General features: G+C 36.2%; 2 protein-coding genes, 1 long non-coding RNA gene and 1 pseudogene across 3 annotated transcripts; 2 read left to right on the top strand and 2 right to left on the bottom strand.

Moving 5' to 3' along the window:
* Positions 1-26460: 26460 nt before the first annotated feature.
* Positions 26461-26889, top strand: LOC113696552 (MADS-box protein AGL24-like). Its single transcript, XM_027215955.1, has one exon. It carries the CDS (start codon positions 26461-26463, stop codon positions 26887-26889), a length of 429 nt encoding a protein of 142 aa, XP_027071756.1.
* An 8132-nt stretch (positions 26890-35021) lies between these two features.
* LOC113696551 (transcription factor bHLH18-like) lies at positions 35022-36547 on the bottom strand (annotated as a pseudogene).
* A 9310-nt stretch (positions 36548-45857) lies between these two features.
* Positions 45858-46428, top strand: LOC113695696 (large ribosomal subunit protein P2-like). Its single transcript, XM_027214833.2, has one exon. The coding sequence runs from the start codon at positions 45939-45941 to the stop codon at positions 46281-46283; it is 345 nt and encodes a 114-aa protein (XP_027070634.1). The 5' UTR covers positions 45858-45938; the 3' UTR covers positions 46284-46428.
* Positions 46429-47521: 1093 nt separating this feature from the next.
* Positions 47522-58476, bottom strand: LOC113697446 (uncharacterized). Its single transcript, XR_003449874.2, has 3 exons — positions 58128-58476; positions 48459-48693; positions 47522-47796 (listed from the first exon to the last, which is right to left on the bottom strand). It is a non-coding gene; the product is annotated as an uncharacterized lncRNA (long non-coding RNA).
* Positions 58477-72089: the final 13613 nt, after the last annotated feature.

Here is a 72089-nt window from a genome sequence, read left to right as displayed (position 1 = left end):
TGCAAGCCTCTTATGATGACCTAGTTCTGTACCCGCGTGCCTTAAGGTTTTTTCCTTGTTGCATAAAATGGTCAATGCCATATTTGCTGAAACCATTTCTTGTCCAAATCACGTTCGGTCCGCAGTTCGTGGAGTCTGCAGTCCTTAAACTTGTCACACGGCAGCTCAAAAGTCTCATTCTTTCATTGTTGCGTTGAAAGATATCATTTTGGGTTATGATTGTTTCATCATGTTGGTCTCCCGTCCTCCCAAGTATATGAAGAAAATTGCTGTCCGTCTTCTCATTTGTCGCCCACTTGCTGATTCATTTCAGTAGTGTTGTTTCATCCCTTAATTTCCTCTTGACGCGAGCATGTTCACCACAAGTCTCTTCATGTTTGCATAATATTGTCTTGGAGCTCCCCGTGTAGAGGTCTAGAATTTTACTTGCTCCGTGGTCCGAGAGTTAAAATGTTTTCTCACATGTTTTAGTTGACATCTCAAGTGAATGTTGGTGTTTTTCTTTGCTGCATTTTAGCCAAATTAGGTGGTTCTTTTCGAATACACTTATGATCGCACCCCACATTGGGGAATTTTGAAAAAAGGGGAAAGGGAACCGTAAATTGGGAAAATTTGATTCTACCTGAGTTTCAATTTTGAAAAGAAAAGAAAAGAGAAAAGGATGAGTTTTGTCCGGCGGATCACTTAGGGATGAACAAGTGTCTTCCTCAGTCAATTAATTCAGATACATGCAAGAAATTTCGCATTAATGAAAGTTTCCTTTCAGGGTCAATGTGAGGAACGGAATAAAAGTCAGACCCTCTTCTTTACCAGTCAAACATTTTATCCCTAGTTATCCCTTTTGAACCTTCAGAATAAAATACTTCATTTGGCAACCCCTGAGAATCGCAAACCCCACACTGGGGCAAGTTTGAAGAAGTGAAAAAGTGATAATGCAACAAAATCAAAAGAAGAAAAGAGAACCTCAGTTCAAAAATAAACTGGGGCAAATTTTGTGAAAATTCAAAAGAATGGCAAAAGGCCGAAAAATCAAAAGAAGAAAGAAAATGAAAGAGAAAAAGCCTCAATTGAGCATAAACTGGGGCAAATTCTGATTTAGCCCTAAAATAGGGTTGGCGCAACAATGCGATCTCGGATTTTTCAAACCGTTTTTTGAAATCCGCTTTCAAGGCTTAACTTTTCTAAGCACCCCACCTGACCCCATTACAAAAGCCGAAAGTCCTGACTTATGTTCTTTGCAATATCTCCGTCAAGGAATTTTCTAATTGGCAAGTGATGTTCGTATACTGATGCCAAGAAATTTTTTTGAATGTATTTCTGAATTAATTAGGTGTGAGGTTGACACTGCTCTTCATGTAAAACCCCGCGAGGGCACTTATGAAAAAAAGGAAAAGAAAAAAAAAACGAGCGAAATGAATGCAAAAGAAAATGCAAAAAGATTTGATGCTGAAAGACCCTGTTGAGTGATGATAAAAAGTCAAACAAAGTCCAAGATCTTGGAGTCCTAAATGAGGGCAATTTTGAGAAAAATGCGATCTTCGGTGCAATGTCCTTGAAAATTATTTCTTTAACTATCGTCTTCAAGCCACATTACAAGCCCATAAAAGTCCATCGTTGACTTATTCCTTCATGACAACTCAAAACAAAGGTCATGCTTCGAAGGAGTCCATCAATCATTTGTGATCAGAAGCGTATAACCAGTTTTCACATGTTTAGCTATCGTTTCTATCCATATTGTTGCAAGCCTATAAAGCTTATATGTTGACTACGTTTTCTTAAGAAATAAGGGTGATAAACTCTTTGCTTTCACTAAGATGTGGTATTGAAGGGATTACATACAATTTGGGCACAAGAACAAGACAAATCTTGACCTCCCATTTCCTTAGCCACCTCAGAATCAGAAATAAAGTCACTTGATTGGTCCTGAAAGATGAACCAACTGGAAATGGTGACCCATTACCCAAAGCATCGGTGCTAAAGTGAGGAAGAAATCTTTTGTAATTTGGCGTTATTTTGAGAAATTCATCATGAAATTTTCTGTATGAGTTTAAGCAAGATGTTCAAATTTCTTCCCATTATATAGGAAGCACAATTTCTTACTTTGTTCAAATAAATGGAGAGGCATCCAAACCAATTTTCCCAATCAAATGGGCTCACACTGGGGCAAAATTTTTATTTGTAAGATTTCGTAAAATAAGCCCACACTGGGGCAAATTTCTTAGTCTATTTGAGGATTTCATCAAAGAGTCAAGCAAGACTTTCAAATCAATCACACTGCTCTTTCCATGAGTAATAGTTGCAATATCTTAAAGTGCATGTTGTACTTTGGCAAGCCCCCTGTGCAGGTATCCGTGGCTGAAATCGATGAAGAAGCGAAAGTCAGAATCTTACGAATCAAGGAGGAGCAACCATGCCACAATGCAAATCAATTGATCGGTTGCGCAATAATTGGTGAAAACTGGGGGCAAATTATTTTTGAAAAGATTCTGAAAAATCAAATTTGAATTTAATTTCTTGTTCCTTGACAAATTTCAATTTCTTGTTGATGAAATTTCAGCGCCCGCCGCGCACCCTTCCATTTTCCATTCTTGATAACCACATTTAATTCACCGATTTCGCCACCGCTAGCATCGAGTCTATCTCACTAACGTGTGCGTTTCTATTCCGCCACCGTTAGCATTGAGTTTATCTCACTAACGTGTGTATTTTGATTCTCAAGGCAGGCTCGGGTTTAATCCCCCTGACAGATTCTCAAGACAGACTCGGGTCTAGTCCCACTGACCGATTCTCAATGCAGGCTTGGGTTTAATCCCACTGACCAATTTGTCAAAGGCAGGCTCGGGTGTAATCCCACTGACCAATTCTCAAGACAGGCTTGGGTTTAATCCCACTAACCAATTCATCACTGGGGCAAATTTTTGGATGATTCTTCAAGTAAATCTTATATAGTTTCTTCATACATACCAGCATTTCATTTTGCATCGCCACTGAGCATTTTATTTTGCATTGCCACTAGCCGTTGGGTCAGTCCCGCTAGTGAGCCTTTCATTTCATTGCCACTAGCCGTGGGTCAGTCCCACTAGTGAGCATTTCATTTTCATTGCCACTGAACATGGGTTAGTCCCACCAGTGAGCATTTTATTTTCATTACCGCTAAACATGGGTCAGACCCACTAGCGTGCATTTCATTTACACCGCCACTGAACATGGGTTAGTCCCACCAGTGTGCATTTCATTTTCATTGCCGCTAAACATGGGTCAGTCCCACTAGCGTGCATTTCATTTACACCGCCACTAGCTGTTGGGTCAGTCCCACTAGTGAGCATTTCTTTTGCACGGCCACTAAACATGGGTCAGTCCCACTAGTGAGCACATTTAAATTTTGTTCGGGCCAGTCCCATGATTTTAAACTTTGTTCGGGTCAGTCCCATGATTTTAAATTTTGTTCGGTCCAGTCCCATGATTTAAGCTTTGTTCGGGTCAGTCCCACGATTTAATTTTGTTCGGGCCAGTCCCATGATTTTAAATTTTGTTCGGGCCAGTCCCATGATTTAAATTTTGTTCGGGCCAGTCCCATGATTTAAGCTTTGTTCGGGTCAGTCCCATGATTTTAAATTTTGTTCGAGTCAGTTCCATTATTTTAATTTCATGTTGGGGTCAGTCCCCTCGGGTCAGTCCCGATTTTAAGTTTCTTGTTCAGGTCAGTCCCGTTTTAAGTTCTTCGTCTGGGTCAGTCCCATTTTACAATTTTGGTTAAAAGAGGTCAGTCCTCATTTTCAGATACGGCAGTCGTTCAAATAGTTTGCAGCCTAATAACACAGGTGAGTATTTGGTGTCTACTTCTTTGTCTCAAGTTTTTTCAAAACTCAGACAAAGAGGGGCAAACTGTAGACACCAAATTTTCAGGGTATTTTTTTTTACTCTAATTTTTATTTTTTATTAGTTTTATTTACTTTTAGTCTTTTACTTTTATTTTTAAGTCATTTTATCATAGAATTTATTAAAGAAGAAAAATCATTTACAAAAAATATGCTTTATTTTCTTTTAGTTTACTGATATTTACTCAAAAGAAAAAAAGAAAAAAAAAAGAGAAAGGAAAAGAAGAAGAACGCGAAAATAGCAGCATGCAAGAAACAAAAATGCAGTTTTGTCCAGTGGGTTTTCCGGTCATTTTTGCCCGATATTTTGCTCCATTAGATTGGCATAGTACAAGGCCATCCGATCCTTCATCCGACAACTAAAAAATTTTAGGAAGCAAAAGCCATCCAAGGGCTCCCGGATGATCACAGAAAAATGCAGAAAAGAGGGGACCGTAGATGCTAGGTTTGAGGGGTGGCTGATGTCTATATAAAGCCATGAAGCTGGAGGGGAGAACAGAGATGGTGGGGGGGTTGGTGACGGCTGATAAAAAAGAGAATGTGCCGAAAAAAGAGAGCTGGAGAGAGACCAGAGAAGGGAGAGCGACGGCGGAGGAGAAACTGGGAGAGAGAGAGAGCTGAGGAACGACTGAGTGAGAAAGGAAAAACGGAGATGATAAGGCCACAAAAAGGTTGACGGTTGAGGGAGATAACTGCGAGGGTAGCTGAGAAAAATCAGAAGGGAGGAAGACTTTGAGAGAGTGAACGAAAGAGGCGGCGAAGGAAGGAAAAGCTGCAGTAGCCATTGAAGTCGAGGTTCCGTCATCATCATTTCAGCCCTCCATCGCCTTCTGCAGATCTGCACCAAGGTACTTCAGTCACGAACTCACGCCAAGATTGGATTTTTTCTGTCGATTATGTTTGATTTACGGTTGATGAACGCATGGACAATAGTTTGGGAGTCCTCGGTGGTGTTTTTTATGATGAATTTGAGATGCTTTTGGTTCGGGATCTATGGCTGATGTTTGTGATAAATAAGCCCAGCAAATCGTAGATTTTCTCTCTGTTGTCAGATTTGCATGACCCTTCAATCTGCTTTGATTTTTTTTCTCTGCTTGGTTTCTATAAGCAATAAAGGGTTAAAGAATGTGTGGGTTTTTGGCTAAAAATGATGGCTTTGGTTCTGGACATATGAACTTGAATGCATGGGATAAGCTGTGAAGATTCATAGTGGTTTTCTGTTGCATTTTTAGCCGCGGGTTCGGCTTCATGAGTTTTATCGTGTTTGCTATCTTTTTGATGTTTCCATGGCTGCTGTTTTGCTTATGTTTTCGCAAGGTTGGTGGTGGATTCAAGTGAAGGGTATAAGTTGCACATCTTTTGCTAGTTTAGAAACTGATTTGCATGACCTACTTGCCTGGTAATGAAACCCAGAAAATGCAGAAAAATCTTGCCGAAGTTGGCATGCTTGTGATGATCGAATTTTCTGTGATTTTCCTTGCTTGCAAGCCTCTTATGATGACCTAGTTCTGCACCCGCGTGCCTTAAGGTTTTTTCCTTGTTGCATAAAATGGTCAATGCCATATTTGCTGAAACCATTTCTTGTCCAAATCACGTTCGGTCCGCAGTTCGTGGAGTCTGCAGTCCTTAAACTTGTCACACGGCAGCTCATAAGTCTCATTCTTTCATTGTTGCATTGAAAGATATCATTTTAGGTTATGATTGTTTCATCATGTTGGTCTCCCGTCCTCCCAAGTATATGAAGAAAATTGCTGTCCGTCTTCTCATTTGTCGCCCACTTGCTGTTTCATTTCAGTAGTGTTGTTTCATCCCTTAATTTCCTCTTGACGCGAGCATGTTCACCACAAGTCTCTTCATGTTTGCATAATATTGTCTTGGAGCTCCCCGTGTAGAGGTCTAGAATTTTACTTGCTCCGTGGTCCGAGAGTTAAAATGTTTTCTCAGATGTTTTAGTTGACATCTCAAGTGAATATTGGTGTTTTTCTTTGCTGCATTTTTTCTTGTTTTCCTTGTTGTCAAAACTGATGTTTGGAGACGTGTGGGTTAAGTCAATAAAACAATGAGCTTTGTACAATGTTTGGCACTTTATTGGCGTGAGTTGAAGCTGCAAAGCTTGCAACAAGCAATTGCAGAAGAAAGCTCCCTTAGCTGCCGAATCCTGTTTAGCAGAAAGCTTGGTTTGAATTCTTGTTTGCATGAAAATTTTCCTCATTCTGGTTCTGCCATTTCCTTGCATGCATGATAAGCTAGATAAGAACTTGAGGTTGGGTTTGTGGTTTGAGATGGTTGTGTAAATTTGCCGGGCAAAAGTTGCTGAAGTTTAGGAGCATAAGTTGCAGAAGCATTCTCTTCGTTGTTTTGCATGAACTTGCATGAAAAACTTTCGAAAAATTACACTTTGGCCACCCAGGTCTCCCCTAATTTCACTATGACCCAACCAATTGAATAATTTCCTCGATTTGGTCCTAGGCAGCTCTAATTTTACAACTTTTCATTGCTTGTTTGCTTCAATTAACTACCATGCTTTGTTTAAATTGCATTTAATTCATGATTTTAAGAGCTTTATGATCAAGTGTGCATATTTTCTTTAATTGTCGCAAATTAAATTGGTGCCTTGACCTTTTTATTATTTTGGAGGGTAAATAAGTAACTCGTTCCATTAGAACCCAACTCAAGGGAGGTACACTCTATCCCTTATTTTTACCTTATTTGACCCTATGTGTTTATGTGATTTATGTGCTCAATTGCATGCCTTTTTTGAATGTTTTCATCTTATTTATTTATTTAGTTATTTATCTACTTTACTCGTTTTAGTTATTTTCAATTTCGATCATTTGGGAGGCACTCGAATGCCAAAGTTGTAATAGTTAGGAATTTAATTGTTTTATTCCTTCTTATTTCCCCTTTTAGATTGTAGTAGGCTTCCCCCCTAAAAATGTAATAGTTAGGGCCTTAATTGCCTTATGTGTTTTGCATGCTTAGGTGCTATGTGTTTAATCGCTTTCTTAGGTTTTGGCATCTAGATATGCATGCTTATGTGTTAAGTGAATTACGTGCTCACATGTCTACTTGCTTTAATTATGTACATTACTTATATATGTGTATGATGGATGCAAATGCACGTAACCGTGGCTAGTCCAATGCTAGTCATGGTTGTCCCCTCGAGCTCTTACAAGTCCAATGCTTGTGAGAGAGCGTAGATGTGGGCTAGTCCAACGCTAGACCCAATAGGGCCCCTTCTCGCTAGTACATACTCGTACGCCTTCACTACATCTTCATTCATTCTTTCCTTTTAGTTTTACATTTTTGCATGGCCCTTCACTCCCTTTCCCTTACACATTTAGGATTACATTTTCATTTAGATTAGCTCATTTGCGTGTATAGGTTAGGGAGTCACCCTTCTGGTAAGGGAAACGAGCGAGTATGGCTACACATAGCCTTAGCACGCTAGTTTTCCCTTCTAACCAAAAGGAAAAGCAAAAGTCACGATTTAGGGTCTCCCCCGTACCCGTCTTGCTTGCATTCCTCTAGGGTTCATGCATTTCATTTATCCACTATCACATGCACTTTTACTTCATATTCTATCCCTTTTTCCACATTTTCACTTCACACAACTTTTATTTTGCACGTTTTCACTCTGCCACTTATACTTTATATACTATCACGTGCACACACGCACTTCATACTATCACTTTACTCACCTTATTTTGCACATTCATTTGCACACTTCCACTTACACACTATTATTTTTAATTCACGTAAACTCATATTTTCACATTGCATACATTCATTCCACTCATTTTTCGTCATTAGCATTATTCGTGACCTCTCCAAAGAGTCATTATTGGGCATCACTATTAATGTGATTGGCACCATTCAAACTTTGAAGAGAAATTTTACCCCTCGATGCCCCCTAGGTCTAGGTTTTGCATTCATATAGTACGTCCAAATGTGATATATTTTTAGGTTAAATTAAGAAAATCTTTGACTAAATCGCGCAACTAGCCTTGGCTAGGTTGAGAGGGTGCTTTGGACCTCGTCCTTGCCTTCCCTCTCATCAAATGTGACTCCCGAACACTTTCTCTGATTTTTGTAGACTTAGGAGTCGTTTGAAAGGGTTTTTTTCTATAATTTTACTCAAAAAATTTATTTTTTAGGTGACTTGGTACACCTTAACTCAATACCAAGTGGCGACTCCAATTTTTATTCAAAACCCTTTTAAACTATTATTTTGGGTCGAATCGTCGCATTTTCAAGTCCCATTTAGACCCCTGTTTTTCTTCATTTCCTTTGTAAATTAAAATTCATTTTTCAAATCAAAAATTCACTTTTTAAACCATTTATTTTTCTTGTAAAAATGGGGCGCGACAGCTGGAGACTCCACTGGGGACTTAGAGAGTCCGAGCATTTGATTCAGTCGATCTTTTTCTTCTTTTAACCTTTTCATATTTCGCATTTGGATGTTTAGGGTTGCATTTTTCCTTTTCTAGGATTTTTGCATTTCGTGCTTATCAACTCACTCCCTCACACATTTGCATACGATTGATTTGATGGATTAATGGTTTATGTGATCCCGCGATTTGCATTGCATTTGGGTGGGGGACATTACCCTAGAGCCTCGCGTTGGTTCTCGATCCCTCCCCTCCAAACGAGCACTAGCATACGTGCATACGCTTTAATTTTTCACCTCTCATTTATTTTTCTTTTAGTGGCTTGTCACGTCACTCCACCCTATTAGGATTAGGCGACCCACTTGGACGTGTGATCGCGACACGACGTGTGCGTAGCATGATCCGAGGGGGCACTCAATCTTCCTCTTTAAGCTTTGGGTCAATAGCCTTTAGCTTTTAGTCGAAGGTTGGGGATTTTTGATAGATTCACTCAGGCATGTAGCCGTGACACGACGTGTGCGTAGCAATGTCTGGGGAATCGCTCAAGCCACCGACAAGGAACCTTGGGATTGATGACCCTTGGTTTCCAAGTCTGAAGGCTCGGGGACCTAAAGCCTATCGAGTCTTGATGCATTAGTGAGCCAATACCTCATGCATCCATGATAGTTTACCTAGTGTAGAGTCTGCCTCACCTTATTAGAGACACTATCCACGAGGGGAGGGATCCAACCCCTCTTTTCCTTTTATTGTTTTATCTCTTTGCTACAATGTGTTATGTGTTATACCTGATTAAACTAACTCTCTTTGGTTTTGTCTCCACTTGCATTCATAAACCCTAGGAAATAAGAGTCCTGGCATGGTACTCTCTAGGAGTCTACCCCATTTGATGTGACACGTTTAAATTCAATGCTTCGCATGCGTAACATGAATACATTTCATTTTAGGCTCACCTCGGCATACAAAAGGGGGTTCCTTTAGGTCATGTTTCATTTGTGTAATGCATATGTACGCGCTTTGATAAAATGGCATCATGCATAAATCATAGAAAGGAAATGCCATTTAGGGGATCTCGTGTTAGGAATAAACCGCCCTGTGTCTCGGATATTTAATCCAACGAGACTTGCACGTTTATATTTCCTGTACCATCCAAAGGGGTAGTGCACGAGATAAGATAGGATCCGATCTTTTCAAAGATGGCGAAGCGATTTTTGCACATTAGAATATGGGCGTCTAACAATCATCTTTTGGCCATTTTAAGCAAAATTGATAAAAATTTCCCTTGCATAAAGGACATTAATTTGAAGAAATTCACAAATGATTCCTCATTGTTGAGACGATAAATATAGAGGCCAGTTCTTGATTTTAGAATGCTCATAGGCTAATGCATCGCAATGCATTTTTTAAAGCTACCAAAGGGGAGATAATTCCATCGATTTTTGAATAAACCATCAATTCCATTCAGTTCATTTGGTCAAATTATTTATCAATTTCATTTTGTCAATTCATTCAATTTAGGACAATTTAATCAATAAATGATCAATTCCATTCAATCCACTGGACCATTTTATTCATCAATTTCATCCAGTCCATTTTTTCAATTTGTTCATTTTTAGGGCAACCTAGTCGATTTTGAATTCATTTGACTAGTTTACCCATTTTAGGGCAATCTAGTCGATTTTGAATAGATCACCAATTTCATTCGATTCATTTAATTAGTTTACCCATTCTTAGGGCAATCTTATCGATTTTGAATAAATCATCATTTCACTCGATCTGTTTGATCAATTGATTTTATTCAATTCATTTAATTTTAGGGTTATCCATTCAATTTTGAATAAATAATCAAATTTCATTCAATGCATTTGACCATTTTACCCCTTTTGGCACAACATGCGTCGATCAAAGCAAGCAATCCATTCGGACTTTGTCCCCATTTTAGGACAAATGTCTCTTCTCATTCCAATTGGCCAAATTTTTTCAAATCATTTTTCACTCAATCAATTGATCGGATTCATCAGGTATTGTATGATGCCTACCCTAGAGGATTGCATTTTCATGCTAGGCCTACCCTTGGCACAAAAAGGGCTCCCCCATAGGACATGCATACCGATTTTACAATTTTGCTTACTAACTCTGGGTTTTTTTCTTTTATTTTTCTCCCTCTCCCCTGCATTTATAAAAAATGTTTCAATAAGGCGAAAATATTTTTTCTATATCTGATAACAATTTTGATCCGATAAAGTTTGAAAGGTAATACTTGATTTTTGGGCAGACCCCGCAATGAAAACATGAAGGATCTATTTGGAAGCGCTAGGTTAAAGCCTCTAAGAGACTTCATCATTATTTTTCAAAGAAAAGAAAATTCTGTTCCGAAAAGGAGACAAACAAGTGTGTATATGTGGAGCTCTTCAGAAGTCTTTCTCTTCTCATTTGTAGAAATTTTGTTTCAAACTTTTTCAGCAATAAAGTTTTTTATTTATACGATTGTTGTTTTGTATGTAAGCATGTATATTTTCTTTTTTGGCTATTTGAGGGATTTCATGATGAATTTTAAGAAATAAGACTAAATTGAGATTTTTCAACCTCTAGCCTGAAAATTCACAAGTGTATGCTTTCTAAAATCCTTACAATAAGAGTGCTCAAAATTAAAAGAGGTCACTCAAAAGGCCCCATCAGATACCTTTTCTCCTTCACTTAACCCCAAAATAAAATCAGTCACATTGACTGATAAATTGTAAATTGGGGCGATCTTTGCTTGAGAAACGTCCACTGTGTCTAATTATATTCAATTCACATCTAAGTGAAAGCAAAAGGGTGCGTTATTTGTATTTGTTTTGGAAGTTTGGAATGATACTTCAAGTTTCTCTATCTATACAGACTTTATCATTTGCTCTCCCATTTGAGCCTTTGAAAGAATAATTTCGTTTCGAATAATAGCCTTAATGATCACTATCCTACATTGAAAAATTTTCGAATATCAAAAGGGAGTGGATTCTCAATGAGCATTTCTTTATTTTGGTTGTCATGAGATATAAGAATGATACTTTGGCCATCGTTTTTACAACCTAAACACTGATTACCCCTTGCATCCTTATTTGAGCCAAAATAGGTGGTTCTTTTCGAATACACTTATGATCGCACCCCACATTGGAGAATTTTGAAAAAAGGGGAAAGGGAACCGTAAATTGGGAAATTTTGATTCTACCTGAGTTTCAATTTTGAAAAGAAAAGAAAAGAGAAAAGGACGAGTTTTGTCCGGCGGATCACTTAGGGATGAACAAGTGTCTTCCTCAGTCAATTAATTCAGATACATGCAAGAAATTTCGCATTAATGAAAGTTTCCTTTCAGGGTCAATGTGTGGAACGGAATAAAAGTCAGACCCTCTTCTTTTCCAGTCAAACATTTTATCCCTAGTTATCCCTTTTGAACCTTCAGAATAAAATACTTCATTTGGCAACCCCTGAGAATCGCAAACCCCACACTGGGGCAAGTTTGAAGAAGTGAAAAAGTGATAATGCAACAAAATCAAAAGAAGAAAAGAGAACCTCAGTTCAAAAATAAATTGGGGCAAATTTTGTGAAATTTAAAAAGAATGGCAAAAGGCCGAAAAATCAAAAGAAGAAAGAAAATGAAAGAGAAAAAGCCTCAATTGAGCATAAATTGGGGCAAATTCTGATTTAGCCCTAAAATAGGGTTGGCGCAACAATGCGATCTCGGATTTTTCAAACCGTTTTTTGAAATCCGCTTTCAAACCTTAACTTTTCTAAGCACCCCACCTGACCCCATTACAAAAGCCGAAAGTCCTGACTTCTGTTCTTTGCAATATCTCCGTCAAGGAATTTTCTAATTGGCAAGTGATGTTCATATACTGATGCCAAGAAATTGTTTTGAATGTATTTCTGAATTGATTAGGTGTGAGGTTGACACTGCTCTTCATGTAAAACACCGCGAGGGCACTTTTGAAAAAAAGGAAAAGAAAAAAATAACGAGCGAAATGAATGCAAAAAGATTTGATGCTGAAAGACCCTGTTGAGTGATGATAAAAAGTCAAACAAAGTCCAAGATCTTGGAGTCCAAAATGAGGGCAATTTTGAGAAAAATGCGATCTTCGGTGCAATGTCCTTGAAAATTATTTCTTTAACTATCGTTTTCAAGCCACATTACAAGCCCATAAAAGTCCATCGTTGACTTATTCCTTCATGACAACTCAAAACAAAGGTCATGCTTCGAAGGAGTCCATCAATCATTTGTGATCAGAAGCGTATAACCAGTTTTCACATGTTTAGCTATCGTTTCTATCCATATTGTTGCAAGCTTATAAAGCTTATATGTTGACTACGTTTTCTTAAGAAATAAGGGTGATAAACTCTTTGCTTTCACTAAGATGTGGTATTGAAGGGATTACATACAATTTGGGCACAAGAACAAGACAAATCTTGACCTCCCATTTCCTTAGCCACCTCAGAATCAGAAATAAAGTCACTTGATTGGTCCTGAAAGATGAGCCAACTGGAAATGGTGACCCATTACCCAAAGCATCGGTGCTAAAGTGAGGAATAAATCTTTTGTAATTTGGCGTTATTTTGAGAAATTCATCATGAAATTTTCTGTATGAGTTTAAGCAAGATGTTCAAATTTCTTCCCATTATATAGGAAACACAGTTTCTTACTTTGTTCAAATAAATGGAGAGGCATCCAAACCAATTTTTGCAATCAAATGGGCTCACACTGGGGCAAAATTTTTATTTGTAAGATTTCGCAAAATAAGCCCACACTGGGGCAAATTTTTTAGTCCATTTGAGGATTTCGTCAAAGAGTCAAGCAAGACTTTCAAATCAATCACACTGCTCTTTCCATGAGTAATAGTTGCAATATTTTAAAGTGCATGTTGTACTTTGGCAAGCCCCCTGTGCAGGTATCCGTGGCTGAAATCGATGAAGAAGCGTAAGTCAGAATCTTACGAATCAAGGAGGAGCAACCATGCCACAATGCAAATCAATTGATCGGTTGCGTAATAATTGGTGGAAATTGGGGGTAAATTATTTTTGAAAAGATTCTCAAAAATCAAATTTGAATTTAATTTCTTGTTCCTTGACAAATTTCAATTTCTTGTTGATGAAATTTCAGTGCCCACCGCGCACCCTTCCATTTTCCATTCTTGATAACCACATTTAATTCACCGATTTCGCCACCGTTAGCATCGAGTCTATCTCACTAACGTGTGCGTTTCTATTCCGCCACCGTTAGCATTGAGTTTATCTCACTAACGTGTGTATTTTGATTCTCAAGGCAGGCTCGGGTTTAATCCCACTGACCGATTCTCAAGACAGACTCGGGTCTAATCCCACTGACCGATTCTCAAGGCAGGCTTGGGTTTAATCCCACTGACCAATTTGTCAAAGGCAGACTCGGGTGTAATTCCACTAACCAATTCTCAAGACAGGCTTGGGTTTAATCCCACTAAACAATTCATCACTGGGGCAAATTTTTGGATGATTTTTCAAGTAAATGTTATATAGTTTCTTCATACATACCAGCATTTCATTTTGCATCGCCACTGAGCATTTTATTTTGCATTGCCACTAGTCGTTGGGTCAGTCCCACTAGTGAGCCTTTCATTTCATTGCCACTAGCCGTGGGTCAGTCCCATTAGTGAGCATTTCATTTTCATTGCCACTGAACATGGGTTAGTCCCACCAGTGAGCATTTTATTTTCATTGCCGCTAAACATGGGTCAGTCCCACTAGCGTGCATTTCATTTTCATTGCCGCTAAACCTGGGTCAGTCCCACTAGCGTGCATTTCATTTACACCGCCACTAGCCGTTGGATCAGTCCCACTAGTGAGCATTTCTTTTGCACGGCCACTAAACATGGGTCAGTCCCACTAGTGAGCACATTTAAATTTTGTTCGGGCCAGTCCCATGATTTTAAATTTGGTTCGGGTCAGTCCCATGATTTTAAGCTTTGTTCGGGCCAGTCCCATGATTTTAAATTTTGTTCGGGCCAGTCCCATGATTTAAATTTTGTTCGGACCAGTCCCATGATTTAAGCTTTGTTCGGGTCAGTCCCATGATTTTAAATTCTGTTCGGGTCAGTCCCACGATTTAAATTTTCTTCGGATCAGTTTTACGATTTTAAATTTTGTTCGGGTCAGTCCCACGATTTAAATTTTGTTCGGGTCAGTTCCATGATTTTAATTTCATGTTGGGGTCAGTCCCCTCGGGTCAGTCCCGATTTTAAGTTTCTTGTTCAGGTCAGTCCCGTTTTAAGTTCTTCGTCTGGGTCAGTCCCATTTTACAATTTTGGTTAAAAGAGGTCAGTCCTCATTTTCAGAGACGGCAGTCGTTCAAATAGTTTGCAGCCTAATAACACAGGTGAGTATTTGGTGTCTATTTCTTTGTCTCAAATTTTTTCAAAACTCAGACAAAGAGGGGCATACTGTAGACACCAAATTTTCAGGGTATTTTTGTTTACTATTATTTTTATTTTTTATTAGTTTTATTTACTTTTAGTCTTTTACTTTTATTTTTAAGTCATTTTATCATAGAATTTATTAAAGAAGAAAAATCATTTACAAAAAATATGCTTTATTTTCTTTTAGTTTACTGATATTTACTCAAAAGAAAAAAAGAAAAAAAAGAGAAAGGAAAAGAAGAAGAACGCGAAAATAGCAGCATGCAAGAAACAAAAATGCAGTTTTGTCCAGTGGGTTTTCCGGTCATTTTTGCCCGATATTTTGCTCCATTAGATTGGCATAGTACAAGGCCATCCGATCCTTCATCCGGCAACTAAAAAATTTTAGGAAGCAAAAGCCATCCAAGGGCTCCCGGATGATCACAGAAAAATGCAGAAAAGAGGGGACCGTAGATGCTAGGTTTGAGGGGTGGCTGATGTCTATATAAAGCCATGAAGCTGGAGGGGAGAACAGAGATGGTGGGGGGGTTGGTGACGGCTGATAAAAAAGAGAATGTGCCGAAAAAAGAGAGCTGGAGAGAGACCAGAGAAGGGAGAGCGACGGCAGAGGAGAAACTGGGAGAGAGAGAGAGCTGAGGAACGACTGAGTGAGAAAGGAAAAACGGAGATGATAAGGCCACAAAAAGGTTGACGGTTGAGGGAGATAACTGCGAGGGTAGCTGAGAAAAATCAGAAGGGAGGAAGACTTTGAGAGAGTGAACGAAAGAGGCGGCGAAGGAAGGAAAAGCTGCAGTAGCCATTGAAGTCGAGGTTCCGTCATCATCATTTCAGCCCTCCATCGCCTTCTGCAGATCTGCACCAAGGTACTTCAGTCACGAACTCACGCCAAGATTGGATTTTTTCTGTCGATTATGTTTGATTTACGGTTGATGAACGCATGGACAATAGTTTGGGAGTCCTCGGTGGTGTTTTTTATGATGAATTTGAGATGCTTTTGGTTCGGGATCTATGGCTGATGTTTGTGATAAATAAGCCCAGCAAATCGTAGATTTTCTCTCTGTTGTCAGATTTGCATGACCCTTCAATCTGCTTTGATTTTTTTTCTCTGCTTGGTTTCTATAAGCAATAAAGGGTTAAAGAATGTGTGGGTTTTTGGCTAAAAATGATGGCTTTGGTTTTGGACATATGAACTTGAATGCATGGGATAAGCTGTGAAGATTCATAGTGGTTTTCTGTTGCATTTTTAGCCGCGGGTTCGGCTTCATGAGTTTTATCGTGTTTGCTATCTTTTTGATGTTTCCATGGCTGCTGTTTTGCTTATGTTTTCGCAAGGTTGGTGGTGGATTCAAGTGAAGGGTATAAGTTGCACATCTTTTGCTAGTTTAGAAACTGATTTGCATGACCTACTTGCCTGGTAATGAAACCCAGAAAATGCAGAAAAATCTTGCCGAAGTTGGCATGCTTGTGATGATCGAATTTTCTGTGATTTTCCTTGCTTGCAAGCCTCTTATGATGACCTAGTTCTGCACCCGCGTGCCTTAAGGTTTTTTCCTTGTTGCATAAAATGGTCAATGCCATATTTGCTGAAACCATTTCTTGTCCAAATCACGTTCGGTCCGCAGTTCGTGGAGTCTGCAGTCCTTAAACTTGTCACACGGCAGCTCATAAGTCTCATTCTTTCATTGTTGCATTGAAAGATATCATTTTAGGTTATGATTGTTTCATCATGTTGGTCTCCCGTCCTCCCAAGTATATGAAGAAAATTGCTGTCCGTCTTCTCATTTGTCGCCCACTTGCTGTTTCATTTCAGTAGTGTTGTTTCATCCCTTAATTTCCTCTTGACGCGAGCATGTTCACCACAAGTCTCTTCATGTTTGCATAATATTGTCTTGGAGCTCCCCGTGTAGAGGTCTAGAATTTTACTTGCTCCGTGGTCCGAGAGTTAAAATGTTTTCTCAGATGTTTTAGTTGACATCTCAAGTGAATATTGGTGTTTTTCTTTGCTGCATTTTTTCTTGTTTTCCTTGTTGTCAAAACTGATGTTTGGAGACGTGTGGGTTAAGTCAATAAAACAATGAGCTTTGTACAATGTTTGGCACTTTATTGGCGTGAGTTGAAGCTGCAAAGCTTGCAACAAGCAATTGCAGAAGAAAGCTCCCTTAGCTGCCGAATCCTGTTTAGCAGAAAGCTTGGTTTGAATTCTTGTTTGCATGAAAATTTTCCTCATTCTGGTTCTGCCATTTCCTTGCATGCATGATAAGCTAGATAAGAACTTGAGGTTGGGTTTGTGGTTTGAGATGGTTGTGTAAATTTGCCGGGCAAAAGTTGCTGAAGTTTAGGAGCATAAGTTGCAGAAGCATTCTCTTCGTTGTTTTGCATGAACTTGCATGAAAAACTTTCGAAAAATTACACTTTGGCCACCCAGGTCTCCCCTAATTTCACTATGACCCAACCAATTGAATAATTTCCTCGATTTGGTCCTAGGCAGCTCTAATTTTACAACTTTTCATTGCTTGTTTGCTTCAATTAACTACCATGCTTTGTTTAAATTGCATTTAATTCATGATTTTAAGAGCTTTATGATCAAGTGTGCATATTTTCTTTAATTGTCGCAAATTAAATTGGTGCCTTGACCTTTTTATTATTTTGGAGGGTAAATAAGTAACTCGTTCCATTAGAACCCAACTCAAGGGAGGTACACTCTATCCCTTATTTTTACCTTATTTGACCCTATGTGTTTATGTGATTTATGTGCTCAATTGCATGCCTTTTTTGAATGTTTTCATCTTATTTATTTATTTAGTTATTTATCTACTTTACTCGTTTTAGTTATTTTCAATTTCGATCATTTGGGAAGCACTCGAATGCCAAAGTTGTAATAGTTAGGAATTTAATTGTTTTATTCCTTCTTATTTCCCCTTTTAGATTGTAGTAGGCTTCCCCCCCTAAAAATGTAATAGTTAGGGCCTTAATTGCCTTATGTGTTTTGCATGCTTAGGTGCTATGTGTTTAGTTGCTTTCTTAGGTTTTGGCATCTAGATATGCATGCTTATGTGTTAAATGAATTTCGTGCTCACATGTCTACTTGCTTTAATTATGTACATTACTTATATATGTGTATGATGGATGCAAATGCACGTAACCGTGGCTAGTCCAATGCTAGTCATGGTTGTCCCCTCGAGTTCTTACAAGTCCAATGCTTGTGAGAGAGCGTAGATGTGGGCTAGTCCAACGCTAGACCCAATAGGGCCCCTTCTCGCTAGTACATACTCGCATGCCTTCACTACATCTTCATTCATTCTTTCCTTTTAGTTTTACATTTTTGCATGGCCCTTCACTCCCTTTCCCTTACATATTTAGGATTACATTTTCATTTAGATTAGCTCATTTGCGTGTATAGGTTAGGGAGTCACCCTTCTGGTAAGGGAAACGAGCGAGTATGGCTACACATAGCCTTAGCACGCTAGTTTTCCCTTCTAACCAAAAGGAAAAGCAAAAGTCACGATTTAGGGTCTCCCCCGTACCCGTCTTGCTTGCATTCCTCTAGGGTTCATGCATTTCATTTATCCACTATCACATGCACTTTTACTTCATATTCTATCCCTTTTTCCACATTTTCACTTCACACAACTTTTATTTTGCACGTTTTCACTCTGCCACTTACACTTTATATACTATCACGTGCACACACGCACTTCATACTATCACTTTACTCACCTTACTTTGCACATTCATTTGCACACTTCCACTTACACACTATTATTTTTTACTTCACGCAAACTCATATTTTCACATTGCATACATTCATTCCACTCATTTTTCGTCATTAGCATTATTCGTGACCTCTCCAAAGAGTCATTATTGGGCATCACTATTAATGTGATTGGCACCATTCAAACTTTGAAGAGAAATTTTGCCCCCCGATGCCCCCTAGGTCTAGGTTTTGCATTCATATAGTACGTCCAAATGTGATACATTTTTAGGTTAAATTAAGAAAATCACTAAATTACGCAACTAGCCTTGGCTAGGTTGAGAGGGTGCCTTGGACCTCGTCCTTGCCTTCCCTCTCATCAAATGTGACTCCCGAACACTTTCTCTGATTTTTGTAAACTTAGGAGTCGTTTGAAAGGGTTTTTTTTCTATAATTTTACTCAAAAAATTTATTTTTTAGGTGACTTGGTACACCTTAACTCAATACCAAGTGGCGACTCCAATTTTTATTCAAAACCCTTTTAAACTATTATTTTGGGTCGAATCGTCACATTTTCAAGTCCCATTTAGACCCCTGTTTTTCTTCATTTCCTTTGTAAATTAAAATTCATTTTTCAAATCAAAAATTCACTTTTTAAACCATTTATTTTTCTTGTAAAAATGGGGCGCGACAGGCTGAATTAGCAAATCGTTTATAGTTCAAATCTTAAACGATTGCTAGTGCTGCACGGCGCATTGGTTTATTGGAATTTAAGCAACCTATAAAAGCATCAGTTTTTGCTCTCTTCTATTAGGCTATTTTTTCATAGAAAATCTGAATTTGGGTTCTAGTTTGTTAATAATACATTCATTTGATTGTGGGCAATGGGTTGAGACTTGAGAGTGAGTAAATCAACCTGCTAGATATGAGGGAGTTTGATGGAAATTTGGGAGAAGGCCCACCACCCCCGCTCAAGTTCTAGAAATATATGTTTTTCTCCCTTAAGATTTTGAAAATTTTGAAACCTCCAATGAATTTTAAGCTATTTGCCTCACACACAATTTTTTTTAGGGATTTTTGTGGGTTGGAAGGGAAGAGGAGAATCTCATGTCAGATTTTAAAATTTATATGCTAATTTTGCCTCCTTAAATAAAATTTTCTAATTGTATCACTGGTCAGTAACTTCCCAACTCTAACATCATTTGATTTCAGCTAGTTTGTATTTTGTTTTTCCAGCTAGCTTGTATTATTTTGCTTTCATTATTCTTTGTGATGGTTCGACATAATTTATTTGAAGTCCAAGGTAATTAATTGTTTGGGTAGCCTATAGAACAAACCTAAAAGTCTTGAAGTCTCAATGAAGTTTATTTGAGTGTGGTTCAACTCTAAAACCCTCTCTCCCTTCTTTTTTTTTGTTTATTTTTCGGTGCTTTGAGACTTGAAGTCTCCTAAGAACCAAAATAAAAATGTTCATCTGATCCTTCATCAATTTTTAATCCTTGATGCTCATTGGTGTATCAGATTTATCATGATTGTTAGATTCTAATTTGAAACCTCTTATTGAAAAAATTATAAGAGTAACAAATTGGGAACTTTAAAAAAAATATTTCTAACAGGAGAGGAAGAAGCGGGAAGGAGCAGATGATTTGGACCTAGGATCATTAATAAATAGATTTCAATGCTATTAATTATTATTGTTTCTAAACTATAAAAATAATCATGCTATCCAATAACAATTAAATTAGAATGAACATGTTAAAAAACAGTGGGAATCTTAGCATTGAAAAACGATATTTCAATCATCAACATCTTGATTGTTTTGGAAATCACATTTGTTTTCATTCCAACTTTCCTTTTTTTGACACTTGCTGCTTTCCTAGTTTCCTTCACATATTCAGCACTGCCCATGTTGATCATTAACAATTTTTACTTTGACAGAATTTCCTTCATATATTTACTTTGTCAAAGATCGAAACCCCAGAATTTCCACCTTCAACAAGGGGAAAAAGAGAGAGAAAGACAGAGGATATCTTTTCTTTGGTGAGGAAAGAAGGAAAAATATGGGTTTTGGAATTAAAAAAATAGAAATGAAGAAAATTGAGAAGGAATAGTCGAAAATGTGGTGCAATGGGCTCTTCAAGAAAGGTCAAGAACTGAGTGCAAAGCAAATCCAGCGCCAAGGTTGCTATCATCGTTGTCTCACTCGTCAGCAATCCTTGCACAAAGGTGATGTCTCCCTATTTGGTACTGCTTTGAACAAAATCTTGGATATTGGCCCTGCTTCTAATGGTGGCTTTCTAGCAAGGTGCCAATGCTTTTCAATACTTTGGCATGCCATGTAATCATTCATAGAGCTTCGGGTACGACCCCTAAAGTGGGGTTTGTTCCTTTTCCAACTCATTGCATCTGTTCGGTCCTATGGACTTCGACTTTGGACTATTTCTGGTCAAATTTGTATGGGTGTTTGGTTGCTATGTGATTGTTTTGGCGGTACTTTTGTTATCAGGCCTTTGTTTTGGGATTAAGTGATAAAGGCCCGGTGGCGCCCTTTCACTGAAACAACTATACCATCCTTTAGCTATAGCATCTATGCTTTCCACGGTTTATTCTACTGCCCTTCATCCTTCAATCAAGGGATTAGGTGACAAAAGATAAGAGTTTGGTAAAGGAGTCCAGATGATTTCTCAATTTTCTTTTCATAGTTCAACTATCACGACCATTTTTTCATTCTTAGTTTTTTCCCTCAGGTATTTCTCTGTTATCACTATTCTCTGAAACCAAAATTTCTTCCTCTTCGCTTCTTCTTCTCATTTTTTCTTATTCATCTTTGTTAATAATGTGTAATTGTTTTACTGATCATTACCTCTGATTCTCTTAAGCATTTGTTTTAATTTTCTGATTTTTCCCTGTTTGTTTGTCTTTGATTATCTTATTTTTCCTTCCCTATTTTGTTGATTGTAATTTATTCCGCTTCTTTTCTGGTTTTTACCTTTGTTATTATGTAGAAAAGAAGAAATGCACCAATTATGGCAGCAAGTCAAGAATCGTTTCTTGAAAAAAACGGCTCCACCAGACAAGATCATAGCATACCCAAGTAAGCATAAACCACAGTACAACTTGAACCACAACAAATGATTGGTTTAATGGACATTTTAGAACTCTTTCCATCCCAAACACTCTCCCTCACTCTTTTGCTACAGAAGAAATGCATCGATTGGAGAAAAAAAATGCAACAAAACAAAATCCTACTTCGAAGAGATCATCCTTGCTATTTGAATTATTCAAATTCAGGTTGAGGCTAATGATACACTTGTTGGAACACAATCCGACAATCCTCCGAGCATTTGTTGAATGATATTCTGTTGGGATCTAAAGGCAACATCAATGCACCAAGAGTCATTTTTCTTAAAGATCTTCCTTTCTGCAAAAAGTATTTAACCAAAGGGCTATTGTGTTGAAGCATTGAGAATGCTTTGATCTTCATTTCCTTAACACGTTCAACGAAGGATACTGGAAAAGCTACTGGCAGAAGACTCTGAAACCCGTCTTGTTCCACATTGTTCCAAAACACCTATTCATTTTAAAAAAGACTAAGTACGAGAAAAACTAATATGATGAGTAGTATAATATGGAGGCTCATTGCAACTCACTTTATCTAAGACAAGAACCTCAAGATTAGGGGCATTTTTAAGCAATCTTGGCGACACATTCCACCAGTAGATATGGTAAGCACCAGGAAAAATGAGTGCTCATTGAATCCAAGATGCAAATTGGTCAAATTCATGAAAGCAGGTAATGGATGTGGGGAATAACAAAGTGCCTTCATGCAAAATAAGAGCATAATTAAAAAAAAAAATCACTTCTTTGAAAGATAAAGATCCCGTTAAAATGAACCTAGGAAAAAAAGGTTTAGAAGTCACCAAAAAGCGAAGGTAATGGAAAAGAAAATACCTCTAATGTGCAATCAGATAAAGAAAGCCATTTCACACTCTATATAGAACTTATAAGTTGATAAGCTGCTTGGACATGTAAGGAGCTGATTTCAGTTTGATCGTCGTAGCTTGACTGAACTACTAATCTAGCTCTAGATGCATACTTTGGGCTCTTCATAAAGTTTACTGTAACAGCATCACCAACATAGTCTAGAACTTGAAGGTTTGGGGAATTTATGAAAACCTTATGCTCACCGTTAGCTTGGTAGAAAATAAAAAAAATTACGAGTTATAAAAAATGAATTTTTGATTTTTGAGTGAAAATGAGTTTTAATTTTTAGAGAATAAATAAAGAAAAATGGCCTAAAATGGGACTTAAAAAGTGCGACGATTTTGGTTAGTCTAAAAAGAGTTTCTAAGAAAAATAGGAGTCGCCACTTGGTATCGAGTTTAGGTGTACCAAGTCACCTAAAAATATATTTTTTAATAAAAAAATAAACAAAACCCTTTTTAGATGACTCTAGATCTTCGAAAAACAAGAGAAAAGAGTTCGGGAGTCATGGTTGAAAAAAGGAAAGGCAAAGATTTGATCTAAGACACCTTTTCAATCTAACCAAGACTAGTTGCATGATTTAGTCAAAAATTTTCTTAATCTAATCTGTAAAACTTATCACATTTAGATGTTTCTACATGGATGCAAAACCTAAACTTAGGGGGATATTGGAGGGTCGGAATATCTCTTCGAAATTTAATTGGTGTCAATCGCATTAATTGCGACGCTCAAGAATGGCTCTTTGAAGAGGTCACGAATATGCAAAATGAGACTCAAAGTAAAGAAAAATTATAATATATGAATATACTTGACTTAAAAAGGAGGAATACAACATAACGGGTGTGGGGGATACGGGCGTGCTAAGGCTAAGTAACCATACTCTTTCATTTTCTATATTTAAAGAGTGCTCTCTAATCTTATCAAGCAAATGAACTAACCTATTTCTAATTTTTCTTAAATGGAATGCAAGTCTAAATGTCATGTTACGCATATAGGGATAAGGGATATACTTATAGAGGAAATATCATGCAAAATGGTAAAGATCCTAAAAAGAGAAAATATGCATGAAATGTAGTAATTGTCACGCAAACATGATCTAATGCGTGGATGGTCTCTAAGGGTCTAGTTTTGGACTAACCCATTTCTACAAGTCTCCACTAGCGTTGGACTAGTGAGAAATTGGGGAGAAAGGCCACAGCTAGCATTAGACTAGTGTGGTGACGTCATGCATTTATTATAATTAAATAAATCATATAAAGTATAATTAAAGCAAATAAACACATAATGCACATAAAGCACGTAACATGTATGCATGATATGTAGATACAAAGGCCCTAAAGAAAGCGAATAAACACATAAGCACACAAGCATGCAAGCACACAAGCAAAGAAATGCAAATAAGAGCCTAACTATTACATTCGGGGCCCTAACTACAATTTAAGGGGGGAATTCTGAAAATAATAACCTAACTATTACATGTATCTAACTAAATACATTTTTAGCAAATATTAAAATCTATCTATTACATAGACTACCTAAATACATGTCTTGAGCACTTATCTATTACAATTTGACATTTTAATGCCTATCAAATAATCATAAAAAATTAAATAAAATAAATGATCTTAAAATGAATAAAAATGAATAATTAAAATATAAGTACTCAAAACATGTAATTGCACATAAAACACATTGGAGCACATAAAGAATTTAAAATAATAAAAGAGGTTACCTCCCTTGAAATTGTGGTCAAATGGGGTGAAATTTGTCCTAATTATGCTCCAAAATCAACAAAATAATCAAGGCACCAATTTAATTATAAATAAATGAAAATAATCATAAAATCTACCAATCAAAGTACTTAAATGAAGTATAATTAACAATTAAAGAAGAAAAGCAACTTGTATTTAAGGAATCAAAACTATCAGGGACCTAATTGCAAAATTTAAGAAAGCTTTTAGGGTCAACATATAATTATCACAAAGATCAAGGATCAAAATTAAAGAAAAATAAAGTTTAGAGACCAAATTGCAATTAAAATAAGGACCTAATTGAAAGAAATCAAAGTTTATAGGGCCTTAGTATAATTAATTAAAACATCAGGGATCATATTGCGATTTTCGTATCAAATTTCCTTAAGAGAAACAGGCCATTGAACCATATTGTTATGTCCTTGGGCCAACACTCCCAGATCCAATCGAAAGTCCGAATGAAAGGAGGTGGACCAGCCTACTTATTTCCTAAATCAAACCCTGCAAAAAATGCTAGGCTTAAACAACAAAGCCCACAGACGACCCAACACAAAAATCAAGTTCTTGGTCCAATTATTTAACCCAAAAACATGTCTCTTTCACCATCAAACAGCCCAATGGATCAAACTTCATAAAGCCAAACACAAATCATTGGAACAGAAAAGAAGATACCAAGAACTTCCTGTGGGTCAACCCGCTTGGATGAAGATTCCGGCGGATTAACCCGCAGGAATCTAGAAAAATTCCGGCCATCTCGCCCGGAAAATTGCCGAAATCCATTTTTTGGCTTTTTTTAAAACCAAATATTGACATAAATATACTCTCTACAATCTATTGAGTTCTTTTAGATATCAAACATCATCATTTAAACAAAAAAATCATGAGAAAAAGGAGATCTAATATGCAAAACCTTAGAAAACTCATATAATGACTTAAAACACATGAAAAACGTTAGAACAACCAAGAAGCAAGGGTTAAAATTACCTGAGGAAGCTAGGGAACTTGAATAGATACGAAAAATCGTGATGAAATGTGTTCAGATTTCGAAAGTGAGACATATCACTCCATATTGCAGAAGTTTAAGAACTGAGAAATGGGTGACTTTAGGCCCAATTTTGAAGGTTCTGGAAGTGTTTTTTCAGGCAACCTTCAACCCTAAAACTCTTCTACTGCATCCATAGAGTATCCAGAAACTAAGATTCGATCTAAAAGAAGCCAATATGAAGCAGAAAATGTCGGAACCCAGCCACCCCTCCAACCCTAGCTCACTTTTTCCAGAATTTTTCTTTGCACTTTTTCTCTCGATTTTCTCTCCTCTTTTTGTTGTTTTTCCTTCCTTTCCCTTTGGCAGCCGCCTCCCTCTTTATCTCTTGTTGTCCTCCTCCCTTCTCCAGCCTTTCCTTTTGCTTTTATATCAAACCCAAAATCTCAAACCCTCCCTTCTAATGTGAGGATGAGCTGAAATTTTTCATAGTAAATTAGAGCCACTAGATGGCTGTTAATCCAGAAGATTCTTGATGTTTGGATCAAGGCCAGGTGGCCACGTACCGAAGTGATCAAATGGAGGAAAAAAATGGAAGAAAATGAGTGAAAAATGAGACGGAATTTTGCAGCGGAGTTTCTTGTACTATTGCTCCTCTTCTTCGTACGAAGAAGAGGAGAAACCCAGCGCACGTGGGTTTTCCTTCCTTTTTTTTTTTTTTACAAAAACTGATTTTTTTCACTTTTCATTTTTCACTTTTTTTTCTTTTCCTTTTCTTTTCCTAATTTTTCCAAAAAAAATGATTTTTATCAAGAAATAGAAATGAAACAAAATAAATGAAATAAAATAAAATTTAACTAAAAATGAATAAATAAAATGATAAAATTTTGATGTCTACAGAAGTATTAGAATTTTTTACTCATATGAAGGTAAAGAATTTTAATATTAGGTTACGGGAAAAAAAAGCATTGAAGGAAAAGAAGCGTGCCAAGGATTTTCCGTAGTCTATTTCAGTTCGGGCCTCAGTTTTTCTCGACCCAGTTATGTGACCCATATGAGATTCTTTCCCATCTCTCAGTCTATCTTTTATATATATTTGTTTATTTAAATTAAATAAAAATCAAGATCCGACTTAATATATCAACGGTCTAATTTGTGAATTTCCCGCGGCTGCCGAGACGAATTAGGAAATCACCTTTGCTTCCACGCGGGACTTTCCTTTTTCTGATAGCTGTTTCCTTTATATAATGATCAGTACCCTACTGGTCGTTAAACAGATTACTCCCTAAGAAATTGCAGAGCGACTGAATTATCACGTCAAGGAGGGAGGAGAAAAAAAACCCACAGAGGATATCGTGTAAAGAAGGATGGGCTCCGGGAAGAAGAAGATAGAAATCAAAAAAATTGAAAAGGAATCATCCCGAATGGTAACATTCTTGAAAAGATGCAAGGGTCTTTTCAAGAAAGTTCGAGAATTGCAAGCGAAAATTGGGGCCAACGTTGCCGTGATTGTCTTCTCGCCGGCCGGGAATCCCTACACGATGGGAAATGTATCGTTGTTTGATAATGCTCTGAACAAGGGTACCGGTCCTGCTTCTGGTGATGCTACATTTAATGGGTTCGATTTCGAGAAAGGTGCGAAGGATGCGAATGCTTTTTGTGCAAGTACGAGCAATGGTTTGAGGGAGTGGTTGGATGGGATAGACGTGGATGGTTGTGCTGAAATCGAGGAATTACTGCACATGAAAGAGCAGTTGCTAGTGTCTAGAGAGAGGATTCAGGGGCTAATTCAGTGAAACCTTCTTGGTTTCTGTAGAATTTTTTTTTTTGTGTATTGGGCGATAGTTACTGTTTTAGATTAACAAAAGGTTACTGAAAAGAAATAGTTTGTTGTTTTTTCACTTCCTTCGCCTGTGACTATACTTTGTTTACCCAATGGTACAGAGTTGAAGAGCATTCAACAATCAACAAAATGCACCTTGCCATTCTGCAACAATTTTAGTTCAACAGGTTTACCCGTTTCCTGTGTTGATCCCTTGACTCGATTCATTCTTTTACATTTCTTCTCATACCAAGAATTAACTCCTTTTATTTATCAACAATGAAGTGCTAAAATTTAAGTTTAAAGACCAGACTTACTAATACTCCTCTCTTGCATGTTCAAGTTACACTGTCCACCAGCACTTATGCCAAGAAACTTATTAGCTTTCATCACTCCAAAACGATTCCAAATTCAAAATTAAGAAACTAATATGTTTTGACAACTTTTGGTAAAAAATCACGAGCTTTAACTTCTAAATAGATACTACTACTAGCTTACATCCAGAAAAGTCAGAACCTTACAGTAATAACTAAGCAACCCACCAATATTTTGCTCTACAAAATCCATTATCCACCAAACTAGTAATATGCAATATCCCAGTTAACATGAATCCGAGATAAACTCAAGATGCACATTTTATGATATATCGAGAAAATTAAGTCAATTTGAAGTAGGAACTCACAAAAAAATAGAGAGAAATGAGATGGAGACAACTACATAGTCGCTGGGACAGCCACCCTCGACGGCACAGCTGGCATCTTTCACGATGAGGTGGATAATTACTTGGAGCTGCAGATGGCCATTAAACTGTTGATGAAATTGCCTTATAGAAGTGGGTTTGCGATTTACGAAGATAAAGCACCGTAATTTCCAAGTGCATTCAAGCCCCCATTTCCACGTGCTTGGTGTTTGTTTGACCCTAAAGCAACATGGGTACAATGAGTTTGCTTTAGTCTGCTAGTGTTTAAGCATTATGAGTCAGAAATTATTCAACTACTTTTAAGTAAAAGTAGAAATCTTCCCATCCATGGCAAGTGAAGTAGAAAAATAATCATGTTGATGTTTTGGATTTAACGTTTACTAGCCTCTTCAAATAATTCATTAGTCAGTCAGAGTATGATATCTCTGGGGAACCATCTATTTTCTCGTTTTCAAGTGAAAGAAAACATTACAACACTATCAGAAGAAAATGGCAACAAGACAATAAGTGCCATGGCTCTCCCATGTATCCTGAGAATTTTTTAAAAACGTTTTCACTATTGTCCAGTTTCATTATAAGTGTTATGTTATGTGAGGTTGAAGGCTCCCTAACCCAAGTCCGAATATGCACTTGATTCATTGGTCGGTTCGAACTTTTTAATAAGTCTGGTTAATTGGTGTCAGTTCAAAGGTTCCATTATTGTCTAGTTTCTTTATAGGACTATCAATAGTCGGGTCAGCCCGAACTCGGCTTGTTCGGTCCAAAAAAAAACTCAAAAAATCCGACCTTTCAATGAGCCGGTCTAAGCTTGAATCTAAAAAATTGACCCGAATTAAATATGAGCAGAGTTTGAATCTCATTAGGTTCAAACCCGATATAGGTCCGGCACTTCAATTACTTTTATATATATAATATTTATATTTTAAAATTATATATAATTATATATCCAAATTTATTATTACTAAATACTAAATATATACAAATTATAAATTACAAAAATACAAAATACGTATCATAAGTTGTGGTTATGCATGCTCATTCTGTAGTATATTAGAATATTTGTTGTAATATTATATGTTTAACATCCCTTAATGAAGACTATTTTGGATTGTAATTTACTTCTATATGTGCCCAAATCGATTTAGCAACAATTACTTTCTTTTTGTGCCTAATTGTAAACATATCATATCAATTTTCATTATTTACAGTAGGGGTGTGCAAATTCGAAAAATTCCGATTTACCGACCGATTTCGAATTCAGAATTTCGGTAATTCGGAATAGAATTCGGTAATTCCGATTTCGAATTGGTCGAAATCGGGTCGAATTCGAAAATATAATTTTGAAGTCGGTAGTTCCGATTTCAAATTGGAATTCAAAATCGGAATATTGTAATTTCGATTTCGTTTAATAATCTATATATAATATAATATTTGTTAATAATATAATAATATACAAAACAACCTGTCAACCTCCAAAATGACAAAAAAGCAAAATTGCAAATTGCAAAACCTAATCTGTTAACTTTTCCGCCTCTTCCTCATCGTCTCTCAAGACTCAAGTCTCACCTTCCTTCCTCCGCCTCCACCGCCACTCCGCCAGACTCTGCCAGTCTTCAGTCGAGAGTCGAGAGTCGAGACCCGAGAACTAGAAGGAGCTCAACTATTCTGCCTTTAGCTTTCCGTACTTCCTCAACTTTCATCTTCACTCTCTCTCATTCTCGGTTTACCTCCATCTTCACGCCATCTTCAAGCCCGACAGTCTTCATCTTCATCTTCAAGCAATTATCAGCCTTCATCTTTAAGGACAAGTTGAGGTACGCCGTAGGCGGGTGATTTTACTTAGGCTATGCTATAATTGCTATTAATCTATGTTTCTAGTTTATTTTTCTTAGGCATTTTATCAAACAGCTTCTGAGTAGGAGAGTTGGGGAAAGGTTTCCTCATTTTGTCAGAATGATGCAAAGTCATGATTTTACTTAGCCTTCATCTTCTCCATGATAGGGAAGCTACTAGGTTGTGGGTCTTGTATTTGACTATACGTAACGGGTGCCATTTGCAGTGGAGCTTAGTTTTCAAGTTATGGAACAGGCAATGCTAAGAACAACCTTGTTGTGAGGTTGTGATGTTGACTTGCTTCGGGCCTTGAGAGGAGTCATATTCGGCTGCCAACCTCGTTGTGTTGAACATCTCTAATAAAGTCTTGTCCATTCTGACAAACTTTTATCAGGAAATGGTGCAGAAGCCTTCTGCAAATCTAGATTCCAGAGACCCTGAGATGGATAGGATCTTCTTCCTACCCAGTCAAGCCCAAGCCCAAGCCTCCCACCCCCCAACCCTTCCTCTCTCTGTCTCTCTAACACCCACACAGAGACACACAGATATGCATGCATTTAAAATTTTATTGACAGAATGGTACTTGTTCTCCTCTGTCTATTTGTAAACTCTAAAGATGTGGATTCAAACTGTGAAGTTTATGAGAGTTGGGGTGTAATTATTTGAACTGTCTGATTAAAGTCTATTTTATTGGTTGTTCCAGTGTTTTAACAGATATGAGATGCCTTCTCTCTCTTTCTCTCTTATATTCAATGAAGTATGCTTTCTATTTAATGGAAATAGCACCTTACAAGTGTCTAGTCTCTAGCAGGTATGGTTTTAACTCAACGAAGTACGCTTTCTATTTAATGAAAATAGCACCTTACAAGAAACCTTAGGTTCTTTTCTATATGGTTTTGTCTTTTGGGCTTTTTGAATTCGGTGAATTCGGTGAATTCCGAATTCTGAATTCAATTCGAAATCGAATTCGAAATCGGAATTGGCCATTTCGAATTCGAAATCGGTGGGGAAAATTCATGTCAAAATTTCGAAAAATTCCGATTTCAAGCTTTCGAATTACCGATTTCGAATTCGATGCACACCCCTAATTTACAGACTTTTGTAGATATGGAACATTGGCCCAAACAAATGACCGATCCCATCTAGAGTCCATATATTGAAAATGTCTTATACTTGCAATCCATGCATAGATCGAGAGCAATTTTTTCGGACCACGAGGTACAGGTCGATATTAAACAAGTCAACGGACTTTTTTGGAATCTTGTACACAATGATCTAAATCCGTGGATAGCACACTATCTAAGGGAGGTGGGTTTTTGGGGTATACTACAAGCAGGCCTATTTGAATTTGACCATGGATTGATCACAGTGTTTATAAAATGATGGAGATAGGAGACCCACCCTTTTCATCTCCCTGTCCGTAAGACTACTATTACTTTGTAGGATGTGAAGGTATTATGAGATCTCTGTGTAGATGGATTACCGGTCACACTTATTGATCGAAATCAGTCTATTGCTTAGAAGGACTTGATTCAGGAACTTTTAGGATTCAGACCAGAGAATTGTCATTTTAAGGATGACAGGCTGAAACTTGTACATTTATTAGAGTTTTTATACGAACCTTTTCCGGATGATGCACCGGAAGAATTAGTTCGTCAATATGTTTGGTACTATATTTTGATTTTATTTGGTGGACAACTATTTGCCGATACATGCGGCAACGTTGTTAGCTGTCATTGGTTAGATTTCATTCGAGACATTGAGAATATAAGCCAATATAGTTGAGGCAGCGTGACACTTGTGTGTTTGTACTCCCGTATGTATAAAGCATCTCAGGCAATGACAAGCTACACTGCTGGGCCATACATGCTTTTATAGGTGAGCGTATATACATTATTTGAATGTATATAACATTTTTATTTCACTTCTTTTTCGTAAGAATACAACTTGACAAAGTTTTTCATTATTACCAACTATGGACATAGGAGAGAATTTCCAAGATTAGACCAACCGTGTTGATTCCCGCTACATAAGGAAATGATTTTTCGAGAAGAAGTCGGTGGACAGTGAGCCGTACAACCAAGTACATGCCCTTGCATGTTATATCTGCATTTCGTTATCAACTTATCATGATGGACGTCGATGAGGTATTGCCCAGCCGTAACTGTTTTTATAGATGTATCTCTGCTTGTAATCACTGTCAGGACTAACTGTATTTACTTAAATAGTGAGAGTTTATTTGGGAGTTTTATCCTGACGAGATTATTGCGCATCTTTCCACGTATTGTTCGGCCGGACGACATGTATGGCAGTCGCTCATTTTGCTGATATATTGGGAGGTAGTTGAATTTCACTTTTTGCAGTGTGTGCTACGATAGTTTGGGATGCATCAACCTATACTAGACATGATTGACATAGATTGTGACAAGAAATTGCATTCTTTATACCGACCTAGACGGCTTGGGAAAGATTAGGCTTAACATCATAGTCATTGGATTGAATATTGGGAGTGTCATACTGAAACATATGTTCGAGGCACTCATCGCAATCCCAACGAATGTATGGATGACTACATGACATGGTACCATAATCGGATAGTCCGCTACATATCATCTCCTATTTTGGAACTGTCTTGACATGATGGTCATCGAGGAGATGGGGATTAGTTCAACTATTTGATAATTAATTATCATTTTAGCTTTACTTCTAAGCACGTATTTATGTTCTCTTAATTAACATACGTAATAACTACAATGAACATTTCCTATTTTCAACAAATTGATATTGCATCACGGATAGGATCAATTTACAATAGATATCTTGATCCTGCTAACCCTGTTCAGTGTGCTCATCCCGGCCTAACTTCCATTAGAAAGAAGGCATTTGGGACATTACAATACTTGAACCAGGGAATTCGGACTGCAGTTGGACCCTTTAGCCATCACGATATTGGTCCATCTACCTCTCACGCTGCACCTTTCAAAATCTGTCGAGCATCTACTCAGGTAGGTTTGTGGTAGGAATCAGGGAGGAAGGTGTCGTAGGAGGGCTACATCAATACGTGATAATGATGTTCTTGTTACACAGGCTCCTCATACTTCATCACATGGCCGATACGACCCTAATGTTGTCACTCAATTTTCCCATTCCGGATCATTCTATACCCCTCTGTGTGTGCCTACTTTTGGAAGTCATTTAAATGTGACACTTACTCCCTTATCAGGATTCAATTATATGACAAGTGCTGGTTCATCCTCTGTTAGGCCACATACGTCATCTGGGATGAATAATGATTTCATTGATACCCTTGATCATATCTATGACTTCTTAGGGTCCTCAATGGATTTTTTCACCAGTTTTTCAGATATACGCAGATACCGTTTTCATCAAGACCCTTCCAGTACTTCAACAAATCCTTCCTGTACGAGATGCAGTCAGACTCTTGTGGTGGACACTTCCGATGATGATGAGGACGAACAAATGCCTGAAGTACTACTTAGAAGGTCTGAACGGCTACAGTTGCAGCATAATTTGCCACATCGGAGAGTGCATTGGAGATGCGGTTGTTCCACTATCCCGCGCGATAGGGGCAAGAGGCACGTTCATGGGTGATTACAATTTGTAGCATTCATTAATGATTTCTAACTTTAAACAATGACAATACTTTTCACTTTGCTGCATTTAACATTTATTATATTGATACTACATTATTTATGGTACCTTTTTTTTTTTTTTAGTGTAAGCAGGAGGACTCGAACCCGAGACCTCTCACTTACACTCCCTCCCCCTGTACCACCCAACCCAACCCTCCCCCTGGTACCTTAATTATTCATAAAAGCAAAAAATTATCATACCTACGATGCAGTGTCATAAATATAAATCAATTTTTGTATTTGAATTTGGGATCTAAACCTCACTTTTTACTCATTCATCAGTATTTCATCATCGATTAATGGTGAAAACAAAATAGTATATTATTAACGTAATTTTTGCTTAAAAGCATAATACATTTTAAGACCAATTTTTTGTTCAGGATGATAAATTACGATTTAGGGTTTATAAATTAGGGTTCAAGTTTTATGAATTAGGATTTTAGCTTTATAAATTAGTATTTAAGATTTACTAATTTGGATTTAGGGTTTATAAATTAGGATTTTGACTTTATAAATTAGGATTAAGGGTTTAAGCTTTATAAAGTAGGGTTTACGAATTATAAATTTGGAATTAGGGTTTAGGCTTTATAGATTATTGTTTAGGGTTTTAGTTATTAGACTTTAGGGTTTCATTAAAAAAATTTTAAAAAAATGGTCTTAGCCGCATGCTCAAGCACTATCATATTCCAATAAAAAATGAAAACAAAATTTTCCTTCTCAATCGTAAAAGGAAAATGAAAAAGAAAATTGGTTTTTTTAGTAGCCGATAATTTCATTTTTTTCATTTGCGGCGACCATTCAATCATTACACATTCCCATACAACACCACTTCTCCGACTTTTTCTCTCATTCGCATTATTTCTGGAATTTCGCCGGGAAAAGAGCATAACTGTTTCTAAAAAGAATACCCCAAAGGAGCTTCACAGGTGGACAAATTTGAACATGTTTCCCGTCTTAGTTCTCCAGCCTTAGAAATTGGGATTGGGATTTTGTGGGCCTAATAGCAAATTTCGTGCAAATGCTAAGGAGCCACTTCCAAATTTCATGTCTTTCAATCTTTTATTTTCTATTAATTATAAGCTAAACAAAACTGACTCCAATTACGTTTTCAAAATGTGAAGTAATTTTGTGATGAAATTAAGGGCCTCCACTGAAGAGTTAGCTGCTTCGAGTCAATTGTGATAACCTTCAATGTTGTGTCTAAAAAGCCCCATTCTATGACAACTTTCTGTTGTCACTGGAAAATATTGTTATTAATAACCCTTTTTTTATTATAGTGTAGTGCACCACATTTGTAGTATGTCATGAGGCTTTTTCTTTTGTCACTCTTTTTTTTCTATAATGTGATTTACCATAATGTGTTATACCACACCGTAAAATTTCCCTTAAATATATCGGTCGATTTGACAAACCTTTCAGTGTGCAGAAAAAAGTTATGCAGCATGGCATATGGAAATTAAGACTTAGTGGTGAAATGATTGTTAGAGGGTGGCTAATAGAAGGCTGTGCTTATGGATCCATATCCTTTTATATATATATATATATATATATATATATATATATATATATAATACATTAGTGCAATGATTTACCATGATGTAATAAAAATGAATGCCAATATATATATAATGATGCGAGAAAAGTCCGAATGATTATTGTATATACCACATGGTTTATATATTAGCTACAAAATCGCAGAACTCCACAGATACAAAATCTGGGGCCAAGATATGATTATCCTGATGAAACTATAGGCTCCGTTTGGATTAGACTGTTTTTGTTTTTCAAAGACGAGTAGAAATTTCTATAATAAAGGGACCCTTCTTCTCATTCCTGCTCCTTCCTTTGCAACCTACAAATCGTCAAATCCCACGAGCGAAACAGTTAGTCCGAGTACTGCTAAGAGCATCCCGGACCAGTCTAACCATTATTTGTCTGCTTGCCCAGAAATTCGACAGGTAGAAGAGCAGATTGAAGACATCTCGCCAGTTCTTTCGCAGTCAGGTTGAATTCTTTATCCATCTACAAAAAAATTTAATTCGTTAAAAAGAAGGATTACTACAGTGATCTGTAAAAATTTTGTGAACAAAATGGTCTATACAGTATAGTGTGCATGGCAGACCTCGGCTATAATAGTGATATCAAGAGCCAGATCTCGAAATTGTGCAACACTAGTATTTGTGACTGTGAGATTGAGTTTTTCTACTTTACAGATGAATTTGGTCAGCAACCCTGTTTGATTTCCATAGCGAATTCTCAGCAGAACTTTCTTGTCACAAACTTTAACTTCAATTTCAGGTAATGACAGTTGATCAATGGTGTTAGCTGTCTCATCTGAGGATCCCTCATCTTCAGCTAAAAGTCCTTGTGATTTCTTCACAAGCACTACAGATTCCACAGTTTGCTTTGTGGTTTTTTCTTCTAGCGTGTTTACTCTCTCCTGTAGATATTTCAAGTACTTGATGGCATCTCCCAAAACTGAAGTTTTATCCATCTGCAAGCAAGATATATACAACACCTTGTCAATATTAAGATTTGTATGTACACAAGATTAAGTATATAAGCTGCAATATCGTACTAAAATTGTGAATATATACATAAACATAGTAAGACACAATCTTGCATAATGTGCACATAATTAACGTTTATATCGCATCAAAGATTCCTACTTGTCTTAGCACATCTCTTGCCTGTTTTATAGTATACAAAATCTAGACTTCAACTCCTCACAAGTCACAACCACCCGCCCTCCCCTCCCATGCACCGAACGACTTGAAATTATGCCAACACAAAGCATTTGTTAGCCTTCAAATTAGAAGACCTGAAGGTGAACATGTAATGGAGAATTCAGTACCTTCTTGAGGCCAGGAACCATGGCGGAAAGAGCAATGAATTGCTGGCTGAGTTGCTCACGCCGCTTTCTTTCTGCTGCTATGTGATCGTAGGATTTGGATGGTGGTCGAGTACTACTTCCAGGTTTCTTTGCTTTTGTTCGGACTGCAGTAGCTTTAGCAGCTACCCCAACATGATTTACAAATGAACCATGGGATGCCAAAACCCCAGACACTACTTCATCCTCAGGGTACAAGTTTCCTAGACTCACTTGTTCAAAACTTATATCTGGCACATTTGGATTCCCAAAAGTGAGGATGACTGGGGAAGAAGAAGCTTGATCGAAATTAAACATGGTATGGGTGTTGGATAATGTGCAGCCATTAGGCTTGCGCTGTTTAGCTGGTCTTTCGGTCACTACCAGAGGCGGCGCCATCACTATTGAAGATACACAAGCTGGAGCTGGAGCTGCTTCCTTGAATAATGGTGGGAAAACATGTAGGTGAGCTGCATTCTCGAGACAGGGGGCTTTGGAAGTCATTTCCAAATGCAGCAGGTAAGGCTTCATCGAAGAAGTCCATAATTTGACAATATTGATCATTTAGAAATGGGCTTTCCAATTCCTGACAATAGAAGGAATGTATCATGATGATTTGAGCTACAAAAAACAATCGACAAATTAGCTACAATTTGATTGATTAAAGTCAAGAAAGGAAACCACTGAGAGCTCAGTGGCCACCACCTCTCCTGGTGGGGCGGGAGGTCAGGGGTTCAACCCTTGCCTCCCACCAAATTGTCTGTCCCCCTCATGAGTAATTCGATTGGTCTCAGCAAGTCTCCTTAGGAACTGGTGTCCAGTGCTCGCAATGGTCCGAGTCCCATGGTTATCGTGTTCGGGGGATGGGGCCTTTCCTCCCGGGCCGGAGTGGGATTAGTCGGGCACCGCAAGGATTGACCCGGACACTCACTCCGTCAGCAAAAAAAAAAAAAAAAGTCAAGAAAGCAAAAAATAAAAATAAAAAAGTGGCAGCACAAGAAGTTTTTCCATTCGTCTGCATTTGTTTGTCTTACTTTGCTGGTAATTAAAACAACTAGATCACGATTAATAAGAATTAGTTCTAGGAGACAAGTGCGTCTTGTTTTATGCCATCTTCCTCATGCAAAATTGATATGGACATAAAACTAGAAAGAAGCGATTAACAATTTTACACTCATCTTCCTTAACCTCCGGAGTTCAGATTAGCTTCTTGCATCTTAAATGAAACAAGTTGCTAAAAAAATATGCCCATGAGTACTTCATGAAAGTAGGATCCAAATCCAAGAAAGTCCTATCTTCATGATTTTTAACTGCAGTCTGATGACCCTAAGAGGCTATATCCATTGACCTGAACTTCGAATATATTATTGTTTCATTGCTCTAGAACTTTTTACTCTTGTAGAAGGTAAAAGTTCTGGTTTACATGGTAGAAGTATTTGCAGCCACGCATACATATAGCTGAATCTGGCCGGATGTTCACTTGTCTGTGAAAAGAAAAAACCAATTTATACAGCTAAATCGTCTGAAATAAAAGCTAACAAGAAAAAGAATTCAAGCCAATTTTAGCCATGTTCATCCACATGTACCTTACGTACGCAAGTGTAGGAGTCAAGAATGTGCTTAGCTTATGACTAATATACACGAACGAACATTCAGAAGGCATACATAAAAGCTTATATCCTTTCTAGATAATTGAAATTATAATGGCAAGATACAAACAAATCCCTATCATCCATAACATGTGTGATCAAGTTTGAGCAATGTTAATGTTCAAGAATTATGACTACAAATCTAAGTTTCAAGCAGATTGCATTCTTACCAGATCCAAGAGCCATGAATTTGCTGAATTGTCCACGACATCATTGGCCATGGCTGCACAAAAATAGAAAGTTTAAAGCATCCCAGGCTAGCTGACGAGGTGGACATAAATGCAACTTTAGTTTTCAGAATAGGGGAGCTAACCTCACGTCGCCAACTCCCAATCAGACAGCCTATGAGCTTTCCCTTGAAAAGCTGCTAAAGAAGATTTGGCTTCTTATATAGAGGAGAAGGCTGCATAACATTATATGGTTTATTTAATTTTGTGAAGGATGAAAGTTCAAAGACTTGTATCAGCCCTACAAAATTAACCTTCTCGCTCTATTGTCATATTCCGACTGCGGTAGGTATATTTGTGTTTTGCTCAATTGTGTTCGGTTCTTTCCCATGAGTACGGATTGTATATCAAATAATGTAGCAGATACAAAAAATGCATAGCATTCAACAAAAACACAACTATATGCCTCTAATGATCACATTTTAATACACTTCAAACGTACACATTTTATACACTATGGTTCTAAAGTCCAGGGCTTGGCGCATGAAAAATTTTGTTACACAGTCGGTTCAACCACTATGCATAATTTTAATATCCCGAGGAGGCATTAGTCTACCAGTTAAAATTAAGACTTTGGATTGCCGGTTTCTGTCGAAAAATTATGTCGTTTTCCGTGATCACATTTCCCTATTACCTTTTTCCCTCACATATATCAAATCGCTACAGTAATTTTTCCATGAAAAATCACGAAAAATGCAATCCAAACACAAGAATTTAGAGCTCTTGGGTTCCAGTCTTTTATTCTCTTTCTTACTTCTTAAATTTCACGTCTCTCCTACTAAAAGTATAAAAAATCAGATACATTTGAATACACTTCAAATCGTGCATCATAAAGATAATAATTTTGTATTCCTCAATTCTACAATTAACTAGTTTTGAGTATTTGTTAAGTCTTATAATTAATTTTTGAAAATAATATTCAATTCATAGATCCTTTATATTATGTAGTAACACATCTACAATTACACGACATTTACCCCCGCGTGAATGGTCCAGCGGCGGCGCCTCTCACCAGTGACCCTTGAGGTCACAAGTTCGAGTCTCCGCTACGCTGGATTCCTCCGCGCACTTAACGTGTTCGGACCAGGTTGGGGCGCCGGGTCCAGGCCGCAGGGGATTAGTCGGGCCCCGTAAGGATTGACCCGAACACCCCTGTGTCGACAAAAAAAAAAAAAAAAAAAATTACACGACATTTACGTTTAAAGGGGGTGTAATAATTAAAAGGGCAAATTACATTTTAGCCCCTTGTGGTTTTCGCAAAAACCACATAACCCCCCCATCGTTCAAAAAGCTATACATAAACCCCCTGTGGTTTGGGTTGAACTGGCAAATAGACGGAAAGCACCCACCGTAACGATTCGTGGGCAAAATGTCCAAATTACCCTAATATAAATACAAAAAGGAAGCAGATGAGTCAGATTCTTCCTTGTTCTGTCTTTGTCGTGAGAAAAGGAGAGAAAAACATGACCACCGAATGAAGGAGAGAAATTTAACCCACAAAGATCTACCATTGAAGACCAAAAAGCAGCTGTGAAAGAGCATCACGAAAGCTGTTGTTGCATCTGGTAAGTTTTTTGACATCATTTTAGCATATAAGATGCACTTGCATGGTTTTTGAACAGAAACTATCAGGCATTGGAAAGTTAATAAATCAGTGATTATTTTGCTTAAGCGTTGATTAATTTAAAATTTTGCTGCTTTGGGACAATCTGTATTATCATATTTAAGCATAGAATATTTTATCGACTAGAATTGAATTTATGCATTAAGATTAGGGTAAAGAAAATTGCATTCGGGAGTAAAGAAAATCCCGCCTGCATAATAACGTTGAAACCCGCAAGCGGGATTCTGTGTTTTTTCTATTTCAAGGTTAGCTCGCATGCGGGTTAATGTTATATTTGAGCGCGAGAAGAAAAAATTGGTAATTAGGCTCTTTGGGCATTATAAGTAAATATTTAAATTAATGGCAGTTTTATTACACCAATATTATTGTATTATCATTATTATGATTATTGTATTATTTCTTATGCAAATATAACATTTAATTATTTAAATTTGATTTTATTTTTACAATTTATAAAATTTTTATCACTTATATAATATTTTTAAAACCCTAATACATCTAAATTTGATTTTATTTTTCAAATTTATAAGATTTTTATTTTAAAAAATGGGATACGGATAAGATATCCGGTTGGTTCGATTTGCATAGGTGCATATGAGAATATCCGAATACTCTTTAAACCCGCATGCGGGTTTAAGGAGATTATGGCAACTCTCTGACACACTAGTTACCCGTCCAACTTGTGTGTAACTAAAATATATTTAAATAATATATTTCATATTTTTGTTATTTAGAGTTTAACAAAACATTAATATTGGGTAGATTTGAGGGATATGCATAATTTTGCATATTTGTAGGAATATTAGAAAATGGAAAATTTGGGTAAATTCCCAAATTTTGGAGGTAAGGTGCAATCCAAGAACTAAAACAGTCATTTATAAAACCTTAACAGTCATTTATAAAATAGTCATTTCTAAAACCTTATCATCACTGCCTCACCAGTTGAACGAAAATTGCAGGTTTGTTCAGCTTCTATCTTCACGGCATTTCTTCTTATTTTTCTTTCGTTCTCTATCTTGGGTTCCTTCACCAACTTTCAGTGCAAAGTCAGCAACAAAGTATTTCGGAAGATGGAAAGAGATGAGGAGCACCCATCTAGGCTTTATTGGGTACGTCAAATTGGTCAGGGGTAATATGGGTATGTTTCCTACTGCTACCAGAAGAACAGGCGCGTTTTGCCCACGAATCGTTACGGTGGGTGCTTTCCGTCTATTTGCCAGTTCAACCCAAACCACAGGGGGTTTATGTATAGCTTTTTGAACGATGGGGGGGTTATGTGGTTTTTTCGAAAACCACAGGGGGCTAAAATGTAATTTGCCCTAATTAAAAAGCTAAAAGGGGCTGTGTAGATTTATTATCTCTTCCCCAACAATCCACTTTAACTCTAAAATTTTCAGGTCACCAATTTATCATATTCTCCCAATCATTTACTAATAGTACGAACATATGAGCTCAAAGGCAGGTCAGTGAGCAACCGTTAAAATAGCTTCTTTTGGATTTTCGGGTAAGATCCTGTAGTATTGCCTGCAAGCACGTGAGAGAACAGAATCTAGTTGTGGCGCTTGATTCGTCATGAAAGCAGCCATGCAGAGACTGAGATTCTTGCCTCGTTATTCTTATCATTCGGAAGATCTATCTCTAGTTGCCATGTGTGTCGAAGCAAAGTCCCCCGTATGGATTAGCTTTTTAAGGATATTTTTAAAATATTTTACTATAATAGTGTATATAAAAAACTTTTATTATAAATATTTTTTAAAATATTTGATCTATTGTATTGATGAAATATTTTTGTTTGTATATTACTATAACATTACAATTGAAAATCTTATTTTTGCAATGTTTTTAAACTTGAACTAGGGATTGAAGCAGAAGAGTCTTTGACTTGTGGTTCAATCGGTTTGACCAATTTAATCCCAGTTCAATAATTTAATTATTTTCTTTATTTTTAGGATTAAAAATTTTAAATAAAACAGAAATATTTGTTTAAAAAATAAAAAATTAGTAAAACTCAGTCAAACCTCCTAGTTATGCTGGCCGGTCCAACTCGATTTTCAAAACATTAGTTTTTTTTTTGGCAATTAAAGGTTTAGGTGATTGGGGTATTCACAAATTATCTAACAACATAATTTTTTTACATTGATAATAAAATACGAACAATACAAATTTTTTAACGGAAGCATAATACTATATTTTTTTCACCATTTACAGAGACTCTTTTTTTTTTTTTTTTGAAGAGACTCCTTATCTAGACAAGATTTTTTTTTTTTGTTATGTAATTTAACTTCATTATCGCCTTTGTAGAGGAGCAAATGTATTAGTTTAAGTTGGAACGAATATTACAGAGGGATAAATTGAAGATAGTGGAGGAGCCATTACTAATGGCAGAGGGGGAGACTACTTGTGGCTGCTAATTTTGGACGAATTCTTCTAAAAGTTAAAGTTAACATGCAATGTATTTGCCATTTTATCTGCTTAATTAAATCTATATCATAGTCAGTAGCAATCTTTTTCATGAATAGGTAGTTTTCCATTGTTTGATATAGTGTCCAACGATTTTGACGATTGCAACCGGTACCTGAAATTCTCATCTCAAATAGTATCCAATGGAATGATACATTTATCGAACGATGTACTCTTTAAGAAGGAAATGTAATTCTTGAGAAAAGCCTCTTTGACAGGAAATTATAGTAGAGAGAAATGGTTCTATTGCTTTTCCATGAACAGCGAAGAAAGTATGTTATGCTGAAGATAGGTCCGAATAGATATTACACTAGAAATTGAGTAGGTTGAGAGTCGACATAGTGCCGCATAGCAATGAAAAATTTTTCAACAGATAAAATTTGTTATATACATTAAAAAGACATTTAATGTAGTTTGCTAAATCTCAGATCTGACCCAATCGGTCCAATTGGTTGAAGAGGAAGTGGTTAACTGTTCATCTGAGTCAACGAAAAAATCGAAAGGCAGATTGACTAGAGAAAAAAAAAATTGAAAAAGTCATTTTTGTTAATTTTTTTGCATTTGTTATTTGTTTAAATTTTTTTAAAAAAAAATTTATTACTTATTTTTTACTTGAGTTTGATACAGAAAACTTTTATAGCAATAAATTTTGACTTTTGAATTATAAAATTACTAACCCACAAACATGTTTTCAGCATCAAACTCAGTATCTAATACGTTTGCAACCTCAAGTGTTCATTAAGATTCAATATGATTATTTTCTCTATTTCTCTTCTTCAATTTAATAGATAGTTGCATGTCATGTTTCTGTTCTAATCGTTTAGGACTAGCAAGTGATTTCTACTCCTTAAAACATTTTGCTTTTTATGGCAAAAAGTTCTCTTTGTAAAACAAGAAATAACAAAGTTTCATTTTGTAAAAAGCTTTTAGGGACTTAAAATTGTGTAATTTTGTAAAACATGAAGAAGAAGAGAATTCTCCATTGTCCACCTAAATGTATTTTGTGGCCTCACGCCTCCTCCACTGACCCAATGCTGTTGGCCTTGCACTGGTATTTTGCCTCGCATGCAAGCAGTATGATATTGACCATTTTATATTTTAAGTTATCTTTCTTGTTTGATTTGCATCATGGGTTCAAATTACTCACTTGAGTTTGTGAGTAAAAAAAAAATTTCCAAATCTCGTGAATACGACTATAGTGCTGATAAGATCAAATTGGAAACGGAAAAGAAATTGAAATCTGTATGTAATTTATTATATTATTATTATCATTATCATTATCATTATTATTTTAACTTCTCTCCCCTTCTCACTCCTTTTTCACCCTCAACTGTCGGTTTAAAATTCGAACCTGGACCTAGAAATCAAATTATGTTTTATACTAACTTAAATGATTCTCAACTAGCATATTTTAAAATTTCATTTAGTTTCTCAGTTATTACTTGTTTAAAGGGGCATAGTTAGTAGTTAACTTTAGCTCTTTGTTTCTCCCAATATATGTCATAAGTCATTAACTAATTGTGCTCCAACTTATAGTCACACACATGCACAAGTAAATGCATAGTCCCACAAAGACATAGATAGAGCACCTTTGGATTGCCTTTTTTTAGAGAGTTTTTAGAGAAAAATTATTATTATAATATTTTTTAGGATATGATGCATGCGAGATAAAAAAAAAGTGATTAGAAAAATGTGCAGAAAAAATATTCACAAAAAACAGAAAAAATTTTCCCAAAAAGTGGCAATATAAACAATATACAGTAGTACAATTACTTTTTTCCTTAAATACTTTTCAATTTGTCTCTCCTTTTAGTTATTATTTTTTTATGGTTACATATATCCTATCATAAATAGTATGTGACTCATAAAAACATATTTTTCAAAAATTATAAATGTCTTTGAGTAGAAGATTATTTTAAAAAATTATTTAAAATAATGCTATAACACTTCTTACAATATGATATGATTTAGATGAAAAAAGCATTAAAAAACTTTTCATGTTCGAATAAAAAGGCATACATACTAGAAGAAAGAATTTGGCCGACAAATTTGACCATCCGTAAAGGGTTGAACTGATACTGGCTTCTGCGGTCATGATTCCATATACAGTATTACAGTTATGGCGATCCGCAGTTCTTTCCTAACTCAGCAAGGCACGGCTCCACGATATGATCCCTTGAAGACTAAATCTGGCAAAAGCCGCCAATTGTTTTTGTTGATTCTTAGAGGTTAGCAACTTAGCATAACGACATAAACAAGGCTGCTTACAAGTGCTACTTAAATAACTATACTACAAAAAATATTTTGGTTGCATTATAAGCATTTTTATAATCAAATTTCTTTATTCTAAATCACCTTTTAATCTTACATACATTAGATAACAAGAACGGAAAATGGCCAATTTCGTTCCTATACTTTTATACTTGTGTCGATTTAGTTCTTTTATTTTATTCTTGGCCAATTAGATGCCTTAACTTAAAATGCAAGTTCCATTGAGGCCCTTTGTGGCGGCGCCACCAGAAAATATCAAGCGAGCGTGAAATTGACCACATAATAAGGGTTACTTTTGGAACATCACTTATGGGACTCTAAGAAAGCCAAATAAAATCATACGGTAGCAGAATTAAACTGTGAAATCATACCAAACTGGAATTTTGTCCATCATTACAAGTGAAAGGGGGGATCCCCAGTGGACATTACAAGTGAAAAACCCAAGCACATATCAGATGATGCATATCTACCAACTAGATAAGAGAACAACTCAAGTTCTCCATTGATGCCAAGTGTCAAGGTGTCATTGTAAGAAGCAATTTTCGTTTCTTTATTTTGGCCATTAAAGAGTGTGAAATGTCTATTTGAGCCTTGGTGTCCAAATTCAAAGGCTTAATAGTTCCTTACTATTTAGGGTAGAGAACAACTCAAGTTCTCCATTGATGCCAAGTGTCAAGGTGTCATTGTAAGAAGCAATTTTCATTTCTTTATTTTGGCCATAAAAGAGTGAGAAATGTCTATTTGAGCCTTGGTGTCCAAATTTAAAGGCTTAATAGTTCCTTATTACTTAGGGGCTAATTGGTAAAAATGATTTAATTATTTTCATTTGTTCCTTTTGTTTGGTTTTTAATTGGTGGGAAAGGTCAATTGAATCCTTTTATGAAAACTAGCTCTTTAAATAGTTGCTAACTATTTAGGGTTATTTTTGTACATTTGAAATTATTTCTTTTATAATTTTCTGATCAAATACAAATAGTTGTAGACTATTTGTGGGTCCTTTTATCACATGGGCTGTTTTTGGATTAATTAAGATAATGGAGTTAGTCTTATTAGTATAACTCATGTTAGACCCGTTAATTAGTGAAGCACCATAATTAACAAGTGGTTAGTTTAACACTTAGCCCTAATGATTCTCTATTAATCATCATTTTTTGTCGTTGTTTAGCTTTCAGAACCAGAATTTCCTTCCCCTGTCTTTCGGTGAACAAATGGTTAGTTTAACACTTAGCCCTAATGATTCTCTATTAATCATCATTTTTTGTCGTTGTTTAGCTTTCAGAACCAGAATTTCCTTCCCCTGTCTTTCGGTGAGATAGGTACCTATAAGTCTGCAAAATCTTCACTTTTCTACCAATTCCTCGAACAACTAATTGTACTTCATTTTGATTGCAACCCAAAAAATCCTCCACATACACGTGAAGATTTCTTTTGCCCCCAAAATCAGTTCAGTGATATTTCTTTTCCCTCAAAATCAGCTCACTTTAGGGATGAATCCGGTACCAATTTATCAATCATTTTGGTACTTGGTTTGAATTTAGCACTGAAACTCTCCTCTTTTCCCGGTATTTGATTTGAAGTGATGTTTACTTTCAAAAAAGAATTTTTAATCATGTATGGTACAAGTACAGAAAATATAGGTATGTTTCATTTTCCTCGCGTTAAAACCCTATCTTCGGGCGCTGCAGCCGATCAGCAATCAATCTCTCCATTCTTCTGGATTTCCACTATATCTCAGAGATGAAGGTGGTCACCGCATATTTGTTGGCCTTGTTGGGAAGAAACACCTGTCCCTCTGCCAAGGATATTAAGGTCATCCTTGCTTCCGTTGGAGCTGATGTTGATGATGAAAAAATCGATCTGCTTTTATCTCAAGTGGATGGTAAGGATATCACAGAGATGATTGCAGCTGATAGGGAGAAGTTGGCTTCAGTACCCGCTGGTGGTGGTGCTGGTGTTGCAGTTGCTGCTGCTGCTGCAGCTGGAGGTGCTGCCGCTGCACCTGTTGCTGAGGATAAGAAAGAGGAGAAAGTAGAAGAGAAAGAGGAGTCCGATGATGATATGGGCTTCAGTCTTTTTGACTAAGGAGTATCAAAGTGCTGGTCTTTTTCATTTAGAAGTTTCGTTATGTTTTTGTTTCTGTTTAGTATTAGTTGGTGTCCCTGATTTTGCTTAGGAAATGAGTGACAGAGATACGACATTCTTGTTCTGAAACAAGCTTTTTTTCCATCATATTGTTGCTTAAAAAAAAAGGTATGTTTCTATCTTCTTTCCTTCTATTCTGAACTGCAATTTTTCAGTTTGAATGTTGTTGCCTTCTATTAATTGCCTTCTGTTAATTAAAGACCGCCATGTGTTTGATGTTATGCATAAAAGAATCACAATGATGGTAATTTTGTGGATTAGCTTATGTTTGCTTTTCCTCTGTTTTTAATTTCAAATGTTGCATGATGATTTTAGCTGTTTGTTATGAATTGGAAGCTAGATTTACATATGTCTTTGCACAAATTAAATGAAGCGTTAATAATTCAGCAGACTCGCTAAATACTCCAAACGAGTCGGTCTTCTCAGGTACGGATGGCTTTATGCTCAAAACATTTATTTTCAGACCAAATCAAATACGCTACTATTATCGACTATTCACATCACACTAGCACGCAGCGAGTTTTGGTTAACCATTTATCCAATTTTGCCGCTTTTAGTTTCCCGTTTCAAGTTATACGCACTACAAGAAAATTGTTCATCAGTGACAACACAAAGTCATCACAGAACATACAAATATCGTCACAAATACCTTTTATTGACGACTTTTTGATCGTCACAAAGTCGTCACTAAATCCCCGTCGGTAAAAGTAAACAGTGACGAGTCGTCACTAAATAGTTCTCATTAGTGACGACTTTAAGTAGAGCATTTTTGACAAAAGATCAAGTCGTCAATAAAACACTTCCAGATTGTCGTCACTAATGACAACTATTTAGTGACGACCTGAAATGTCATCACTAAATAGTAGTCATTAGTGACAACAATTCGGAAGTGTTTTATTGACGAATTGACCTTTTGTCAAAAATGCTCTACTTAAGGTCGTCACTAAAAAGCACCGAAAGCCATTGTATATAACTATTTTACTGACAACAATTGTCATCACAAATTTAGCTTAGATTTAGTGACAGTCTCTGTTGTGACAAGGAGTTTTTATTTTCTATTTTATGACAACTTTTTTTTGTCATTAGATAATTTCTCAATAGCTTAATAGTCATAATTTGGCCTGTAATCATTGCTAAATCATTGATTTTAAACAAACCATACAAATAAACATGAACGATTGATAACCAAAAGTATTTGCATTAGATTACATGGTAATAATATAGCATTCTCAAATGCCAAATTCAAGTGTACATTACCCAACTAATGCCTACAAAAATAACATTTGTCCAAAATATCACTTGTACATAAGGTACATTTACAAAAGCAATCACAGTTTAAGAAATTGAAGAACATCAAAATGAACCACTCCATGAGCAAAAGGCAATTTTGTCTTCAACATTCTTCAACCATAACCATAGATATCTTCCAAAAGCTAGTATGAATAGCATTTATCTGTCATAAAAGAGTAAAAGAAGTAGGTAAGGGGAGGAGTACAATAATAAAGAACAAGTAATGAGACTTAGATTATTAAGACAAAAATTACAATTCATTAAGAACCTCATATAATTTGGACCCACATATTACAACACCAGCAAGAAGTTAGAAATCACAGTCCAATCTATACAAATACAACACTGCATAAGCTCAACTAAAGAGCTCTCTAAAACAGTTTTTTTTTTTATTTTCTTTCTTCTTCTTTAAATAGCTCAACTTATTGAACAATTAAATTGGACTCCCACAGTAATTATTGTTTAATCTTTATGCTTTTGGTTGTTTATATATTAAAACACAGAAAGCAACTTATTGTACGAGGTGTGAATACAGGAGGTACTAGCCCTCTTTGATTTTAGGAGTTTATGCTTCATAAATCATGAAGGAAACGATGCCTCTGTAGGATTAAACTGTGCAAAGAGAATGAGCTATTTGCCTCACAATGTGAAAGTGAAGACCATCTAAACAGGTGAAACCAATCAAAGTTCACAAACGCCCCCTTTGCATTATATTCATTTCTTTCAAGTCACTACATAGGCAAAAGGAAGATTGCTATCCATGCATGGTCTGTCGCTTGTACTTGGAAATAATATACTATTGCAGATGAACAATCAGATTTTTACCTCTCTATTGATAAATCAAGGACTCCATCAAAAGAGAACAAATATAATCGAGGGCACCAATAGAAAACCTCGGCCAAACTAGACTGGTTTCTAGTCAATTTCTTCGCTGGCTTTCACCAAGTTTCATAGACTTTTAGTCTTCTCTGAGTTTGCATTCGACCAGATCGAACAGCTGAAAATTCCTGGATGAACCAATTGAACCATTCAAAGGTTGAATATTTCCTAGGCAGATTTCCTGCAAAAAATACATAACTCAATTACCCAATTAAAAAATAAAACCCACCATTAAAGGAAAACCATGGCTGTAACATGTCAAATTTGTCTTCTTTTTCTGCTGCATTAGGGAAGCTAAAGAACAAGTTTTACTTTAAAAATATGTCTGGTGACCTTAAAATCTTATTGAGGTTCAATTACTTACTGAAGGGATTATGATGACGAACCAGGCTTTAAATATAAATGTTCATAATAAAAAATATAGACACTGAAAGAGAAAGAGAGACTGAGATATTGTCTATGCAGGTCTGTGGTAAATTTATAGCTCTGTCCTTTAGAAAATGGAAGGCTTTAATGATCATAACAGCTGTAGCCAACTTCCTTTACCGGCATCATTTACTGAGTGGAGCAAATATACCGACAAACACGCAATAGTTATCTGATTCCGCTCAATCAGGTGTTTGGTAACACATTTATTGTGTTACAAGAATACATCAACACTAGATTTCCAATTGTACTAAGAGAAGCTCAAGGTAAAAAGGCTGCAGCTCACAATGTATTTAACCTTTTAAACTCAGTAAACAACTTCAGTTAATTTGGTTACAGGTGGTGATACCATTCCATTCATATAAAATGCAAATTCCGTTAATCCGAAGAAGTTAATGAACAAATCTAACTGTGCTGTATTAAATTTATACGTTGTATTATCAAGTTTAGTGTTTCTGTGCATAAATTACCTGGGTTACTTACTTAGAGATGTTACATTCATCATCATCAGCTTCACTATGAATTTGAATTAGGCAAGACCAGAGTTAATTTGAAAAGGTTGAAAGTATTCAAGAGACCAAAGTTAATTTTCCCAGGTAACACAGCAAGACCAGAATGCAAGTGATATGAAAAAAGTTGAAAAGGAAAAAATTTAAATTTAAAATTAGAAAAGCAAAAAGGAGCCAAAGTGGAGTATATCTTAGTATTGTCAACTGAACAGCAGCCCCAAGTTCAAAACAATTTAAGGGGCAATTTTGGCAAGTTTTGTGAAACGGTCAAATATATGCCCTCAGGTGAGGTAACACAATCAAGACCAGATTCCAGTTTCACAAAAGAACTGTTATTCTTGGTTTTGATGATCACAAAAGTTCTTTGAAATATCTATCTAACCTTCTTCAAATATAAGTGTTTTTTGCCTATCAAAGAATCAGGTACTAAAATGTCATGAATTGCAAATCAACCAAAAGAAGAAGCAAAAACAGGACACTCATGTCGGACGGCCGAAAGGAATCTGTCGGACGTCCGAAGGGATGAAGAACATCAGGAAGGAGTTTCTGTCGGACGCACATCGATCGTGTCGGACGTCCTAAAAATTCCACATAGCTTTGATGACTCTCTGCCAAGACACTGTCGGACGCTCGCAAGGAAGCATCGGACGTCCTGAAGGATCGGACGCATGCTTCGGACGAACATCAATATCATCGGACGTCCTAAAAATTTCTGGACACTATGCTATGGACACTATCAACAAGAAGCAAGTGGACAAATGCTATGAATGTGGACAGCCTGGACACTATGCAAACGAATGCCCCATGAAGAAAATGAAAGATGGAAAAGCTGATCGAAAGCCAAGATTCAACAACTTCCAGATTACTTGGAATGAATGCAACTCTGAAGGGGAAGTTGAAGAAGAGGAAGAATCAGCTCAAATGGCCTTCATGGCTATTGGAGATAATGAGGAAAAAGGATCAAACAAGTCCAAATGGTTTATTGATAGCGGCTGCTCAAGGCATATGACCGGTGATCCCTCCTTGTTCATAAAGCTAAAATCAAAATCAAGTGGAAAGGTGACATTCGGTGATGATGTGAAAGCTAAGACAATTAGTATAGGAGATGTTGGTAAGGATGGTGAAACTTTTGTCCATAATGTGCTCTTAGTTGATAACTTAAGTTATAACTTGCTTAGTGTTAGTCAATTATGTGATAAAGACTTGAATGTGTTATTCAAAAAACATGAATGCATTGTGCTTGATTCCAAATATAATATTGTGTTCAAAGGTAAGAGGTTCAACGACATATATATTGTGGTTCTTGATAAAATTGATTCATCTAGCTTGAAATGTCTTAAAGCCTCAAATGAAGATCCTTGGTTGTGGCATAGAAGACTTTGTCATTTTAACATGAATTTACTAAAGGAAATTTCGAAAAAGGAGTTGGTTAGAGGCTTGCCGAAAATCAGTTTTGATAAGGACAAAATATGTGATGCATGTCAATTTGGGAAGCAAACAAAAAATTCCTTTAAACCTAAGATGTGTGTATCTACTTCTAAACCTTTGGAACTCTTGCATCTTGATTTATTTGGTCCCACTCAAATTACTAGCTTGGGTGGTAAAAGATATTGTTTTGTAATTGTTGATGATTATTCTAGATACACTTGGGTGCTATTTCTTGCTCATAAAGATGATGCCTTCAAGAATTTTACTTCATTGTTTGCTAAAGTGCAAAATCTGCTTGGCTTAAAAATTGTTAGGATTAGAAGTGATAATGGAACGGAATTCAAATATTGTGGTTTTTCAGATTTCTGTGATCATAATGGCATTACACATGAGTTTTCAATTGCAAGAACTCCACAACAAAATGGTGTTGTACAAAGGAAAAACAGGACACTACAAGAGGCTGCTAGAACTATGTTAAGTGAATGTAGTTTGCCTAAATACCTTTGGGCTGAAGCGGTAAACACTGCATGTTATGTGATGAATAGAATACTTTTGAGACCTATTTTAAAGAAAACTCCTTATGAGCTGATTTTTGATAAGAAACCTACGGTTGGTTATTTCAAAGTATTTGGTTGTAAATGCTTTATTTTGAATCTAAAGGAACATCTTGGTAAGTTTGATAAAAAATCTGATGAAGGAATATTTTTGGGGTATTGTGAGAATAAAAGAGGATATAGAGTTTTTAATAGAAGGACTCTTGTGATTGAAGAAGCTATACATATAACATTTGATGAAACAAATGATGATAATTCCAAAAGTTCGTGTGAGGATGATGATGTAGGTGTTCGAGAAGGAATGGAAAAGCTATCAATTGGAAATGAAGGAAGTTCTAAACCAGCAGCAACTGAAATGGAAAATGAAGTTCATAATGATCAAGAAGAAGAAGATGAAGACAAAAATGATGATCCACTCAAAGATCTTCCCAAGGCTTGGAAATTCAGCCAAAATCATCCAAAAGAGCTTATAATTGGTGATCCATCCGAGAAGGTAAACACTCGTTCCTCATCTAGAAAATTGATTGACAATTTTGCTTTAGTTTCTCTCTTTGAACCCAAAAATATCAATGATGCTTTAAAGGATGAAAACTGGATTTTGGCAATGCAAGAAGAACTAAATCAATTTGAGAGAAATGAAGTTTGGACACTTGTTAATAGACCTCAAAATCAACCTATCATTGGTACAAAGTGGATTTTTAGAAATAAGTTGGATGATAAAGGTGTTGTTGTAAGAAATAAAGCCAGATTAGTTGCCAAAGGATATGCACAAGAAGAAGAAATTGATTTTGATGAAACATTTGCTCCCGTAGCAAGATTAGAATCTATTAGAATGCTTCTTGCTTTTGCATGCTTTAAAGGCTTCAAATTGTTTCAAATGGATGTTAAAAGTGCCTTTTTAAATGGTTTTATTGATCAAGAAGTATATGTGGATCAACCCCCCGGTTTTGAAAATACAAAATTTCCAAGTCATGTGTTTAAACTATCTAAAGCTTTATATGGTCTAAAACAGGCTCCAAGAGTTGGTATGAAAGACTAAGTGGTTTTTTGATTGAAAATGGTTTCAAAAGGGGTGTTGTGGACACCACACTTTTTACTAAGCAAGTGTTGAATGACCTTCTTATTGTGCAAATATATGTTGATGATATTATTTTTGGTGCTACTAATGAGTATCTATGCAAGGAGTTTTCCACCACTATGCAAAATGAATTTGAAATGAGTATGATGGGAGAATTAAATTTCTTCCTTGGACTTCAAATACATCAAGCGCTTGAGGGAATTTTTATAAATCAAGCAAAATATACCAAGGAATTGCTGAAAAGGTTTGGCATAGAGGACTCAAAGCAAGTTGGAACTCCAATGTGCACTTCTACAAAGCTTGACAAAGATGAAGAAGGTAATCATGTGGATGAAAAGCATTATAGAGGTATGATCGGAAGCCTACTCTATTTAACCGCAAGTAGACCTGATATTATGTTTGCTGTTTGCTTGTGTGTTAGATTTCAATCTTGTCCAAAAGAATCACATTTGAATGCTGTAAAAAGGATTTTTAGGTATTTGAAAGGTACATTAGACTATGGTCTTTGGTATGCTAGATCTAATGAGTTTGCACTATATGGTTATTCGGATGCTGATTTTGGAGGTTGTCGTGTGGATAGAAAGAGTACTAGTGGAACTTGTCATTTTCTTGGAAATTGTTTAGTCTCTTGGTTTAGCAAAAAGCAAAATGCAATATCTTTGTCTACAATCGAAGCGGAATATATTGCCGCTAGTGCATGTTGTGCTCAACTTTTATGGATGAAGCACACTTTGAATGATTTTGGATTGTTGTATGACTGCATGCCTGTATTCTGTGATAATACTAGTGCTATAAATTTGACCAAAAATCCTATTCATCATTCTAGGACAAAGCACATAGATATAAAGCATCACTTCATTCGTGATCTTGTTCAAAAAGGTGAAATATGTGTAAATTATGTTTGTTCTAAAGATCAATTTGCTGACATTTTTACCAAAGCTCTGCCATTAGATCAGTTCATTCATCTAAGATCAAAATTAGGAATAATCGAAAAATCATCCTAAAATTTCTCAAAGTCTTCGGACGTCCGAAAGAAGATGAACGGACGTCCGATGATGTTCTTCAGCCATTTTCCAGAATTGCGCCTGTTCGGACGCAACTGTCGGACGCACAACTTCGTTCGGCCGTCCGACAGTGCAACGGCTCATTTTTTAAAAAACAACTTTCTTCCTCATTTGCTTCAGACTCTTCCCATTTTATTTCCTCTCGGACGAAAACCCTCTTGTCTCTCACTCTCAAATTCATATCGTTCTGAAGCCCCCATTCCCAAATTGACTCAACCAAAACAGTTCCTGATCAATTGCGAGTCATTATTCCTGATCATTTCACAGAATCATCTATCACTTCACACATTCCCAAATTTTCTTCAAAACCCTATCTTTCCATAACCGCTCTGTCAAATCTTCTACAAGGCTTTTTTGTTCCAAAATTTTTGTGCGATTCACTTTCCTACTACTGTGTGTATCATTTGCATCTATCATTCCATACATTTCGCACAATGATGAATCTAAGGGGAGGAAAAGTTACTGCCGGACGCAAGCATCCACTCAGGGATGAGGATGAGAGTCTTCCCACTGTCAAACGGACATCCAAACGCTTCAAAAGAGGAGCTATCAAGGGTCAAATGTCACGGCCTACACCACAACCCTCCTCTCAGCCTGAATCTAGACAGGGGACATCTTCTCAACCGCCTCCAAAATCAGCCCCTCCTCCTACATTCTTTGATGATGCTGCGAAAGACAAATACTCCCGGATATCCCAGAAGGGTGTCATCCCTCAAAGAACTGTAAACCCCTCTGAATTTCGCTCCATAGGTTTAGAATCCATTCTGAGTCTATTTGCTTTCCAGAAATGGTCACATCTTATTTCTATGCCAAATGTCTACTATCCTGATATGTTGCATCAATTTTTTGCCAATCTTAGGAAAGGTTCTGACCAAACTGAAATATTTTCCAGGGTTAATGGGGTAGACTTAATCTTTGACTCTGAACTTGTGAACTCCATTTTAAATACTACCATTGAACGTTTATGCAAAGATAAGATTGCTAATTTCTTTTCCTATGAAGAGCTCCCGACTGCGGCAAATCATTTTGATGGGACAAAAATGTTAACCTATTTCAAAAGAAGTTTTTCCTCACCTGCTGATGCTAAATTGAATGATCTGGCCCCTGTGAATTTAATTGCTTTTTCTATCATTTCAAACCTGCTTGTGCCTACTGATGGCCATAGAACTGATGCAAACAAAATGGAGTTGTACCTCTTTTATTGTCTTCAAGAAAAAATTCGTATTGATTTTGGTTTTGTCATGTGCAAGTTTTTACTTCGCTATGCCACTGATTCTCGCAGAAAATTATCTTATGGAAAGTTTCTTCAAAAGATTTTTGAGTTTTACAAAGTCCCTATTCTAGGTGTTTGTCCTAAAGAACCATCTTCTTATGCCTTTACAAAAGGGTATTTTGAAAGGAAAAATCTTGTTTTTAAAGATAATCTGTGGGCTTATAAGGGTGCATCATCTAGTGAACTTAGGTCTAAGGCTGCACAGGATCCTTCATCTATTCCACTCACTCCCATTCATCCTAGGAAATCTGCCTCTAAGGCATCTTCCTCTTCCAGTGATGAAGTAATTGAGCTCTTTCGTGAACTCAAACAGCATGTTCTTCTTCTAGAACATGGTCTAATGCTCACTATGTCCTCTGAGCAACAAACTGCCTTCCTAGACAAAAAGAACCTTCTGTTTCCCCCCCCTGTTGTTGAGGAAGTTTCCCATGACAAAGAGTCACACCCCACTGATCCAAGTTCATCAATTTCGGATCCTGGTTCTTCAACCCCTGTGACTCCTCATGGCACTTCTACATCAGATAAAGGCAAGGCACCAGTTGAAGAGGCTGCTGAAAATGATGAAGAAACTGAAGAGGAGGATCTTGATCAATATCAGCTCTCTCGGAGGACACCTGGATCCACTTAGTTCATCATTTAGGACATTTGCATTTTGTTTGTCTCTTTTATGTTTTTGTGGTATTCAACAATGAATATGTAATGTAATGGATATTTTAAGTTTCGTTTTGGATGTTTAAGTACTGTTTTGATGGATGTCTGAATATTTTGATGAATGATTGTCTATTCTGCTTATGTGAATGTAATGAATTTGTGGATTGTCTATTCTGATTGATGGTCTAAGTTTTAATATGTTGATGTGATTGGTTGCCCGTTTGTGATGACAAAAAGGGGGAGATGATTGGATTGAGTGATGATTGATGATTGGTGATGTTGGCATGATTGATGATTGGTGATGTTAGGATATGTTGGATTGATTGTTTAAATTTGGATTGGCTGATATGCTTAATTGTTTAACTCGGATGGGCAGCCTTGTGAGGGGGAGTTTTTCAAAATTTTCAAATTTTGTGATTCACTAAGACAGGGGGAGTTCTTGTCTATATTGAAAGGGGGAGTTTTCATTGCAATCATAAAATTTCATTTCAAACTTTTGTTTTGTCATCATCAAAAAAGGGGAGAATGTTATTCTTGGTTTTGATGATCACAAAAGTTCTTTGAAATATCTATCTAACCTTCTTCAAATATAAGTGTTTTTTGCCTATCAAAGAATCAGGTACTAAAATGTCATGAATTGCAAATCAACCAAAAGAAGAAGCAAAAACAGGACACTCATGTCGGACGGCCGAAAGGAATCTGTCGGACGTCCGAAGGGATGAAGAACATCAGGAAGGAGTTTCTATCGGACGCACATCGATCGTGTCGGACGTCCTAAAAATTCCACATAGCTTTGATGACTTTCTGCCAAGACACTGTCGGACGCTCGCAAGGAAGCATCGGACGTCCTGAAGGATCGGACGCATGCTTCGGACGAACATCAATATCATCGGACGTCCTAAAAATTCCTCGAAGATTTGATAACTCTCTGGACGACGTTCGGACACTGAAGCTCGGACGATAAAATTCTTTCGGACGTCCGAACTTCAATTTGGCTGTTTTTCGGACGATAATTTGATCGTCGGACGTCCGAAAGCCCCAACGGCTAGCTGACCCTTCATCTGCCTTCTATCCGTTGGAAGCTTTAATGAAGCCCATTTTTGTTCCGATTTAAAAGCAAACTGTTCTGAACGAAGGAAGGACTTTTGCACACTTTGTTTACAAGATCTCAAGAGATATTTTAGCTAGAAAATAGTCTCCAAAGCAAGATTTGTTTTAAAGTGGTGTGAATTTCTGGTGAGCATTTCTTTTGTGACTGAAAAGATCTTTAGTGTAGCTTTGTTGAGGGTTTTCTGAGTGATTGTAAAACATCTTAGCTTGACTAAGTGAGGCTTAGGGCAAGGAGGAAGTGCTCCCTCCATTGTACATCTAGTTGATCTTCTTCCATCTAAGAGAAGTTGCTCTTCCTAGTGTGTGGTCTTCAAGTTTGAGGATAGCTTGGTAGACACTTGGTTTGATTCCCTAATTTACTTTTCTGTTTAATAAAATTCTCATTGCTTGTCTATACTTGTGTTTCTGATCAATATTGCTCTTGTCTTCTAATCTAGTTGGTTGATCATTACTAGAAAAGAAGGTAAATTTTTATTAAAGAAAAAGTGCATAAATTTGGTTAAGATTTTAATCAACCCAATTCACCCCCCCCCTCTTGGTTGTCTTTGGGACTTACAAGAACAATCAAAAGATGTCACAAGGTTGAAAATATGAAGAAAAAGAAAAAGCAGCAAAAGGAAAAGATCTTAGAATTGTCAACTGAACAGCATCACCTACACAAGTACAAAATAGTTGAAGAGCCAATTTTGGCATGTTTTAGGAAACACTCAACAGTTGCTCACAAATAGGCCTACTGAATAGTGCTTCAGAGACAATTTCAAATATATGGCTTTATTGGGTAACTTTTAGATACTTCAAATGACAAATTACATTTCAAAGGATGAAAATGAACTTCTAAAGAAAGGTGGTTAGTCATCCGCATAGATCACCTCTTTGGAGGCAACATTGGGAACATCTTATGTTTCACTTCTCATGGCTATATACTCTCATTCACGGAAAGAAAACAAGATTGACCAAGAAAACCGAAAAGTAGCATGTCGAATTCTCTCCAGCGGTGGATTTGCATATTTACCTTATATATGAAGCTTCATATTAACATACGAATGATGTTGAAAACTCAAAATCAGTGAATAGTATGTTATGCTCTTTCTTGATAAATAGCTAGAGAAAAAAAACTATTTTCCCAATTGTTTTGTCAAATAAAATCAAATTTCTCGACACAAGGGGACATTGATTCCATATTTGGAAAAATATATGCTTTGGACTGGCCAGAGTCTCTCTCAAATTAAAAAAACATAAAATCTCCTCTTTTGGTTCAAGATTTCCGTTCGGGCATTTTATCAAACACTAAATGGGCGTGAAAAGCTTCAGCATATTGTGCTCAATTGAGGTTATGACTAGCCCAAAATTTGTTATAAACACGAGATAAATCAGTCCAATCGACACCTAGAGCCTGTATATTCTAAAACCATAAACAATCAACAAGAAAATTGTACTAACAGAGACACGGAAAACATGCTTTGGGAGCTCAGACGTTTGTGCTTGAATGGGAACTGAAGTTCAAAGAGGGAAGACGACTTACAAGGCTTTCTTGGTGAAATTCGCAGGCGGCAATGGATATCCGATGGGTGGTGACGGCTCGGTGAGTTGGAAATCTCCGCTGTTGTTGCTGCTCAAGCCATCCACGGAAGAGGAGCAGGTGGAGAAGAATTTGATGAGAGTCTCGACGTCGTAGCTGTTCTTGCCCTTTTCACCGAGAACAGAAAGGTTGCTGAGGATGAGTTTTTTTTTTTGGGCTTGGCGCGGACAGAGACGGCGGTAAAGGGGAAGGGCTGTGGTGGAGGCGTTGGCAGAAAAGGCTTGTATTAGAAGTGGGGAGGAGCAGAATGGGAAATGAGGGGTTTTTGTGGAGGATTCGTTTGGGGAAATTGGGGGGACAGAGGGTGGAAAGAGAATGGTGGCAGCCGGCAGCCGGTTGAGGTGGTGGGAAATTTGGCAGCGGTGATTGGAAAAATTTTTATCGGATGATTGAAGCTGAAACCCCCATTTCCCTTTTGTGTGTTTTTTTCGTTGCTTGTTTCCTCCATTTTTTGCTCAGCCCGCCGCCTGGTTCCTCTTTTCCCTCTGCTTTTCCTTTTTATCCCTCGCGCTCTTCTTCTTTTTTCTTTCTTTCCCAGTTCGCCGAAGCTTTCATGCCCAAAACCTAGCCGCCCCTCTCTGTTTTTCTCCCTCTGCTCCCTTTGCTTAGCTTTCTTTCCCCCTTTTTTTTCTGTGTCCGAAGCCTCTCCTTGCTCTCTTTCTCCTTTGGCCCTAAAAACTCCATCTTTTCCTTTTTTCCTTTTTTCATTTTTTCCCCCAAAAATTCCTTAAACTTACCAAGTGTCCCTAACATAAAAGAGACACTTGTCCAATGCATGTCTCCCCACTTGTCACTTTCACTCCTTTTTTTTTCTTTTCGCTTTTTTTCACTTTTTTTCTTTGTTTTCTGAAATTTAATATGAAGACAAAAAATAAAATAAACCAGAACAAAAATAAAATAAAAAATAAAAAAACCCTAGAATTGAAACAAATAAACCTATTAAATTAATTAAACAAATAAAGTTAAAAAATCAAAAATTTGGTGTCTACAATGTAATTGAAAATAATTAAACTCAAATTATATGGTTATAACATAGTTTCAATAAAAATAATCATTTTCCCAACATTTGAGACCAATCATCATGTTTTTTTTTATTTTTAATTTGGTTTGAAGCATAGATTTTATTGCTATAGTATTATTCTTTATTTTTTAGTACAAAAACACAAATTTTCATCAATATAGGTGGCAAAATTTGTTAATTACATATAAGTGAAAATATGCTTTTATAATTTGCAAATATTTTAGCCCTGCAATTTTTTATAATTGCAGCACTAAAGTACATCATTAATTGAAAATAACGAAAGTCAAATTCTATGGTTATAACAGACTTTCATTAAAAATAATCAAATGCTATTAATAAGACATTATTGTTAAGTCAAAATCAAAGAAAATTTAGTGATGACATAATGTTATCACTAATTTATTCAAGATTATAATGACAAGAAAAGTCGTCACTAATTAAATTGCTAGTTTTTAATATTGTCAATTGCTAGTTTTTAATACTTTTGTGAAAATATTGATAATGGTTGAGAAAATTTTGTTACATTGCTGCAAGTGATAAATGTACTTTTGTTCTTTTTCAAATATTTATTTTAATGTTTAATTTTGTTTAAAACTATTGTACTAGTATAGATTTGCAAGACAAAACTTAAGTTCTCAATAGTTAAAAAATTCATTACAGAGAAAACACAAAGTAGTAGTTGCAAAATATGTATAAATTACAGATATTTTAATGTGTATAAATTACAGTTTATTTTAATATTTAATTTTGTTTGAAACTATTTTACTAGTATAGATTTGCAAGACATAGATTTATGGGTAATTTCTTTTTTTTTTTGCTTTCACATATTTAATTTATGTTAAATACAAAACCTACCAGTTTTCCTTTCATAAAAATATTAGTGCAACACTTTTTGAATTTTACTTACAAACATTTATGTATTTAACATAAATTAAATGATTTAGAGTGAAATGCCCATAAAGAGCAGAATATTTGTTCATGTAATGGAAGAAACCCACAAAGAGTTGGTACTTTATGGGACATTTCTTTTTTTAAAAAAATTTAATTTATGTTGAAAAGATAACCTGCCAGTTTTCGTTTTGTAAGAAATCAGTGTAACACTTTTTGAATTTTACTTACAAACATTTATAAATTTATCATAAATTATATGTTTGAGAGTAAAATGCCCATAAAAAGTTGGTACTTTGAATAGATAATGCTCATTTGCCCATAAACTACACTCCCTGAAGGCTATTTTGTTAATTACTTTGTAGTACTTTGTTATTCCTTTGCTAATACTACTTGGCATGTAGTACAAAGGATAAATCTGGCATAAATTTCTTATTCCATTGATAAAAAGACCTGCCTGCCTTATAACTATTATAATGAAAGATATATCTTTAGAGTTTATAACAAATTATTACTTAAGTTTGAGAAAATTATAAAATATTTATGCATAGTTTATCAAGATACCATTCGCAATTTCCTAATAAAAAAATAGGGGCTAAATTGTAAAAGCTAGGGTGCCATAATAGAAATAATAAAATTGGTGTATTACATATGGGGGTTAAATTGCAAAAGTTAGAGTGCCATAGTAGAATTAATGAAATTGGTGAATTACATATGGGGCTAAATTACAAAAGTTAGGGAGTAATAATAGAATTAAAGAAATCAGTGTACTACATATGGGGCTAAATTGTAAAAGTTAAGGTATCATAATGGAATTAATGGAATTTTTTACAACATTTAGGGCTAAATCGCAAAAGTTAGGGTGGCACAGTAGAATTAATGAAAGTGACTTAGAAATAAGTACTTTAAACAGTGACGATTAATTCTTGTCACTAAATCCGAATCGGTAGAGTGACAGTGACGATATTAGAAGTTGTCACTATATAGATCATTTTAGTGACAACGTTTTTCAAGGTCGTCACTGAAGACTTAGTTGCTTTAAACAATTATGACAACTTTCCTTGTCGTCACTAAACAACCACGTTTTGTGACAACTTTTGTCGTCACTAGAAAATGTTGTCACTAATGACCATATTTCTTGCAGTGTAGTTTGTGATGAAAATAACGGGTCGTCACTAAACATTTAGTTACTTTGATGCAATTGTGACAACTTTAGGTATCGCGACTAAAGAAGCCTCTTTTGTGACGACTTATTGTCATCACTACAAAATGTTGTCACTAATAACTTTTTTTTTTAGTGATCAGTGACAACAACAAAAAGTCGTCCGTAATTAGGCCAAGCAATAGTGATGATGTTCTTAATGTCGTCACTATTGTGTGTTCTAAACACTCCCGCGCTCTTGCTAAATCTTGGCGGGAATTTACTAGTGACATCGTCACAAATGAGTTGGCTCCCATTATAGGTTTGTGACGAATTAGAAAGTTGTCAATAAAGGATCCCCTTTTGTGACAACTTTTTTTCGTCACAGAGAAAAGTTGTCACTGATGACCAATTTTCTTGTAGTGACGGCACAAACATCTTTTAAGGCTCGTATTGTATTCCGGCATTGGACACAAATGACAGACAAAAAATCTGCTAAGCAAAGGCTGTGATGTTTGAGCAGCTTCCATGTTTTATACTACTCAATTTTATTTTCTACATTCTTTTTTAGACTTTTACTTTTTTCCATTTGGACAGCAATTTTCTACATTCTTTTTTAGACTTTTTACTTTTTTTCATGGTTAGTTTATGTAATTTACGGTTGTGATTTGCATATTATTTACCTCTTGAACCTATATATACATTATGACCTTTTAGCAAATTATCCTCGTTGTTACAACAAATTCAAAAAATAAAAAAAATCAATAAATAGTAATTTTTTAATCCATAATTAAGTTGGTCATATTAGTGGGTAGGCCAGTGCGTAGCACGGCCAAACCCATGCTAGTATATATACATATGGGGGGTATAGTAGCTAGGACCAATCGAATTAGGAAGGAGTACTAAAGAAGAGTAAACTGAAATTGGAAAAGACAAGACAGGATTTGAGGAGGCTTCGAAGATCTGCTGCGGCATTTATGGGTTGGAGAATGATGTGTGGTGCGGGAACAAAGGGATTGTGAACGGCGGTGAAGTGTACGGAGGTTCCTGTGCAGAGCCCGGGGGAATCATCAGCTGGGACGGAGTGCACTATACTGAGGCTGCAAACAAATGGATTGCCAACCTCGTACCCAATGGTTCGCTCTCTGACCCACCCACCACTCCCAATCGCAAGAGCCTGTTATCCCCAAATCTGAGCTGTTGCTGCTGCTGCTCCTCCTCCTCCTCCTTCTCACCATTTTTTTCTGCAACCTTCATCGAAATTGCCTTTCATGCTCAATTCGCACCCCATTTTGTCTGTTGTTGCAATCCCATCACCCTCCTCTTTCTTGTCCATCATCAATCACTGGAATTTTGCCCAAATATCTCTTGGATTATAACTCTAATTGTTTTCTACATAAGTCTCTTTCAGTTTGGTATGATTTCAAAGTTTAATTCTGCTACCGTATGATTTTATTTGGCTTTCTTAGAGTCCCATAAGTGATGTTCCAAAAGTAACCCTTATTATGTGGTCAATTTCACGCCCGCTTGATATTTTCTGGAGGCGCCACCGCAAAGGGCCTCAATTGCACTTGCATTTTAAGTTAAGGTATCTAATTGGCCAAGAATAAAATAAAGGGACTAAATCGACACAAGTATAAAAGTACAGGGACGAAATTGGCCATTTTCCCTAACAAGAAATGTTACGATATTATCCTAAAAGGCTTTTTCAAATAATTTTCTATCCAAACACGCTCACTAATTAATTTGCACAATTGCACCCCTTAATTAAAGCCACTCAAAGATAAATTGAGTTTGTTTGAATGCCAAATAGTTCCTTAATATTATTTCTTTTATCATAAATACATTTTTTAATCATTTTTTATATTTTCAATTGTTTTTTTATCTCATACATTATATCACTAAAGTGTTATAGTAGTGTTATTTTAAATAATATTTTTTTTCAAATAATCTCCTATCCAAACACACCCATTGTATCGCTGAACTAATAAAGGTGTGCAATTTTCTCACTCAAATAATAAAGATGCTAGTTTTTGTCATTCAACTTATGAAAATGCAGTATTACGTTGAGTGGCTATTTTGGTTGAAGTAAAATGTTAATGACCAAATTAAATAAGAAATTTTAAATAGTTTATTAACCATTTACACCATTTGCTGTTTGTTTCCATGATACTGGACAATCATTCAATCAAATTGATGTTATTCTAGCTTGTGCCCATTTGGTAGTATCCATCCACATGTGGTTGCTTTCCATTTTCAGCCTAAACATTGCCCATCAGTTCATCACCTGCCGGAAAGCACTGTTGAAAGAGAGGTCCGAATTGTGTGGAGCGGATTGTAATCCATTTTTACTTGAATTAATATGTAGATGTTTTTTGCAAATATTCTGTCATTGTATAATCCTTTTGTGTTGAATTCTTCTTTTTTTTTATGGTCTACATGATTTATACGGTTAGATACAAAGAATTTCAGATCTATCACTTATTTTGAGTTTAGACAGATTACTTGTTTGACAATGATATACTAAAAGTTATTTTAAGTATATATGGACAACTTTCAATCACCAATATTTTCCTGAAATGACTACGGTAAGTTAATTTATGTCAAAGTTGTTTCAATAGATATCATTTAGTAGGAATGAAAGATTGAGATCTTGGCCCCCATCACCTCACTTATAGTTTGGATTTTAAATTAACCAGTTGAATATATTTAATACAATGAAACCCAACCTATTTTTACACTAGACAAGTAAAAGGGTGGGAGGGGTCATCAGATTAAAAACACATACTCATAGTGAAGTATATGATTTTCATTCTGATTCTGAGATTTGAGCCAAACACCACCCAATTATGTTAAACTTAAATGTTAATCCACAATGAGGAAAGGCTCTAATTAAGTTAAGTTTGTCCAGAGATGGGTGAATATCATCCTTTCTTAACCTAATCCACCATTATCTCAAATCATGTGCACATGGAGGGATGCCCCAAAAACTTGTAAGTAAACAGACTAATGTTACTTTTGGTCTCTAATTCTAGAAAACAATCCATCTACTATCAGATATTTTGGCATTTAATTCTCAGGTGTTGCCAATCAATGTTAGCAACAAATGGTGCTTGTCAATTAGTATTAGTTAAGTAAATTAATGTGATTCCAGAACCCCGTATCCCACATCGGTTTGTCCAGGGTGTGTGAGTGTAGTTATAGTCTCCTCAGTGGTACCAGAAGTTACCGGCTTTTGGTATCACTGTGGGTTTAAGGTTAGAATTATTCTTGTTCAACTTTGACAAAAAGAAAAAAAAAAGTAAATTAATGTGATTTCAATCATGTGAGAACTCAGCTCACAATTTAATTGTTGATTTTTTTTTAATAGAAAAGATCATTTCATTCAAATAAATCTGCACTAATGACAGAAAATATAAGTACCGACACCAGAATCACATAAATCTAATTGTTGATTTGAGAAAGTCCAAAATCACATAAATCCTACATCAGAATCTCATACGTTTAACATAGGTACAATTGAGTCATAACGAACCAACATGCTTCAAGGCCTCGGTCGGTGCCCACACAAGCTGGCTTTGCATTAGATATCCAATTTAATTTGGATGAACAGTAGAATATATTGGAGTCATCACCAGCACAAAGTTTGGCTTTGAAGGAGCATATGGACCTCAACCAACATTGCAATATTAGTGTCACCTCTCATATATATTGCAGGATTGCACTTTGGGGGTTGATGGCTTTGATTCCAATTGATATAAATCTCGAGGAATTAATCCATCTCAAAAGTTAGATATTTTGAAACATTTGAGCTCAAAGTCATAGCAATACACACAAAATCTCATGGTTCTGATGTGGGATTCAGGCCTTACAATTAGATTATAACATAATCTTGTCAACATTATCAACGAAAAAAATACTTTCACACGAACAGGTTTAATTAATTCATTACATATAATTTTATTTTGCTCATTTAAATCTATCTTTTGTACAAATTTCATAAATTTAGCCTGTTTTGGCAAAGATCTTTTGTGTTACCCCATGACCTAATGATAATAGTCTATATAAATCGCAATGTATTTACAAGAACGGTCTTTTTAACTAGTGTTTATGGCGCCCGTGCAAGCCAAGAAGGGTACAACCATTCAGTGTCTAATGGTTACTACTTTGTCAATTCTCATAAAGATAATTATTTGACAGATCGCACAATCAAAGTCTACTGATTAATCAAAACCAGTTTTTTCTTTATATCTAAATCATAATAGAATTACTCAATACTAAAACAACATGCTAGAGCACAGACGAACCTGGAGTACTGAGAAAGGTCCAAAAAACTTTTAAGTATGGTGGAAAAAGAGAGTCCTTGTACCGTACTGCTTTTGTTTGCCTACGTATCTTCCCAGTCTTCACACCTTGAAATTTTCTGATTGCCTGCTGCAAAAGCAACCTTCTTGATTCTAACATGGCAATGGTTTTGTGACTGTTGGGTCGTAATCCTTGTCGCTGCTAAACACTCAAACCTTGAGGGGTGCCGAAAAGCCAATCGACAAAAGGATAAATCCACAGTAGCCACAAGCTAAATCTAGCACTGCACGCCTGCGTCCATAAAAACTTTTTATAATATTGGTTAAGCTTTGAATATTCTATCATTAGGTTTTCTTTTATGAGTATGCTTATATTTTGCATAACTTTTTGTTAAATCCGGTAGCAAATATTAGTTTCTTGAACTGTTTGATGTTCTTTGAGTTGAAACAGAATATTGTCCTCAGTATTTCTGAAAATGGTGCAAATTCAAAGTCGGTGTGTGAAGGGGCAGGAGTGATAGTCCAATCACAACAAATTTTGTGTTTTACCATTTATAAACCGAATTTTGTACAAACATGATATGATCATACTCTATGGTGCAGAAATTCGCTTTTGCCAGACATCAAAAGACACTCGTTGGCATGTCCAAAAACACAAAACAGAAACCTGGATTATAAACCTCTGGACTTCTGTGTTCCAAAAATGGATATATGGACAACCGCAACCACCTTAGAGTTTACAATTGTAAGCTTTTCGTTCAAGGTTCAAAGATTGTTTGAGTACCAGGATGAGATATATAGTTTTCAAGAATTTTTAGTACGGCTGTGCCTGGTTTAACTTTCCGATTTGTGTACATAACCAATTTTCGATCCTGAAGTATGTGAAGGCTTTATTAAACTATGATACGGTAAATGAATAGTTAGGGGTTTTAGATAACTAACTTCTTACTGTTGAAAATTTGCAAGTTGAAATTATATTTTAAGATTCTGGTTTTCTCTTCTTATCAGCTAATGAATGAAATATTGGGGAAATCGGGTAATTTCCCACTCAAATAATACAACTAGTGATTAAACCGATTCAGTAATTCTCAGGAAAGATCGTCGAAACAATCTCCTTAGACAGAATTACCATTCCAAATAAATTCCCAGGAAAGGCTGGAGGGGTCACAAGCGGTCCCACTTAAAACCCAGTCTCCTAGACAGAACTTACGTGCACGGTATATTATCACAACTATACCCGTGTATACATAAATAATACGTACACACGAATAAAAAAAATACACCCAAATGAACCGTATAAAACACTACAAATATACCCGACAAATATAGACAAATATATTGAATACTATACTACAATAGAAAAGAAACTAATAAATAAATGCGGAAGAAATAAAAGAGATAAGGAAAGAACGCACCCGAAAAATTGATAACGGAGTTCGGCCAATTTTGCCTACTCTCCGAGCACCACTCAAGCGACATGCTTTTATAATTTAGGAGAGAAGAAAGAATACAGAGAATTACAAAATCCTTATGGGTAATTCTTTGTTGTTCTTGGTACAATTCAATTGGAAGGCTTGAGAGCTATTTATAGCTCTCAAGCAATAGCTCTCAAGCAATCCTACAACTCCTAAAACAATCAATGTGGGATAAGAAAATTTTGCCAAAAAATCAACAATTGTGGGATGAAATGTTTGCCAAAAAATATGTCAACATTGTGGGCTTGATTTACTGCCACAAAAGTCAACATGAAATGCAACAGCAGTCTTTGAGATCTTTCGAATGATGGAAATAAAGCCAAATGCACACCGCCATCTCCCGTGTATGATCACATAATAGCAAAAAGAGTCTGTTAACATAATTGAATCAAACTTGATAAAAGTTGAAATTATATTTTAATGTAGAAGTATTTTTCGCAGTTAAGGTAATTTACTTGTTTAGGGAACTAAGCATTTATTTGGAAGTTTCTTGTTCACCATGCTTTTTTGGAATTGTTATTGCATTCTCTTGAGAGAAGAGGGTGAAAGGAAAAAGAAAAAAGAAAACTTAATAAAGGATCTCCCAGAATACGAAAGTGAAGTGTGTAATCCTAAAACTGAAGCTTACATTGCCTCTCCAGTGTCAAGCAGGCTGCTTAGTGCAGAGTCTGCGGTCAAAAAGTGTTACTAAACAGTTAAATGGCAAGCGATTTAGACCCTAAAGCAAGACTATCAATTTGAAAGAGCATGCAGGCAAACCAAGGCCATGACCAAGAATCTGTTTATTTTTGGGACAAATTTTTCCTGGTCTAAGTTTGAGGTTAAGTAAAACCTCTCGTGGGTTCCATGGATCTTGGTTGCAGCTACTGCATTTTTTAGTATTTCTTCTGTCCCATTGAAACTGTCGTACTTTTCATATTGAAACCGTGGTACTTTTCATATTGAAATGTCTCAAATATTTGTTATGTTGAGAAAATCAAAATATTTTTTAGTCTCTTATTCCAATATAGTCCCTCCTTTTTTTAATCATATGTATGCTATCATTCAAATTCAAAATTTGAATTTGTAGGGATAAAATTGAAAGAAAAGTACAAGCATAACAATCAAATCACTATTTCTTAAAAAATTGAATTCCCAAAACATGATAAAATAATTGGGACGAAAGGAATATATTATTTGGTGATGTTGTCCACAAAATTTTATTTCGACCTTTTTGTTTATTAAATTTTTTTCTAGCAAAAAGGAGGGTGGGATTCAAAAAGCGAAAGAGGAGGAAAGAGGATTTGAATCCAAAACTTCTAATTCCCAGATGCCTCACCCTGAACCACTAAATCAAGGCCTTCTCGGCCTTGGCTTGTGGCTATTTGATTCTTAGGGGGCCCTTCTCTTCTCCTAATATTTTCCTAAACTTTTTCGAGAAATATTTCCCTAAACTTCAATAATTAATCACTCCAAAAAAAAAATGACCCAGTGGTCTAGTTGGAGTAATAGTACATTAGTTTTCGAGATTAATTTCGACACTTCTAGTACTTTGTTGAGTTGTTCAAATATTCTACATGAGCTTATAAAAAAATTATAGAACTAGGTCATAGGTTTCAAATTTCAGTTACAGGATAATTAATGAGGATAGGAGAGATCATGGGTTCAAATTCCGGTGCCCCTATTTTTTAAGGGATAGTAGCAAAAAATTTTCCATGCGTTTCTCATAGTTGTACTGACTCTTTTTATGTTTTGGACATATTATTGACCTCTCTTGATTTCGATTTTGTTGTAACAAATCAGTCCAAAGTGAAAAAAAAAAAAGAAAAGAAATGTAGCATTAAAAAGTACTTTGAGGAGCAAGAAGAACAATTCATCCCACAAATACCTTTTGCTTTTTTTACTAGTTAATCTAGAACATGATTAAAGATCACTAATAGGTGAAAAAAGAAAACTAAGCCTCAAGGCGTAAGTGTAATTGGGAAAAATATAGTTGAGGGACTCATGGATGAACAATGCTCATTGCATACGTTTAGAGTTTTATTGTCTACATTTTTCATTCTGATGTCTACTTTTTGCTACCTTAGCGTTTATACCCTCTTAAACAATTAAAACCTGCAATTGCTAATGCCCTATATCCGTGTTGGACCAGAGAAAAGGAAAAAGTAAGTGCTCCAACTTAAAAAGGCTCATGTGCTACAAATATCGCTGTGTAATTTGGTGCTAGAAATATTGTCAAATTTGCATTTGCCTCCTCTTATCATTTTTTCTCTTGATTTATCTATTCATTTCTTCAGATCCCAAACAAATAGAGCTTCAATAAATTATGTGAGTATACCACTAATTACATCTACGTAAGTAACTAGCAATTTCATTCAAAGTGCTTTATCAATCAGTTTAAAATGCAGTATTTGGATTTTGGACCAATCAGTGTGTGTGAAGATATGAGCCTCCGACTACAATTTTACTCCTATAATAAGACGTTATAATCAATTCAATTGAGTTCTCCTAACAGGTTTCAAATTCTCGATCGCAAATATTCGATCGCAATACACAGTTGCAGATATTCGATCACAAGATAATCGAAAATGTGAAAGACCTTTTTCACATGAAATTTACTAAGCACGTCACATGACAATTCTTTTGATTTCACGTGCGAGTTGAGTCAGTGAACTCCACGTGACAGTGTCTTATTTGGACAACTGAATTGGGACCGAAAACTTCTACGACTAAGGATTTGAAGCCCTCCTGCCGTAGCTAAAATCGGTTATCACATGTTTCATAGGAAACCTGATGGTTTTCAATTGCAGTGTCAAAACTATGTTTTCCCAGAGTGTAACGGAAAGCCACACCATTTAGCTCGAGGAAATCCTTAATCCCATGACATTTATTGTGCAAAATTTGCAGTTAGAAGGAAAATGTTTAACAGTCGAGAGTGTCATACAGCGCAAAGGAATTCTTTTTTCCGCTCTCTTTTACAAAGGTGATCTGCACTTGGCACTAATGTACTAGTAAATTCAATTGAAAGAGTATCACTTAGCATCAAGCCAATCAAAGTACATAATCATAATTGCACCAGCCATATACCTTCTTTAGGATTTACTTACGAGACTGATGAATAACTGAGTAATTGTTTGCCAAGAAAAGGTCTAGAATTATAGCAGCAAGTCAAGAATCATTTCTCTAAAAACCCGGTTCCACCAGACAAGATCATAGCATACCCAAATAAGCATAAATCACAGTACAAGTTGAACGACAACAAATGATTTGTCTAGTGGACCTTTTACTTTTAGAACTCTTTCCATCCCAAACACTCTTCCTCGTTCTCTTTTCCAACGGAAGAAATGCACCAATTGGAAAAAAAATGCAAACAAAACAAAATCCTAATTCAAAGAGATCATCCTTGCTATTTGAATTATTCAAAATCAGATTCAGGGTAATGATACACTTGTTGGAATACAATCTGACAGTCTACCGAGCATTCGTTGAATGATATTCTGTTGGGATCTGAAGGCAACATCAATGCACCAAGAGCCATTTTTCTTAAAGATCTTCGTTTCTGCAAAAAGTACTCAACCAAAAGGCTATTGTGTTGAAGCATTGAGAATGCTTTGATCTCCATTTCCTTGAGATGTTCAACGAAGGATACTGGAAAAGCTACTGGCAGAAGACTCTGAAACTCCTTGTCTTGTTCCACGTTGTTCCAAAACACCTATTCATTTTAAAAAAGATTAAGTACGAGAAAAACTACTATGATGAGTAGTATAACATGGAGGTTCACTGCAACTCACTTTATCTAAGACAAGAACCTCAAGATTAGGGGCATTTTTAAGCAATCTTGGCAACACATTCCACCAGTAGATATGGTAAGCACCAGGACCAAGTGAGCACTCATTGAATCCAAGACGCAAATTGGTCAAATTCATGAAAGCAGGTAATGGATGTGGGGAATAACAAAGTGCCTTCATGCAAAATAAGAGCATAATTAAAAAAAAAAAATCACTTCTTTGAAAGATAAAGATCCCATTAAAATGAACCTAGGAAAAAAGGCTTTAGAAGTCGCCAAAAAGCCAAGGTAATGGAAAAGAAGATACCTCTAACGTGCAATCAGATAAAGAAAGCCATTTCACACTCTGCATAGAACTTATAAGCTGATAAGCTGCTTGAACATGTAAGGAGCTGATTTCAGTTTGATCGTCGTAGCTTGACTGAACTACTAATCTAGCTCTAGCAGCATACGTTGGGCTCTTCGTAAAGTTTACTGTAACAGCATCACTAACATAGTCTAGAACCTGAAGGTTTGGGGAATTTATGAAGACCTTATTCTCACCCTTATTTTGGTAGAATAACCGCTGGAGACTAGTCAACTCCATAACAATAGTGTATCCATCTCTCAGATAACAATACAACAAAAGCTTTTTAAGTGAACGACTAGAAATATGAAGCACATCACTTGCATGGTTCGAGCAATCGAAGCCATATAAGTATAGTTCTTCAAGCAAAGGGCACCCTTGAATAAGTCTCTGAAAGGAATCTTTAGATACCAATGAAAAATCTGTCAAGTTCAACACCTTCTGATTTGGTAAAATAGCTGTGTTGCATAAATACAGACTAATTTTCCAGCTTAATCTCAAAGAAACTAGTGTTTTATATCTAAATATTCCCAAGATAGCTAATTCATGACTCAGATTGGTCGGAGATTCCACTATATCTAAATGTAGCTCTTCAAGCAAAGGGCAACCCTGAATAAGCATATCAAGAGAATCTTTGCCTACCATTGAAAAACGTTCCAAGTGCAGCAATTTCAGATTTGGTAAAGCAACCGAATTGGATATATCCAAAACAACTCGTCTATCCATTTTCAGAACAACTAGTGTTTTGCATGTAAATATTCCCAAAAAATTTGATCCTTCAACATCATTTTCATACAGAAGAATTTCAAGTTCTTGAACATTACACAACAGTACAGAAGATATCAAGGAGTCAATTTGCAACTGAAACCAGTCACATAGCAATGGTGGAAAGATTGTGAGCTCAAATTTTCTTATGGGAGCTCCGTTACGCTGCCGTATCAGGTTAATACTAAAATCAATAAAT

Source organism: Coffea arabica, chromosome 6e (assembly GCF_036785885.1).
Source record: "Coffea arabica cultivar ET-39 chromosome 6e, Coffea Arabica ET-39 HiFi, whole genome shotgun sequence".
Lineage (NCBI taxonomy): Eukaryota > Viridiplantae > Streptophyta > Magnoliopsida > Gentianales > Rubiaceae > Coffea > Coffea arabica.
The sequence above is the reverse complement of the archived record's forward strand: the minus strand, read 5'-3'. Positions and strand labels throughout refer to the sequence as shown.

Bases quoted from the DNA above. Each gene is read 5' to 3' on its own strand.
- LOC113696552 (XM_027215955.1), top strand. From the start codon at position 26,461: ATGGGCTCCGGGAAGAAGAAGATAGAAATCAAAAAAATTGAAAAGGAA.
- LOC113695696 (XM_027214833.2), top strand. From the start codon at position 45,939: ATGAAGGTGGTCACCGCATATTTGTTGGCCTTGTTGGGAAGAAACACC.